Genomic DNA, 72,089 nt, shown 5'->3' on the forward strand with positions numbered 1-72,089 from the left:
TGCTTTTGAGTTGGACTTAGCATCTAGTTTGGGTTTGGTTCAACCGGTCTTTCATGATTCTATGTTTAGGTACTGTATTGGTGATCCTTCTTTGGTCGTTCCATTGGAAGGGTTGAATATCTTGGATTCTCTATCTTATAAAGAGGTCCCAGTTAAGATATTAGATAGGAAAGTTTGTCAATTGTTGACCAAGGATGTGTTTTTGGTTAAGGTTTTATGGCAGAACCATAAGGTAGAAGAAGCTATATGGGAAGTGAAAAAGTACATAAAGTCTAAGTATTTGCATTTTTCTGCTCTTGGGATTCGTGTGGAAGGTATGTGTTCTTGAACACATCTTTATTTTCTGAGTTTGTTACAATAAAGATTAATATTTGTGCCTCTTCGTTCCAAATTTTATTAAAGGGATGTGTGAAAATACAAAGGACTCTATGTGTGGTTACCCCTACCTTGTCCATCATTCGGGGATGAATGTTCCTAGTGGGGGAGAATATCACATCCTAGGTTTTATCCTTAGAAATTTTCCTTGAAATTCGTTCTCCAGACCAAATACGACTCAAAGGTACGAGCCATATGCTGGGGTAAGAGTGGTATGGTCCTAATGTAAGCTAACCAGTGTTATTTGGTGGGATTATTTTGATCTATGGAATGGTCATGACTTAGGGGTATGAGTTCTAAGGATAGATACTAGTCGTGTCATTGACTTCTATAATGGAAAGTATTTGATCCTCCAAGTAACTCATTCTGCCAGGGATACGGATCATGGGTACGGATCGTATGCTGAGGTTATGACATAGTTGGATGAGTCCTATGCTGTATAGTGTCTAATCCAAAGGTTATGTCCTGGGTATGACTGGTAGAAACCAATCATAAGGAAGGGTACGACTTGTAATAGGGTCAGTCATATTACTGTGATAGGTTTTTAAGGAACTTAAGTGGGGCTATTCTGGGCAATTACCTACTTACCCTAATTATAATCGACAACTTCTAATACACTTAGGATATTATTTACCCAATCATTCTATTCATTAACTCTTAGAAAACTATTTCAAAATACATCATAATACTCTCAAGAGCTTTCGGGGAAAGAGATCTAGGGTTTCAACTTAAAGATTACTTTGGGGGTTTCTTTAGTTATTTTCTTCCATAATCTTTCTCGGTTTAAGGCATGTGTCTCTACCCTACTTCTTACTTCTCAAAAGGTATAGATTTTATGGATGTTTTCATGGTTTCAATGTTGCATGGTTTAGGGTTTTCAGCTATTAATTGGGGTTTTTGTTTATAATGGATTGTTTATGGTTTCCTATAGTTTCATTATGCTTTTATATGCATCAATGATGGTTTTGGGAAATTGGTTTGCATGGTAATGGTTTAATGGTGTTTGGAATTGGTTTTGGTTATATTATGCCCCAAAGGTGTTTGATAAAATGCTTATAAAGATATATTTATTGCATTGACTTCTTTAAATGGAACTCTTGCTTGTTTTCAACTTATATATGAAACTATAAATGGTTTAAATGGTTTACAAAGGGTAAAGGCTAATTGGTGAGTACATGGTAGTATCCCAAAAGACTACTATTGTAAATGGGAAAGGGAACTTGAAAGTTCCCTTAATCTAAATGCTTTTGCTATGGATAAATCTTGCAAGTATTATTGGTATGATGATACCCACTAGTTGTCCTTGGTTAATAAATAGTAATTGGATTGTTTGGACATGTTTTTTATTTTGGTAATTAATGGCGAGATATCTAACAAAGCCGTGGAAGGTAGAGGTTTTGGTGGAACCATAATAGGAAACTCATATTTTCCGATATGAGGGGTCTTTGATGACCACGTACGAGTGTCATATTTTATATTGGATGAATGTACTAGTCATCTCATGGGATATTTACTGGTTGTATGGCTACACACACTGGGACTCTTTCAGTAGGTGGAGCTGAACCCATACGACCCATGGGTGTTATTAAACAACAAGTTTACACAGCGCAGGTAAATGGTTTTAAATGCATTCTAAACATGGATTCCTTTTCCTGGCACTTATATATATGTATGGTTGTATGCATCATGGATTGTTTTATTTGGTTATGTAAATGGAATTACTTTACCTTTATTCTAAGATATATTCTAGCAATCATTCGCTACCCTGTATACTGGCGGTTGTATACCCATGCTATACAGGAACCAGCCATTCGACTCATCCTATATAGTGATTGATTCGGGGACAACTTTTGGATGAAAGTTGTTAGCTTCCATCTTTCTGAAAGGCTATATTTCATGATATTGACATTCTTCAACATTTTTCTTTTGTTTTGGATATTGGTTTTGGACATGGTTAGGGGCATATCCCAACCAGATATTTGTATTCATTTAGATAGAGGCTTTCTCTTACTTCTGGGGTTGTAAGGGAGGGAACAATATTGGTGACGGCCTTAACATTAGAATAAGCTGGGGGATGGCATCATTGGACGATATTGTTGTTGTTTAATGATATTGCATTTTGGGTTTGATTATCATATTATGTTTTTATATTGTCTTTGTTTTGGTATGGTATAGATGGTTTGTGTGGTGCGGGTAGATACGGTTGGGTCGGTCACAGTTGTCACCCTATCGCAGAGTCTCCATGAGAGCATTTATGCAATTTTGTTATATGCTCAAAATTTATCACATCTAAGGTTGTGAAAGGCGGTTGGGTTAAGTTAAGGGGGCGGTGCCCTATCCTGGTTGGACTTAGGATGCCCATTACGTCTAGGACCTGGTTTGGGTCGTGACAATTATAGTGAAGTATGCAAATGATATATCACTGGTATCAGATAAAATGCAACTTATACATTTCTATCAGAAAGAAATCAACCAAATTTATATAGAAAGCCAACGATATAAAATAAGACCCCACACAGGCCACACATAGAAATCATTGTCTCAAAACACTAATAACAACAAAATAAGCCCCCATATGGACCTCGAACAGTAATAACACGATCTCGATGGTTCATTCCCATATCCCTAACATCCTTTGGTATAAGTTATTAACAACCCAACCTAGTTTGAATAAAGTTAAGCCATAACTTACCCCGAACGATGAAATCCCTGTCTTAGACCTTCAATCACATAGCCTTCCCCTCTGGAACCCCCTTGAAACCAACTAAAACATACAAATATAGAATCATGAATTAATATAAAGCAAATGATACCATATTGCCCATTCCCAAGTCAGATTCAAAATGAATCCAAAAAATGGTTTTCATAAAAAAAGAGTAATACTAAAATTTTTGTTTATAAAAATTAGCCCATGATTTAAGGAAGCCATAGAATAAAATTCAAGTGGAATAAGGTTGAATATGCGGTTTAATTTGAATAAAAACCTTTTTTAGGCCTTTCGGGTCAATATCCCCAAATTTTACTTTTAAAATCACAATGTTATGGATTTTAGATGATAAGATTCAAGGAAAAATAGTTGAAATAGTAATTTGGAGCTTACCCAAGCTTGATAGTGCAAGAACTTACCAAAAACCTCTTAACCAAAAGCTCAAAACCTCAAAAAATTGAAGAAAAATAAGAAAAGTATCTTTTATAATATACAAGTCTTGACCACTTAAGTGGTCACTGCTAAAGTAGTCAAGTGTTGCTTTAACGGGATCCACAAGCTGCACTATCTTCTTTAGCAGATAAAGGTCATCTTAAGAAGACAAATCTCCTTTTAAGAGATTGACTGGATACTTTAGTGTTCTCCTCTAAAGCGACTCAAGTGTCTCTTTAACTATTGCACCATCTAAGGAGTGCATCAGCTGGGAGTCTCTACCAATCCCTTGGATTCATCTAGAATTGCATTAATCAAAATAAACTATTCTACTTTATCAAATTCGATGTTCCAGACTTAATGAAGATAACATATTTTTTACTAAAGATTTTTTTAACAAAATTTAGCCCCGAGACCAAATTTCACAATCCTTTGAATCGAGGGTCTAAAGGAGATATAAGATTCATAAAATTACACCAACCACACCACCAATATAAATTTGTTGTTTTGGATCTATTGGCATAGTATATTTTTCTATTTGATACACAAAATAATAAATATTGACTTGTAATACCCCATATTTCCCTAGCTTAATTTAAGTATTAGTACATGAGTAATTCCGTATAATATTTTTGAAATACTTAGTATATTTAAGTTTATAGCCTTCCATTGCATAGAAAATTCAATTATCTTTCCAACGGCATAAAGTTTGCCCAAATCCGACACTCGGGCGAAGAGTTAGAGCTATTTTAGTAAGACAGTGTGCCACCTGAGCCATCAATGCATCGCGGAGCATGACCAAATGGCAATCGTCAATTCCAGTGTTGCTTTGCGATATTGGCGTGTTGTGCTATAGATCCAGTTCACAATTATCAATTTCTAGTGAGGCAATGTGATTCCACCACGTCGCACTAAGGACTAAAGATCGCATCCAGCAAGACATCGCAATGGCACCGTATAGCGCTACCAGTCCAGTTCCCAGTTGTCTATTTTCCAGTGATACAACGTGATAGCATTACATCACGTCGGGTGCAAAAATCAGGAATTTTCAGTAATTTTGAGTTTTAAATCTGAGGGCATTAAAGTCTTTTGCCTCTCACCTCAGTCAGCCTTTAACCCAAAATTCACCTCTAATTAATCTAGTCATTTCATTATTCACCCAGTTTTTGCCGAAATTAAACCATTTTCTCTCAGGAGGCAAAAACCCTAGCTCAAGAGATCAAGCACAAAAATCAAGGATTCACCAAAAACTTTATGAAACTAACAAATTAAGGTATGTTAGGTGTTAATTGATAGGTCCCTTTCACCAAAATAGTCCAAGAATCAACTTTTAAAACTTCAAGATTCATGATTCATGATTTAGATGTTTGAAATTTGATTGTATTAATGTTTTTAGATTTATTGAGTTTTAAATCCATGATTAACGGTGGATTCAGTGAAATTGAATAGCATGTATATTGAATTGAGTAATCCCCATGTTATAATCCATAAATTTGCAAGTTTGGGAATTGTAATTTCCATGTTTATATGTTATCCCTGATTTAAATTCCAAGTCTCAAGAATTTTTCCTAGTAAGAGTTGATCTACATGATATTCATGATAAACACTTCAATTTGCTAGTTGATTGTTATAACCATGTTTACGCTAAAGTGTTTATGATTTAGTAAAACAAGAATCACTCCCATGTGTTTGATATATTGTCTATCAGAATGAAATAATACCATTATAGCATGCTAACATGTATTCCCCATTAATGTACAAGTTAATGCATTACAAGTGTTTGATAAAATATCTCTATAGATGAATTATGACCAAGTGAACATTATTATGTTATTAAAGATTATGCTTTGCATTACTTTTTATTCTATTGAGTCTTGGGGGGTATTTAATACCCGATAATTTAGCTGTGTACCTAGAGCCAGTGTCAATTATAAAATAGTATCAGTTATGTACTAATCAGTAGAATTCAGTCAGTTACAGAACTCAGTAGAACTCAGCTAGTTACAGAACTTAGGAAAACTCAGTAAACTCTGTCTCAGGCCATTCCAGTTCAGTATACTAAATTCAGTTTCTTACAATTGGGAGTAGAATTCAGAACCGAGCGAGCCTTGGGATGGGGTCTCACCCGAGAGTTAGGACTGGGTCCCTAGAAGCAATACTTATGTTCCCAAACTAAGTAGCCAGTGTAGTTATTTAAATTCACCTGTTAGATAGGACTGACATACTCAGGGATCTCCCGCTAGTTTAAGACTGATCTTGGGGGTTACCCGTTAGTTAGGACAGACTCCACAACAGTTTTTACTACCCGTGGAATGGTGCTAATACCCTTACAATTAGGGTTATTGATTGGACCCCAACTCAGTTATCTTATCTTATTTGGGGGATATCGATTAGATGATTACCTCCCACAGTTTAAGTTTCAGTCTTTAGTAGAGAACTTAGTTAAGTTCTACAGAGTCAGGACTTTCAGATAAAGTCAATCAGTATTAGTAATCACAGATCATGAGTTACTCAGTATCAGAACTCAGTACTTTGCTTTAGAAAAACTCAATTACAGTATATCTATATGCATAGATTGCATACCCATTATAAATAGCAGTTTCAGTTATTTATGTACTCTCATGTCTAGTTACTCTACATCGTTCAGTTAGTTATTGTTCATGCATATGAACCCTCACAATTAGTCTTACCTCATCAAGCCTACCAGTACATTCCACGTACTGATGCATAAGTTCTCTTGTGCTATGATGTCTCATATCATAGGTTTGGACACTTTGGTTCTTGACCGTGCATAGTCAGATTTAGATTCTGCTAGTAGTGTATTTATCAATGAGTCCTCATCATTCGAGGATATTCTTTTACTTTATTATTCTAGTAGTTTCATTATTTCAGTAGATGGAGTTTATTGGGGGATTTTCCCTTCAACTCCACTTTCAGATAGTTTAGATTAGAGGCTTTTAGACTAGAATTTTTAGCTATTATTCAGTTTTTCAGATGGTTATTTCAGATGTTATATTTTATTAGTATTTTAGATTTTGAACATTATGGTATTTTAGCCTAATTCTGCATTTATTTCAGTATTAATATCCAGTGCTCACAGTGGATATCAGTGATGGGTTAGCATGTTATCCTTCGGGATTGTAAGCACCGTGTAGTGTCCAGAGTATAGACTCGGGGTATTACAAACTTGGTATCAGAGCCTTATGAATGGGTGTGTAGTGCGCTGCACTTATAGATAGGAGGCTATGAGATGTTCTTAGGGATAGTTTCCCTTCTTTCAGTATTCATGTCGTGCGAGCGAGCATGAGTTCCAGTTAAAAACTCTCATTCTAATCCACTTCTTCCTTTCCTTTATAGAATATGCCTCCCAAAAGGACTAATAAAAGAAGGACCGAAAATCAGTCAACCCATCAGCCCGTTTAGGTAGATCCCATGGATGAGCACGTCTCTCATGCAGAATTTAGAGTTATATTCACTACCCTAGCAAATTCAGTTGTAGCTCAGAATAATGGGCCAGCTACTATTACAGCCAACCCAGTGGCCAATACTACTGCAACCAAAATTTGGGACTTCAACCAAATGAATCCTCCCCTATTCTCAGGATTAAAGTCATTAGAGGACCCACAAGAGTTCCTCAATTAGGTTTATAAAAGGACAAATATCATAGGAGTGACTTCCAATTAGAGTGATGAGTTAAGTGCCTATAAGCCACAAGATGTAGCTCATACGTGGTTTAAGTAGTGGCAGGTAGACAGAGACACAGATGCAGATCCCATAGAATGGGAAGAGTTTGCTACTTGCTTCCTAGATAGATTCTTTCCCATAGAGTTGAGAGAAGCCAAGGTGTTAGAGTTCATTAACCTCAATCAGGATAATATGAGTGTGAAAGCGTATTTGCTCAAGTTTACCCAGTTAGCCAGGTATACCCCCCATGTAGTAGCAGATAATAGGTCCATAATGAGCAAGTTCGCATTTGGGGTGTTAGATGGTGTGCTAAAGAAGTGTAAAGCAGCGATGTTGATTAAAAAGATGGGCATATCTAGGCTTATGGTCCATGCTCAATAGATTGAGGAGCAGAAGCTTAAAAAGAAGGAGAGAGAGAATAAAAGAACCAGAATGGGTAGTTTTAGTTTTGCTCAGCCTAAGTCAAAAGGCGGTAACCGTTCCCAGTTTTGTCCTAAATTTTTAGTTCCATCTCAATCATCAGCTAGTGCGCTAGTACTAAAGTTTAAGAATAACAGTCGAGATAGGGAACCAGGCTCCAAAATCCAGGGTAGTGTGAGCAGTGGTCGTACTCATCCGCTTTGCGATGAATATGCTAAAATCACCTAAGTATGTTTAGAGCAAGTAGTGACGTGTGATTTGGGTGTGGTAAGACAGACAACAGGATATGAAAGTGTAGAGTATTTACTAAGTGAGGAAAATATTTTCATTAATAGGGTCAATTCAACCATCCTCCAGTCCTATCCAGTCACCCAACTCAGCAGGGCGCCATTTCCAATACCACTAGTGGTCAATGAAAAAATGCATTTTATACACTCCAGTCTCTTTATTATTAGGGAAGTCCTACTGATATAGTTACGGGTATGTTATAAGATTTTTTTATTTATGTTTATGCCTTGTTAGATCTTGAGGCTTTAATTTCTTTGTAACCCTTATTTAGGTATCAACTTTGGTGTCAGACTAAAAATAATAGCAGAGCCCTCCTCAGTGTATACCCCAGACTTTAGAGTAAAGTTGTGACAACTTAGTTTAGAATTGTTGATTAAGTGGTTCCCAACTTTAAAATAATGGCTTTAAGCTAAGAGGGAGATGGTAGAACAAGTAACTAAGTCAGGATTTTAGCTTTTAGTAATAATGTGAGTAATATAAGTACTCATGCCTTATACGTCAGCTGTATGATCCTAGCTCATATTCGGCCATGTTATCAATAATTAGGTAAGCTTACAATTTCTAGTATAAGGAGTCCCAGTTCACTCAGTATAACGAATCATGTTCCATGAATACAGAAACTCGAACTCAGGTCCTGCAGCTCATGACTCAGGTAGTCATACCTTACAGTATGCTCAGTTCCCATGACCCATGCTGCGTTCCTAATGATCAACCAAATTCAGATTTTTTGATGTATATCCTTAGTTTAGACCTCTTGATAAATCCATGATGTTGATATTCTATTCGTCAGGCTTCAGTTAAAAGTCAAGATCAATAAAGTGTTCATTCACTTTTCAGGTCCTCATGTTTTAACCTTCAGTGAACTCTTATTATGAAATAATGTAGTGATGAGCAGTTGCTTAGATGAGAGAAAGCAAATGGTTCATGTTAAGAAAGATTGTTGCATGCTTGTTTTACATGAGGTTTTAGTTATGAAGATAGGCTTGAATGTCATATTAATTTGTAAGTGGCTCAATGTGTTTCAGAGATTTGAGTAGGTTTGAACTTAGCGGGAGAATTCAGTTCAGCTCAGACCTCAGTAGGTAAGGTTTTTAGTGCCTATATTACAGATTTTGAGCCATGTTATGATTTCTTATTCAGATATCTTATTCAGACCATACCAGGGTTCCTTACTCCCTAAAGTTATTAGAATCTTATATAAAGAGTGTCCTATAAATGCTCCAATCGAATATAAGTTTTCAGTATGAGTTAGTTCATAAAGCTAGCAATTCAGTTTAGCAGTTAGGCAAACAAATTTGGATGGTTTCCCATCTTTCAATCTAGTCATCCTATCCAAAAATTGAACATCCTAGTAGTTACGAGTTTAGCCCAGTTTATGTATCATGCCACAGTTTTATATCCCATATATTCATTCATGATTCAGTTCGTAGGTGCCCCGTTCTTTGTCTCATGCTTTTCCTTAGTATCTCTGCCAAGTATGCATTCTCGAGGGACATAGTGTCTCAAGTGGCAGATACACTATAATCCCCAAGCTTTCATGTTCTAAACTTTCCATTCTCTCTTCATATCATGAATCCAGTGAGGGATAATGGGTACTCATAAGTTGACCGTTCCTAAGTCATGGCATGTATTCAAGGAACCAGTTCAATTCATGTATTAAGTTTATGGATCATGTTGCAAGCTTAGTATTACCCTCATGTACCCATTCATATATGTTCAGTAAATGATCTCAGGTTTATCAGTATTCTCATCTTAAGGTGATAGTCTTTCTTAGCTATGCCCAACTCCATGTTCAATTACCATTATAATCTTGATATTCCATTACCATTGCACATTTGGTCACGCATTCATGAATTAGTTCAGTCTTGTACTCATGCGTAAGATATGCATGTTCAGTGTAAGAACTCAGTTTGTCAGTAGTTCAGTCATGTAGTCAGGTTTCAGTTTTGTATGTTCAATTTATAAACTCAGTTTGGCATGTTTCTTAGCTTAATCAGTCTCATTCGAGGATGAATATTCCCAAGGGGGAGATATTGTAATACCCTGCATATCCCTAGCTTAATTTAAGTCTTAGTACATGAGTAATCCCATATAAAATTTTTGAAATACTCAGTATATTTCAGTTTAGAGAATTCCATTACATAGGAAATTCAATTATCTTTCTAACGGTATAACGTTCGTACAAATCCGATACCCGGGCGAAGAGTTAGCGCCATTTTAGTAAGACAGGGTGCCACCCGAGCCATCAATGCATCACGGAGCATGACCAAATTATAATCGTCAATTCTAGTGTTGCTCCGCAATATTAGCACATCATGCTATAGAACCAGTTCACAATTACCAATTTCTAGTGAGGCAATGCAATTCCACGGCATCGCGCGAAGGGCCAAAGATTGCATCTAGCAAAATACATGATATGTCTTAACAAGCAAAATACATGATACCTTCATATTTCACATCACGATTCTCTAGAATACTCAAACACTTATGGAACGATCATAGGATATATGATAAGAACACGTACCTGACATCCCAGAATATTGCCTTCAACATCAGGATCCTGCAAGAGGTCTTCTAAGAAGATGCAGTCTAAAGATAAGAAAAGCTCCAGCGACAGATATTCGAGATGTAATGACTATTTTTCTAAAGAAATGTCATCAATATCCACTTTCAAAAGATGGCAAAGATCTACTTTGAGTTGAGTGAAGATCCTAGCATAAATACAGCCTTTCAACAATAACTACAAAAGATGGTAGCATGCCACACGTTGACAATTATGAAGAAGACGTTCAAATCCATAACCTTTCCACAGATAGGCTATACCCTGCAGGCCATCTTCCAGGCTCTAGATAGCATATGCATTAAGAGATTTGTGCTGAAATGGGTTATCCAAAACAATGCATCCCTCAATTGAGATTGCAACAAGGATGACCTGGTCACCATGTTCGACTGCTCCCAGTCGTCCTGAAAGGTGACATAAAAAAGAAAACTATTGTTTAAAAGGTTCAAACTTCCAAGGCCTCCTGATGTAAGGAGTAGGGTAATACTATGAACTAGGCATTTCAAACTAAGGAGCCCAAAAAATTACAATAAGAGGAATGATGGTTGCTTCTTCCATAGAAATCCTGGTCACTTTTCTTTAAATTGTCCTCAAGCTAAAAAGTAGAAGGACTTTGTCACCTCTTTAAAGAAATAGCTGATCATACTGAAATCTATCTCAGCAAGGAGGAATACCTTGAATCGGTGTTTTCACTGGAAGAAGAACTAATGGAGGACACCCTTTTCTCTATCGATGTATATAAAGAATCAGGCAACATCAATACTGAAGATCTCTACTTGATATCTAATAATAGAGAAGATAACTAGAACTAGGTTAGTAAAATTATTATGCTCAACATGGCAGGATTAATATCTTAAGGAATAATAGACTACCCTCGAGATCTGTTCAACCAACATGTGGATCCCTTTGATCCATTCATCCTACAAGAATGAAAAACCTCCTACGAGCTTTAAGTGTTCAAAATATATAGCGGATCCATCTTGAAGATATTCCGAGTGTACTCGAAATATACTTTATACCTGTGTTCATATCACAAGACATTGACCTTTCACAAGAAATCTTAGGGATATTTTAGTAACTATTCTACCAATACTGCATTCTCATAGAATTAAAGTGTGATGCCTTCAGGCATTTCGTTTAAATCCAACCAGCTCAAAAGAGATTCATCCTATGGTTCAAACTATGAGAATAGTATGATTGATGCTTCAGAGATTCCTATGATGCAGTAGTCTTCATGTTGCATCATCCAGTAGGAATCACGGGCCATAAAATCTAAGCTCAGCCAAAAATTTCAATCCGTTGCAAATTTCCCATATCTATACTCTCTCTAGAAGATGAATAAAATAAAGTACAATGCTTTATTTTCTATTAGAAAAGAGGCATTCTGAAGGAAATCTGGCCAAAGCAATGGGGAAAGTGGAAGTACACTAATGATCATCCCAACTGGGATTATGTTTAAAGAGAAACAAAGGAATATCAGCCACAGTATAAAATCACGAGAGATGAAGTCACCAATTTCATCAAAAGAATACGGATGAAATCACCCCTATCTGAATGTGAATATCAATCATCCAACAGAAGGAGTTACTTCACCAGATCAATAAAAAGAAACTTGGAAGGCTGAGAATGCATCAGGCAAAAGCATGATGTAAATTGGTGTATGGAAGAAGGATACATAAGCTTATCACCAACAACATCCAACTATGCTACTTGAAAGATGACATCAGATGATATGTGCAAGAAGTTACCCTCTCTAGTGGGTTACCTTTTTCAGTAGGTCACCCTGTCCAGTGGGTTACCCTTTTCAGTGGGTTAACCTCATCTCCAAGGAAACCCTCTTCAGTGGATTACCCATTCAGATGGGTTTGTCTTAATGTTGCTGACTCAACTACTTTGAAGACAAGAAACTTATCCACTTGCTTGCAAGATGCCTACATACTACTGATGTACCTACTTGTAAGGTGTTGACTCACCTGCTTGCATATGTTTTCACATGCCAATAACATTAGTGTGTGTTTTTTTATTTGGACCATCATATATTAGTATGTCCTAGTATGAATAAACCTATGTATTAGTCTTTATTCTAGTCATAATAGATAAAACTTGTGCCTTACAAAAGGATAAGTCTTATCTAGTCATAACAAAAAATCTCTATCCCTTAAAAGATAGGATAGGATTGTAATATTTTATTGTAAGTTTTTCCATAGGTCTAGATTATCTAGAAAGCTTCTTTTTCCTATAAGAGGAAGCGTAGGAATTTAGTTAGAGGGCATCATCTTCTCAACCTAAAAACCACTTGTATTGTTTTCTCTCTATCAATTAAGATGTTTGTTGGCTAAACTCTCTTTCTATTTTTTTTCTCTATTCCAAATGGATGGGTACTTCAATCATTTAGGTCAAAGTAGTGAGGTATGGGAATACGCCAATGATATACTTGTTGTGACTGCAACATGGAAATCCGCAAGTACTTTTCATCAATATGAAACAAAGTTGGCTTCATCTATATGACCTAGATGTCTAAGTCCTTTCCATGTATATGAAATAAAATTGGCTTATTTAGTGCCATAGCTTTCCAAAATAATTAGACATCTTGGAAAAAACATGCAGATATGAGATTTTCCTAATTACGCCTTTTGTTCCACAAATGATTGAGGGCAATAGGACAAGGAGAGCCGCTATAACACCTATTTATGTTAGGTACGGAACAAGCTTATATTAAGGGAACAAATTATTTCATATAAGGTCAGTAGAAGCATTTATTTTGTATTACGTGCCGCCTATAAGGTCGTGAAACTGCCTTTTCTATTTAAAAGTTTGGATCTCCGTTGCTAGCTACTTAGTTACCATTGTGGATAGTCCTTCATGCCCTACTATCTCACTGTCTATCCTCCATTGGTTCTTCTTTCAGTAAGAAGATGATTCAAGGTCTTCTTCTTTGCTGAATAGATTCCCATGTGATAAGATATTTCTTCAAAGAGGTGGATAGAGTCCTTTAACTTCTTGGCTTGAGGACAGTTTTTAGCGAGAAAAAATAGCTTATCATATGGGAATATATCTCAACTAGGTAATTCACTAGGCTGCTTCATCTGAAATAACTAGTTCTCCAAATTACCCTGCTTCTGTCAGTGGGAGGACATGGTAGTTTAAACCTTCTGAACAATACATATCTTCTTGATCTCATTTTTAGGACAAATAGAAGTAGTCAGACTTGGTTATAAGGTTATCCTTGTTTCAATCTCAATTGAGGGATGGATTGTTCGGAATTATCTAATTTAGCACTTATCTCTTCGTGCATATGATGTCAAAAGTTGTTAAGATGTCCTGTCGGATGTAGCCTATCTGTGGGACGGTTATGTATTTGAAATTCTCCTCCACAATCGTTGCATAAAATTAGGTCTAGAAAATAAAGTATTCTAGCCAAGATCCATAGGGTCCTGATATGATGGTATCTAGTCTACCCTATTCTTTTATTTTTGCCCCCTCTCTTTTAAGAATTTTTACAAATACTTGGTGGCTGCATAGTTTACTACCACAAGAATCATTTTTTTCTACCATGGCCATATTTCTTGCATCATTTATACCACATTAATCTACCACACATCAATTATATACACCAATAACTATTACCTTGGGGCATGAAGTTCACCTTTTTCTCTTTCAATTTTTTCAAACTCCTTACTAATTCTATTTTTTATTAAAGCACTTAAAATCTTTTTGGATCAAAATAAGGTCCATAAAAGAAAGGATTAGGCTACTTATGAGGTTGCTAAAGAAGAAGCTGAAGGCTCAATGGGGGTTAACAAGGATAATGTACAAGGGTAGGATAAATAGAAGGTATAAAAATAAGGCTATCAAAGATATGCCTCTATCATCTCATAAATTCATATTCTTTATTTCGCTTGGCACACACACCAGGCAAGTTCTAGACATCACATGCAACAAGGAATATACCAAAATTCTCACACTCACGTCATATGCTCAACTCAATAGGATCATTATGGACTCTCAACCAAACTATAGCATGAAATAAAATTTAAGCCACCACATACAAGAGTCATAATCAAGAACCTAAGAGTTTTAAAAAAATAGCAATTCACATTATCAACATGCTTTTACAAACAAATCCACTTGCATCATATAATCAAAAATAGCACAACCTCAAATATCATATGCAAAAAAATTTTAAATTGAGCTAAAATTTGAGAATTTCCCCACCCCACACTCAAAAATATATTTCTTCCCCTTCCCCACCCCACACTCAAAAATATATTTCTTCCCCCAAGTGACCTCTTAAAGTAAGTAATAAAAATGCTCCCTGAGGCCTCTAAAGGGTTATCTTTAAGTTTCTTGGTGAACCAATTATGGAATGGGAAGGTATTTCCTTAGCTCCTAGGGGGAGGTTTATTTCTTATCATAGAGATTGAAGGTTCATCTCTAAGGGTTTTATTTATCCCTTGGTCCGGGTTAAAGACTATAACTCGGAAGGTCCTACTTTGTTTTCTGTCCCTGTGGTTAGTGAGTTTCTAGAGGTCTTTTTGGATGAATCTTTGTAGTGTTTCTCCTGAAAAGAAAATAGAGCTTGGTATTGATTTGCTTCTAGACACTAGTTCAATTTCTATTCCTGTATATAGAATGGTATTGCCCGAGTTGAGGGAACTCAAGGAGCAGCTTAAGGATCTTTTCGATAAGGGTTTTATTCATCATAGTGTTTGCCGATACGGTGCACTGGTGTTGTTTACTACAGGTAGTTAAACTAGGTGATGGTCTAGAACTAGTATTGTCTTTCTCGTCTAGATGACTTATTTGACAAGTTATAGGGTGCCAAGTTCTTCTTTAAGATAGATCTTCAGTATGGGTACCATCAACTTAAGATTATGGAGGTGTATATCCCTATGATAACTTTTTTGTACTCAGTATAGGCATTATAAGTTATTGGTAATGTCATTTGGATTGACGAAAACTCTGGCAACATTTATGAACTTGATGAACAAATAGGCAGTATTTGGATATCTTTGTCATTGTTTTATTAATGATATTCTAGTTTATTCAAAGAGTGAGATGTATCATGCTAATCACCTCTGTGCGGTGTTGCAGACCTTAAAGAAATAATAGTTGTATGACAAGTTCTCGAAATGTAAGTTCTGATTGAACATTGTGACTTTCTTGGGCCATATAATTTCTAGTGAAGGGATCATGGTGGATCAACAAAAGGTTTCTATGATGAAGACGTGTCCTAGGCCCACGACTCCATCCGATAATCAAAGCTTCATGGGTTTAGCCTTGTATTATAGTCGGTTTGTGAAAAACATTTCATCGATAGTTGCTCCTTTGACTAAGTTGACTCAAAAAAAAGATCTCTTGCTTATATTCTTGTGAAGGTAGTTTGAAGAAGTTAAAGAAGAAGTTGTCATCAACTCCAATCATTAACTTGCCAGAAGGCAATGATGGCTTTCTGGTTTGTTATGATGTATCTCCGGTAGGGCTTGGTTGTGCTTTGATACAGCATGAGAAGGTGATTTCCAATGCTTATAGGAAGGTGAAGGTACATAAGAGGAATTATCCTACTCATGATTTGAAGTTGTTAGCAGTTGTCTTTTCCTTGAAAATGTGGCGACATTATTTGTATGGTGTTCACATGGATATTATATCTGATCACAAGATTCTTCAGTATGTGTTCACTCAAAAAGTGCTTAATATCAAGAAGATAAGGCGACTTAAGCTTCTTAAGGATTATGATATGATTGTTCACTTCCACCCTGGTAAGGCTAATGTGGTTACTGATGCCCTTAGTAGGTTATCCATGGTGAATTTGACACATCCGTTCGCGTCATCTTATTGTCTGGAGGCTTGGGTAGTTAGAATGTCACTAACCACAACTTTTTTTGGGATCATTTCTAACGTCTTAAGTAGGGGCAATTGGATTTCACAACAAGGTTGTTCCTGTTGTACTGAAGATCAAGAGATAGGTTGTTTTTGATGATCTGCATCCGTATAGAGTTCTTTTTGCATAGACTATTCAAGGACTTGAAGATGGCTTGCTTGGTGTAGTTTGCATCTCAGCAAAAGGCTTCTTCTAGGATTCAAAAGTTGATGGCAAAGTCTTGAGATGTGAGATAAGTGTTTATATCCGCAATCTCTAGTGCATTCAACCAATCAGTGATAATTTTGGAGAATCTGGATGTGCAATTAGCCAATATCATGTATTGTCCTCTTTCATCCATATTCTTTATCTTCATGAGAGTATAGAAGTCCCGAGGCTAAGGTAGAATAGGAGAATTACTTTTCTTTGCCTCTGTTGTTGGTTCTGGCCTCCTTTCTGGGATTGGATAACTAGTCAGCTCATTCTGATTAAAGACCTCCAATTTTTTTGGAGGTTTTCTTGTACATAGATAGATATTCCTGCTCAGGTGATTTGATTGATGGATACAAATTATATTCATTGCCTTTGACACATTAATTAGCTAAATAGTCATCATCGGTGTTATATCATATATCCATTGCATTAGCATTAGATGACTTTTTAATAATGAATGGTCGCGGTTGGCCATCAATGTCGAGATCTGGGATGTCCTCATATGTCAAATTGTATGAACTGAAAGAAGATTTAGGAGTGCTATCTGGATTGGGATTAATATAATGAAGATCTTCATCTTCTTATGGTAACTGAGAATCCATGGTTTCTTTCTAGGTTTAAGCTACTCTTTTCAACTATCTAGATTTAGGACATACTTTTGAAAAGTGTCCTCTGTCATGGAAGATGAAATATTTGTGCTTTCCTAGATCTTTCTTCCTGGTGGATTTGGTGTCTTTTTTGATCATCAGTTCCTTATTCGACGGTTTCTTCTTCATTGCTCACCTATACTACATATACCTCTTATGCCTTCCTTGACACCTTGAGAGCTTCGGAGACCCATCTATTTAAAGAGTTGGATTGCCATGTATCACACCAGAGTGGATAGATTTTGAACATTTATTTGACATGGTATTGTCAAATGAAGTGCTTATTTTTCTCCAGAGGAAAGGAGTCTGGGCGAGGTGATGACTCTTTTGGAATAATCCCATCATCCCTTGGAACAACAATTCTTGGGTCAAATTCATTGAGGTTGATGAAGTCATCAACCTTGTCATTGTTCTAGAAAAGGCATTGTTTCAGAGAGATCTGTTTGTCATTGTGGAATTCAATACCAAGGATCTATAAGAGACCATTTGAAGTTGTAGAATTTGCTTTAATCTTGATATCATCATATGTGATGGATCAACTAACATGTCATTATGTCTCATAGTCATTCTTCTAGATCACAATTCTGGACTACTCTCAAAACATAAGGAACATCTAATGGCTCGTCATTCTGAGTTTCCGAGCTTTAGATATCTAGGACATTATCTGGAACTACAAGATCTTGATTATGCAAGATGGAAGCACATCTTGGTACCATTATGTCAGCATCATATGGAACCTGGATAGAGTGCCTTATCTTCTTGACCTGGTATTTTTCCATCTTAGCTTTTATTGCTGTGGAATTTTCTTTGTCCACACAGAATCAGAGTCTTGTTCATCTTTTGAGACTGGAGAGAATAACATGGATGAACAACGTGGTAAAGTTTGTCCTATTCATTGTTGAGGATATCCATTTGGAAATACGCTGAATATTTGGGCGTTTTATAGAATAGCATAGTCATATTTAAGATTTTGGATTTTTTTCTTAAAGAGAGGACATTTGTTTTTGTTGTTGATCATTAAAATATAGAAATTGTGTTCCTAGAGGACATTTTTCAAATGGGATGGTCCACATCTTATCTGAAAGTGGTTAGATAATTATGGAAAATTAGATGTAAGATTGAGCACTTTCTGGGAGAATAATATGTGGTACTTTTGGAGGTTGGATTAGGTCATCCTTTTTACAATGGTTGTTTGGTGGGTGATCATTTATGTGACTGGATCTAGAAGGGGATGTCATGAGTATTTGAAAGTTGAATTTAGATCGAGCAGCCTCTGCATCTCTTTTATTGTAAATTTTACAGCCACAGTTAGTCTTACATGGGTTATGTCATGAGAAAGGGAATTTATGCCAAATCAAACAACGATACTCATTATTGAAGTGCTTTATCCAATCATGTTCTTTCGTAAAGCCAGTGAGGAACCTGAGGATAGGTCCTGGGTCCTTTACATCTGGAAGATCATCACTTGGGTTGTACAGGGGGATGTAGAAGGTGGTTATAAGTGGATTTTTGGTATAGAGATGGGCAGAATAATCAGTGGTTTTGAGAGGATGGGTATATTATCTCGACTTCTCGTACTAGGCGACCCATGAGTCTATGATAATGCTGACCAGTTTATCCCTAGATATGTTTCTCGAGATCTTAGTACACCCTGTGGTTTTATCAGTTGAATTTATGGTTAAGAAAATAGATTTCTTTCCACTTAGAAGGGATAGGTTCATATTATGGGTTTTTACTTGCCAGGCTATTTAGCAATGAAAAGTGTCTTGAATGATATCTTTGACCTGAAGAGCTCTAAAAATATAAACCTGGATCTTCAATGCCTTCATATGATGTGGATTAGATAGTGGCATGTTGAAGTTATGGAATATAGTGACAAAGACTGTACCATCATCGAGGATGATCTCTGATATACCCAAATTCGCATGTTGGTACTTGTTGAATCTTGTATCAAGAAGAGAAAGATACTCCACAACTGGTTAGCCTTTTCTCCCTTGATATGTCAACATAATTCGTAAGACACTAATATCAAGATGAGTAAATCCAAGGCTTTTCCACTATTGTTGAAAGTTCTTTGTCATCTATAGTGAAATGAACTGTTTCTTTGGAGTCACAAGAATATGGTGCTGGACAAATAGTGATACAATAACATATTCCTTAACTATTTTTTGGCTTTTCTTGGACCATAGAGTGGATCTTTATCTAGATATTGCATCTCTCTTTAACAACAACTGGATAGGGATTTTGTAAAGGAATGGTAGATATTTAGTTTTATGATGGCAACACATCTACTTCATATAGATAGTCAGGATTACATGACACTGTATTACTAGGAGGGATATACATGCTTGTCTTGACAAAAGGATGATATGAACTAGATGGGGAAGGTGGTAAGGACTCATAGATGGACATATTATTTGTATTTTCAGGAATATAAGGACTCAATGTATTTATTGTAAAATTCTAAGGAAAAGAGTCAATAAAATATTTTTGAATTTTTCTTGACGATAAGACTCAATTATTTGTGCTAAATATCTAAGGACAAGACACAACAAATATTTGATCTAAGATCTAACAAAAGCAACTACTTCTCGATTATGTACAAAACGCAAAATATGATAACTGGAAAACACTGAATCTGATAATGGAAATACTATAACTCAAATATTTACAGGACTTTGATACAAATAATTGGAAAGACAAGTCTAAGGATCTAAGGTTAGCAGCTAAGACAAAGAAAATTAAAAAATAAAAATAAAAATTTAATACTGGCTCACATGTTTGCAATCAGAAGATGTGGATGTAAGCTCCTGTTTCCACCCTCCCTTACGGAGTAGGGATGGCTCTGATACCAAATAGACGGGGAGACAACGAGGCACGGAGGATTGCTGGTGACGGCATGATTCTGAACACACTAAGCGACATGTTAGTGGAGAATTTCCTAGATTGCATCTCTAACATGCGAAGCTTCAAGAATCTGGATTTGAAACTTCAATGCCTCTGTTAAATATGGATTGGAGAGGGACATGTTGATGTTGGTAAATATAGTTACAAAGGTTGTCCCGATGTTCAGTGTGATTTCGGAAGTTCACAAATTGGTATGGTATTATTTGTTTTATCTTGTATTAAGAAGGGAAAGATACATCACTAATGACTGTCCTTTTCTTCTGTGATACATCAACATGACCCTAACATCACCAAAGTGAATATGGGTGAAGTCTTCGATTCTTCATTTACGTGGAAAATCTTTACACATCTGTATAGTGATGAATTATTCCTTCTTGGTTGCAAGAATAGGTTTCTAATCTAGTTTTGATGCAACAACATATTCTTTAAGTCTTCTTGGTCATTACTATACGAAAGAACGGATCTGCAACCATGGGTTACATGCCGTCTTTACAAAGGAAGAATAATGGTTCAATAAAGGTAGATATATTATGGATATTTTCTGTTGTGTTGGTAACACATCTACTTTATATAGGTTTTCATATTTACATGATAAATTTTTAGTAATGGTAGGTAACATATTTAAATGAGCAAGATATTTACAGGGATAAGACACACTTGAAGAAGAAGACTCTGAGCAAGTCATATTTTGTATTTTTTGGACTATAAAGACTCAATGTATTTGTGCTAAGGCTCTAAGGAAAGGACTCAATAAAATGGAAAATCTTTTTGTAATTTTGAGGTCAATAAGACTCTATATTTTTGATAAATATCTAAGGACAAGACACAACAAATTTGTGTTCTAGAATCTAAGAAAAGAAACTACGACTCAATTATGTACAAGACTCTGAATATGATACTTTACAACACTGACTTTTATAATAGAAATACTATGACTCAAATATTTATAGGACTTTAGTATTAAAACTAGGAAGTGAATACTAAGGACAAATTTAAGACAAACAACTAATACAAAGAATAGGGAAAAGTAAAAATAAAAATGTAAAGCTGGCTAATGTGTTTGCAATCAGCATATGTGTATGTAAAATCCCGCTTCCTCCCTCCCTCTAGGAGTTGGTATGGCTATTATACCAAATAAATGGAGAGATAGTAGGGCATGGAGGACATCCAGCGATGGCAACTAGGTGGCTAGTAAAAAAACTCCAAACATCCAAACAGGAAAGGTTGTTTCACGACCATGTAGGCAGCACGCCATATGAAATTAAATATTTTGTTGACACGACAAACATATAGTCAAACCTTTCAAACATGATAAGTAATTCACATTAATATAGTTATCAAGCCATATGAAATCAAATCTTTTAATCGACTCACCATAGCTTTCTTACTACTGAGGTACGCATCTGGTTAAGGATGGTCTACTTCAACAACAAAGACTTTGAAACCCTCAAAGGGTTGACATGACTTTTCTACCAATCTACACATCTGGATAAGGATGGTTTGTATTGGAAAAAAATTCTTTACAACCCTCAACGAGATGACATTACTTTGCCAATATTAAAACACATGAAATCTTTTGTCTCTTTATTAAAAGACTATTCTGTAAATGACATAAAAGGGTTTTACGATGGCTACCCTTGGCTTGTTTCCCTCAAGCATCTACAAAACAAAAGGTGTACTACGAAAGATCTCAGATCTTCATGTTTAATCTAAGATATAAAATCATTTTGGAAAGTTATGGCGCAGACTAAGACAATTTGGTTTGGTATACATGGAAAGGACTTAAACATCTACATCGTGTATACAAAGTGAATTTTATTTCATATTCATTAAAAGTACCTTCAGAGTTTCATGTTGTAGTCACAAAAAGTAATTCACTAAAGTATTTCCATACCTCACTACTCTGACCGAAAGGATTGAAGCATCAATCCCTTTAGAAGAGAGAAAAAATAGAAAAAGAGTTTAGAAAACAAATATCTTAAGTGATAGAGAGAAAACTATACAAGAGGTTTTTAGGTAGAGAGGATTATGCCATCTAAATAAATGCCTATGCTTCCTTTTATAGGAGAAGGAAGGTTTCTATATAAGCTAGACCTATGGATAAACTTGAAATAAAATATTATAATCCTATCTTATCTTCTAAGGGATAGGTGTTATCCATTATGACTAGATAAATCTTATCCTTTTGTATGGAACAGGGTTTATCTGTTATGACTAGATTAGCTCTATCTTCATTCACACAAGGTCATACTAACATGTGATGGGCAAAATTAAAAAAAACCCTAATGTTGTTGGCATGTGCAAGCAGGTGAGTCATCACCTTCCAAGTAGGTGCATCTGCACCTTATAAGAATATTAAAAGTAGGTGGATAAGCTCCTCGTCTTTAAAGTATCTATGTCAACAACTTCCAAATAAACCTATCTAAAAGGGTAACCCACCGAAGAAGATTTTCTTAGAGATGAGGGTAACCTACTAGTAAAGGTAACCCATCTAACAGGGTTTCCTTGGAAAGGAAGGAAACGCACTAGAAAGAGTAACCCACTAGAGAGTGTAACATACTGGAAAGGGTAACCCACTAGAGAAGTTAACTTTTTATTCATATCATCTAACATCATTGTTTGGGAAATAGTGTTGGATAGTGTCGTCTATGATTAGCTAATGTATACTTATTACATCCACTAATTGGCACCATGCTTTTGCCTGAGGCATTCTTGGCATTCCAAGCTTCTCTTCATCAATCTAGTTAAGTAACTCCTTCTGCTAGATGATGAATCTTTTCATTCCAATTAGGGAACTTTTATCCATATACTTTTGGAGTATTTTTTGATTTTATCTCTCATGATTTCAAACTATGGCTAATATTCCATTACAACTCATCAGACTTCATCCCAGTGGGGATGATCGTCGGTGTTATTCCACTTTCCCTAATACTTTGGCCAGATTTATTTTGAAATGCATCTATTCTTCTAGATAATTAAGCAATTTTATTCATAATATTCATCTTCCAAGCAGATTATAGTCACGAGAAATTTCAAGAGGAGTGAAATTTTTAGCTGATCTTATAAATCATGGCCTGTGATTCTTACAGGACAATGCAGCATAAAAACCAGTGTATTTTAGGAATATCTAAATTATTGAATCCTATATTCTTGTGGCTTGAACCATGGATGAATCTCTTTAGACCTGATTTGATTCGAACAAAATGCCTGAAGGCATCACACTTGAACTCTAAGAAAATGTAGTACAGGTGGCACACATACCAGAATAGCCATAGGAGTTCTTGTAGAAAGTCATTGGCTAGAGCTATGAATACATGGGCAAAAGGATATTCTGGTTGCACTCCAAATATCTTCAAGATGGATCCTCCATAATTTTTGACCACTTAAATCTCATAGGAAGTCCTTCTTTCTTAGTGGATGGATGGATAAAAAGGATTCACTTATTGGTTGAATAGATCTTGAGGGTAGACTATTATTTTGGAAGATAGTAGTACTACAGTGTTAAGTATGAGGATATGACTAGCCTATTTCTAGTTGTTTTCCCCATTACTAGATATTAGGTAAAGATCATCGGCATAGATATTGCCTTATTCTTTATTCATGTCTATGGAGAAGAGAGTGTCCTCCATTGGTTCTTCATCTAGCGAGAAGACTAATTCAAGGTCATCCTCTTTGCTAAGAAAGATTCCTGTGTGATCAATTATTTCTCTAAGGAGGTGTACAGAGTCCTTCGACTTCTTAGCTTGAGGAAAGTTTGTGGCAAAGTGACCAGGCTTTCTGCAGATGGAGCATCCATCATTCTTTTTCTTGTAATTTTTGGGCTCCTTTATCTAAAATACCTGGTTTACTAGATCACCCTTCACCTATCGTCGGGAGGCCTTGACAGTTTGAACCTCCTTAATATTATTTATCTTTTTGATCTCAACTTTTGGCACGAATAGGGAAAGTCATACTTGGTGACAAGGTCATCCTTGTAGTAAGCTCACTTGAGGGCTAGATATTTTTGGATGATTTTCTTCAACACAGATCTCTTTGTGCATATTTAGAAGCTTGGAAGATGGCCTGCCAGATATAGCATATCTGTGGGATGATTAAGGATATGAACTTCTCCTCCACAATTATCATCGTGTGGACTGCTAAAATATTTTGCAGTAAAGATACAAAGGCTTGCTTAAGTATGGGATATCCGCCCAACTCAAAGTAGATCTTTTCCATTATTTTGAAGTAGATATTGATGACATTTATGTCAACTAATAGGCACTCCATCTTTAAGAGATGTAGCTTGACATTTTCTTATCTTTGGCCAGAGTCTCTATCGAAGACCTCCTGCAGCATCCTGGTGGTGTAGGCAAAGTCCTAGGATGTCATGTAAGTATTCTTAGTAGAAATCCCAATAGCATTCCACCAGTTTCTGGGTATGCCTGAGAATCTTGATGTGAACTCCAAGAGGATCGTGTATTTCTCCTGTTTATCAAGATTCTTTGTCGCCATCTTAGTATATATGTCTTGGATCTTTTAGGGCCAAGCCAAAATCTTGATATTGTCAAGACACAAGGTGTGAAATATGATTCCCACTATTTTGTTTGCTGGAGTACCTAGATCTTGCCTTCTTTCTGGGATCGAATCATCTATCATCCCATCTTGGTCATCGACAAATTCGAATACCTCTATTTCTTTGGTGTGGTTCATGTATATTGGTGGATAGTCTTTTTCTTAAGATTCAATTTAGGATTTAGGAGTTTCCTCAACGTACTTTCATGAATTGATACACTCCTCTATGTCCTCCAGCTATCCATAAGTTGGAAAGTTATTGTCGGTGTCATAGTATGTATTTGTATCAAACAGACCTTCGTCATTTGAAATAGGACTAATGGGGCCAGCATCATAGATCCTTTTGTTGCATTTCAGATATTCTTCTAATAGATTAGGATTTGTTGTGTCTTATGGATCTGGAATTACATCATCATTGATGTTCAAGTCATACATATTTCAGACGAATTGATCAAAATCATTATCTAGATCATGTTGAGATGGAAACCACTGGTGATTGAGAAGACCATCATTTTGTAGGACATTCCATTCTTTATCTTCATATGGCACTTGTCGTTTGTGGATTATTAGATTGTCATCTAGGAAAGTGATATCATGGTCCTTAATAATCATGGTCCCTATCTCTGTGTAAAATTCCACATTTAATTTGTACTACTTCTGTATGGCTTCGGCTTTTCTCTTTACAGCAATGACATCATTTCTTTCCCAAGCAAGCTTAGCAATGTCAAACTCCTTCCCATCTTTAAGATCCCAGGGATCCTTATTATGATGACATAGGAATATGGGAGCCTAAAAAAGGAGTGCAAAATGTCTGTCTAATCTTTGGTGGAGAGTATGTATGGGACGATATGGGGAACACGGTCGGCTTTGGTAGTGAGCTGAGTATGCTCTGGGGGTGAAAGCCACCATATTTTAGTTGCTAGATTTGTTCTTTCAGAGAAGCCATTTCCTTTTGTTGTTGGTCAAAGAAATGAGAAAATGAAGTCCCTGGCGAACATATATCATACTACATGGATTTAATCCTGAATTCCAACTGTCAGATACATTCGTAATGTTGATTAGATGTTTTTTTGATCTTTTGTTCACTCATTCCACTTTTCCTGCCAACTTGTTTTATGAGTGAGAAATATCTTTCATCGCTTGGTTTATGTTGGACAACATCTTATTCTTATACATAGTATTTTTAGATTGCTAGTTAAGTGTTGCTTCTGTGTTGCTGAGGGGGTATTTTCTCTCTCGAAGGAAAGATAATGGTTTAATCTGGTATATTTAGAGTGTGTATCAAGTTATACTTTAAAAAGGGTTTCACGACTATGTAGGCAGCATGCCATATTACATCAAAGTTCCTGTTAACAGTACAGACACTGAGTCTAACCTTTCCAACATGATAGGCAATTGACATCCATTTAGGTGGCAAGTCAAATAAATCATAGATTTTAATTGACACACCATAGCTTTATTACAACTAATCTATGCATCCGCCTAAGGATAGTCTTCTTCAGTAACAAAGACATCACAACCCTCAACGGGATGCCATAACTTTACCACTTAGTTACATATCCATCTAAGGACAATTTTCCCTGGGAAAAAAGACATCACAAACCTCAACGGGATAGCATGACATTGCCAGTGTTTGAATACATGAAATCTTTTATCTCCTTAGTACAAGACTTCACTACCCTCAGTGGCAAAGTTATTCCATACTATTGAGGGCTGAAAAGTCTTTGTTGTTGAAGCAGACAATCCTTAACGAGATTCTTAGCTCAGTCGTAATAAAGCTATGGTGTGTCGATTAAGAGCTTTGATTTCATATATCTTGACACCTATATAAGTGTATCACCTATCATATTAGAAAGGTTAGACTCTATGTCTGTGGTGTCAACAGACGCTTTGATTTCATATGACGTGCTTCGTACATAGTCGTGAAACTACCTTTCATGTTTGAAAGTTTGGAACTCTGTTGCTAGCCACCTAGTCACCATTGTCAATAGTCCTTCATTCCCTGTTGTCTCTCCATATATTTGGTATCAGAGCCATCCCCTCTTTTGGAGGGAGGGATTAAGCAAGAGTTTGCATACACATTTGTTGATTTCTAGTATGTGAGCCAACTTTAAATTTTTATATTTGGTTTTTACTTTTCTTTGTCTTAGCTGTTAGTCTTAGAGCTATCCTTTGTGTTCACTTCCCTATTTTACTACTGAAGTCTACCAAATATTAAAGTCATTGTATTTCAATTATCAGTGTCAATGTTTTCCAGTCTCATATTTAGAGTATAGAACATAATCGAGTTGTAGTCTATTTACCTATATCATTAGTACAAATACAAAATCTTACTGTCCACAATACACAAACAGATTTTACATTTCATTGAGTCTTTTCCTTAGGTCCTTAAAATGAATACACCGAGTCCTTATAGTTCAAAAAATACTAAAATATGTATGACTCTGAATCCTCACCATCTTACTTATCTAGTACATTTAAAACTTTTTTCAAGATAAGCATGTCAATCACTCCTAGTGATATATTGTCATGTAAACTTGACTATATATATGAAGTAGATGTGTTTCCATCACAAAAAAAGATATCTACCACACCTTTGCATAAACCTATTCATCTATTTCTAAAAAGATATGAAATCCCTTGATGAAGTCCACTCTATGGTCCAAGGAAAGCGAAAGGGAGTTAAAGAGTATTTTGTTGCAACACCACTTGTCCAGCACCCTATTCTTCTGACTCCAAAGGAACAGTTTATATTACTGCATATGCCGGAGGATTCTCCACAACAATGGAAAATCCTTGGAATTACTCATCATATTAGTGTCGTACTAATTGTGTTGACATATCAGGGGAGTAAAAGACGGCCAGTTGTGAAATATATTTCTCTTCTTGATACTAGATTCAATAAGTACCAACATGAAAATTTAGGTACATCAGAGATTATCCTGGGTTATAGTACAGTCTTTATCACTATGTTCCCAAACATCAACATGCCACTATCTGATCCACATCAAATGAAGGCATTAAAGATCCAAGTCCAGATTCTCGAATCCCCGCAAGTTAGAGATGCCACTCAGGCAAATCTTCATTGCTAGATAGCCTAGAAAGTACAAAACCATAATATGAACCCATCTCCTCCAAGTGGAAAGAACTCTCTATTCTTATGAATAGATGCAAATAATGGAACCATAGAGTGCACTAAGATCTCGAGAAAATATAGAGGTATGAATTGGTCAGTATTATCCCAGCATCATGGGTCACTAAATATGAGAAGTTGGGATCCTATCCTCAACCTATAAATTCCAATGATGATGCATACCACCTCTATGTAAAAAGACCACCCAAAACCACCTTCTAAATCCCCATGTAGAAGCCAAGCGATGATCTTTCAGATGTAAAGAACCCGAGACCTATCCTCAGGTTCCTCACTGGATTTTTGATAGAAAATGATGGGATAATTAATTTTAACCATATTTGGTTTATAGTCCGATATGGCATTAATTCCCTTTCTTGTGACATTACCCATGAAGGACTGATTATGGCTGTAAAATCACAAAAAAGGGATGAAATGGCCACTCGATAAGAAATAAACACTCAAATGCTCTTGACATCCCTTTCTAGATCTAGTCACATAAATTATTACCCCTCAAACCACCTTTGTGAAGAGAATAACCTAATCAAAGCTCCAAATGTACCACATGTTATCCTCCCCGAAGGTGCTCAAGCATACACCCAACTTGGAAGATGAATACTATTAATCAAAATGCTTCATTTTAAATCAGAATAGATGCATTCCAATAGAAATTTAGCCAAAAAATAGGTCAAGTAGAAATATATAGACAATCATCTCCACTGGGATAAAGTTCTATGAGCGACAAAGAAATATCAGCCACAGTATGAAATCACTAGAGATGAAGTCACAAACTCCATCAAAAGTATATGGCTGAAAGCTCACCAACAGGAATACGATGATTCATCATCCAATAGTATGAGTTACTTCACCAGATCAACGAGAAGCTTAGAAGGCCAAAAACGCCTCAGAAAGAAGTACGACATCGATTGGTGGATAGAAGATAGGATACTTGAGCTCATAGATGGTACTATCAAACACTTCTTATTAAAATATGATGCCGGATGACAAGTGCAAAAATTTACCCTCTCTAGTGGGTGACCTTTGCAATATGTTACCCTATCAATCAGGTTACCCTTTCTATTGGGTTACCTCCTCTCCAAGAAAACCCTGTCAGATAGGTTACCCTTACCCTTTCTATTAGGTTTCCCATATTTCTAAGGAAACCTTATTAAGTGGATTACCCATTCAGATAGGTTGTCTTGAAGCTTCTGACTTAGCTAATTTAAAGAAAAAAAGCTTATCCACCTACTTGCAAGATGCTTATAAGCTGCTGATGCACCTACTTTAAAGTTGCTGACTCACCTGCTTGTAGATGCCAACATCATTAGTGTGTTTTGTCTTTATTTGGCTGATCATATGTTATTAGGTCCCAATGTCACTAAACATAAGGCTTATCTAGTTGTAAAAAAATGCTTGTCCCTTACAAAAGGAAAAGGTTTATCTAGTCATAATAGGTAATGACTATCCCTTAGGAGATAGGATAGGATTATAATATTTTATTTTGTATTTATCTGTAGGTCTGGCTAATCTAGAAAGATTCCTACTGACAATTAGTTAGAGGGCATCATCCTATCTACCTAAAATTCTCTTATATAGTTTTCTCTTAATCTATAAACATTTTTATTGGCTAAACTCTCTCTCTTGATTACTCTCTTCAAAAGGGATGGGTACTTTGATCCTTTAAGTCAGAGTAGAGAGGTAAGGAAATACTTTGGCAAAGTAATTATTGTGACTACAATATGGAACTCCGAAGGTACTTTTCATAACTATGAAATAAATTTGGCTTCATCCACGTGACGTAGATATCTAAGTCCTTTCCATGTATATGAAATGAAATTTTCTTAGTCTACGCCATTAATTTCCAAAATGACTTGATATCTTAGAAAGAATATGCAGATCTGATATCTGCCTTGGTACACTTTTGTTTCACAGATTCTTGAGGGAAACAGGCCAGGGAGAGCCACCATAAGATCTGATTATTTCATATAAGAAATAGTCTTGTACTAAGGAGAAAAAAGATTTCATGAGTTCTAAGACTGGCAAAGTCATCCAATCCCATTGAGGGTTAAGAATCTTTATAGCCAAGGTAAACCATACCTAACCAAATGTGTAGCTCAGTGGAATAGTCAAGGCATCCTATTGAGGGTGGAAAGTCTTTATTGCTGAAGTAGACCATCCTTAGCCGGATATAGCTCAGTCTTAAGAAAGCTATGGTGTGTCAAATAAAAGATTTTATTTTTTATGTCTTGCCACCAATATGGACTTGAATTACCTATCATGTTGGACAGGTTAGACTTTGTGTCTATGGTGTTGAAAGAAGGTTGATTTCATATGGTGTTCCACCTACATGTCATGAAATCGTCTGACATGTTTGAAAGTTTGGATTTTTTTTCTAGCCACCTACTTGTTGTCACCAGTAGTACTTTGTGCCCTGCTTTCTGCCCATCTATTTGGTATCAGAGCCACTCCCACTCCCAGAGGGAGGAAGGAAACAGGAGTCTGCATACATATCTACTGATTACAAACACGTGATCCAGCTGTACATTTTTATTTTTAGTTTTTACTTTCCTTTGTCTTAGATATTAGTGTTAAATTCGCTCGTAGTATTCATATATCAATTATTCCTATCAAAGCCTTGTAAACAATAGAGTCATAGTTATCAGAGTCTGTGTTTTCCAGTCATCATATTCTACTTCTTGTACATAGTTGAGTGACAATCTCTTATTATGACCAAGCACACATACAAGTGTACGTGGTCTACCAAGTACTATAGTGGCCTTCAAGAAAGCCAAATATCGATCCCACAAATACATGTTCTAAGAACTATTCAATTCTAGTTTAATATTAAGATCAAATTGGCGCAAAAGTAACCAAAAGAGAGTTTGAAAGTTGTAAATTAAAATTAAAGTAAATACTGCGTTAAGTAAAGACTTAATACAATCAATAGAGTAAAGCCTAGGGATAAAGCACGTCGAACAATCATACTATGCTATTGATCTTCATTAATTAAATCACTTATATTGGTTGATGATTCATAGGGTTTATCACATTATCATAGTCTCCCAACATCTAATCATCCACCTAACATGGACATTACAATTATATCATTTAGCGGGGATGTAATAATAAAATTAACTGCTTAAAGCTATCATCCTACATGTGAACCAAGCAATGCTTCTAGCTACATCCCTGTCCTAGATGCTAAATCAAGTTCCTTATTTCATAAAAGAATATGAACCTTACTTTATTCATCCCATGCTCTATCTTTCCATTCCCTCTCCTAAGATCACAAGGTCGTCAATATATATATATTATAAGATTAGCTACATCGTAAAAATTTAACCAAGGATGAACAAACAATCAAAGAATATAATAAAATAAATTCAAAACAATAGTAGTCATGTGTTGTCTTTAACAACAGGAGAAAGGGGAATTTAGCCACTAACCGACATAATCATGATCCAACTAATGGAATACATAATCAAATCTATTAAAATGCTAAATTTTCAGAATAAAAACCCTAAGTAAAGTTTTTAATAGTGCCTCACAATGATCCAAGACGTCCAAAAAAAAATCACAAAGTATTTAACATGGGTATTTATAGTAGAAGGAAGCCCATGCCATCTAGGAATAAGAAGCATCGAAGGCTTTTTAAGCTCAAGACTATAGGGCGCGTTGTGGGCTGAAGTGTAGCTATCCATGGTGTACTGCACAGGATTTATTACAACGGTGTGTATGAGGTGACGCGGGCATCATTCCACCACTATGGCTAGGGAGACACGAGTATATCTCCTGCACACACTAGAATTTGCCTCCACAATTTTGTCTAAGTGTTCATAGTCCATCCTTGCCTTGTGGTGTTATTTTGCCTTCAATTACATCTAGTTAAAATCAAAATATCATCAACCTTTACTCCTTAAGCATCCTACAATATCAAACATCACACATTAGAGTTCAACACAACACCACTTCAAGAACTATAAGCTAGATACTAAAACGAAGCACTAGTCTCAACCACTTACGCTTAAACTTATTGTTGACTATTGGCTCCTTTTACTTTAACTTTGATCATTTTTAACAAGTTTTTACACACAAAATAACACATTCAAATCATAAGGAACTCATTATACACGTTAAAATCCATTTAGATCAACTAGAACGACAACTAGCTCAAGCTAGTAAAACTAATTTTATCGTCTAGACTCTAAATGATCAATTTAAGTACAAACTTGTTTGAAAGAAAAATTTAACATTATAATAACATACTTAGATACTTAGATGATTTTTGGTATCATCTTCATCACACAAAGAACACGAATTTTTCTCAAAACAAGGCTAAACAAGATAGGATAACGATACTAAAGTGCACAATTACACCCAACATAACCACCCTTCACTTAAAGCCTTGTTTATCCTCGAACAACTCTTTACTCTAAGCATCATAAGAAGAGGAGACTCTACACATCTACTATATGCAAGACACTCAATCTAGTACTACAATGACAACACGCAATGCAAGTTACTACACTAAGCATGTTATGAACACAATTGGCAGTTCAAGAACACAACTTAAAAACATCATAGCCTCAAGAATTGACTCACCAATTTGGCAAACTCGTGCATATTGCTCAATAAAAGACATCCTAAAACTCACCCACATTCTTTAATTATGTGCCTTCAGAAGAAGAGAGTTACCCATAATCACTCATAAAAATTCAATGCATAACAAAATGGGTTCAAGAATCAAGTTACTCTCACTCTCACAAGGAATTCACAAGTTACACATAACGAACCATCTGCTTGCCCTTAGTGTGGCACTCCACTAATATCAGAATGATGAAGTTTAGGATCAAATAGGTCTTTAATGTTTGTAATGTAGTCTAAGGGATGGGTAGGAACTCTTTTGGCTTAATAGTGACTATCTTCGCTAAGCTCTTTGATGCATCACATTTTACAATTGAGACCAATATCTAACAACCCATGTACAACTCTTTCATAAACAATATTTGCCACATCTTATTAATCTCATTAACATACATTATGGTGGGAGCATAATATGTACATATCATACAATTTTGCCTTTTTCACACCTATTTTATGCGATGTACCCCTAGATACCCATCCTCAACTTAAGCGATTTGCCTTAATTATGGTGCATAATGTCAAAGGAGGACCAGGGCCAAATAGGTTTATTCTAAGACAACTGGGCTAAAAATGGTAACTTTTCAAGAACAAATTTCTCTAATTCTTATCCGTAACACATCAATTTTTACACGACCTAATGAACTTTTTCCTCCACTTTGAGGATATAAATTTTGTCCCTAACTTTGAATGCATCTTTTTGTTTTTCTCTTAAGGTGGTGGTACAAATATTAAGGAATTGAATAACGGATGATGCATGGTAAACCACTCAGCATTGAGGTGAGGTATTTTTTCTAGGGCTTGTCTTGCAAGAAAAATAAGAACATTGGATTCTTGTTTCTCAGCTTCAGTCTCCCACTATTTCAGATGATTCCACAATCAAGATATCATCTAAAAATAATGTAGAACAATGCTTTGAATGAGGCCTGACAAATCCCACTTCAAAATTTACACTATCTACAACACCCTCATTTTTATTCACCTTCTCAATTTCAATTCAAAAGAGAGATGGAAATTAAATGGTTGGGATTCTTGTTTTTGTTCCACACATTGGGTAATATCCTTCTTTGCTTTACTCAGCCTCTGTGAAGATGTCGTGTTGGTATCTCCTTAACCTGTTCAATAATTTTTGTTTTCGAGAACTCAGACTTCCTTGAATTATTAAAAATTTTGTCTAAAGCCAATTAGGGAGTCAAGTCTACATCTACCTCCAGATCATTATACAACTTCAACTATTTGTAAAATGCTAAAAGTTGTTCTAGCATCTATTCCACACCGCTAGTTTGAGTTGTGGCCTGCATGTTTGGTTGTTGTTGTTTAAACTATTGCTACTGGTTGTTCCATGATTGAATTTATTGCTGAATCTATAACGTTGATTGTAGGTGTTCACATAATATTGCCTTTGAATATAGCTAACTAAATATTCTAAATTGGGATTGACTGCACACATAGATGCAGAATAACCACTATTACCACAAACCATACACCAACTTATGGTTTGATCCACAAACAGAATAATATCTACCTCATATTGTGAAGGTCCTATAATTTCACTTCTATTAAAATCAAGACAATAAGCCTCAGGATAGGGTCCCCCACAAAAACAACAAGAATCGTCATCACTCAAAAACCATCTATCCCAGGATGATATATCATGAAGTGCGATAAAAAAGGAAATAAAAGATACTAAAAAGAAACCTAAAAAACTAAACTATTTACAACTCAATATAGTTATATTAAAAATAATATAGTTGCCGATTCACAAGTCACTGACAATGATCCCCAAAACTTGACAACGCCAAAGCACACACGCAAGTCTACGTGGTCTACCAAGTTATATAGTGGACTTCAATAAAGCTGAATATCAATCACACAGAGACTTTTCCAAATACTATCAACATAGTGATTAACATTGGTATTTATAATAGAAGAAAGCCCATGTCTTCTAGGAATAGAAAGCATCACAGGCTTTTCGAGCACAGGAATATAGGGTACATTGCAGGCTGTAGTGCACCATTCCAAGGAAAGTTGTACGGGATTTATTGAACTTGTCTGGAGGAGGAAATGTGGGCATATAGCCTGCACACACTGGAATTTGCCTCCATAATTTTGTCTAAGTGTTCATCGTCCATCCTTGCCTTATGGTGTTATTTTGCCTTCAGTTCCAAGTTGTTCAAAATCAAAAATATCATCAACCTTAACTCCTCAAGCATATGAAAATATCAAACACCAAACATTAGAGTTCAACACAACACCAAGTCACTAACTACAAGCTAGAAACCCAAACTAAGCATTAGTCTCGACCACTTACGCTTAAACTTATGGTTGATTCTTGGCTTATTTTAATTAAACTTTGCACACTCTAAAAAAGTTGTTACACGCATAATCACATATTAAATCATAAGTAACTCATTATTCATGTAATAATCCATCGATATCAACTAGAACGACAAGTAGCTCAATCTAGTAAAACTAGTTTTCTCGTCTAGACTCTAAATGATCAATTTAATTACAAACTTGTTTGAAAGACACATTAAAAATTATAACCACATAATTAGACACTTACATGCTTATTTGTATCATATTCAACAAAAAAAGAACATGAATTGTCCTCAAAACAAGGCTAAATAATCTAGAATAACTATATTAAAGTGCAATAATACACCCAACATCAGCCTCTTTTCTTAAGTTTTAGATAAAATATTTGTTGTGTCCTTAGATCTTTAGCACAAATATATAGAGTCTTATTGTTCATAAAAAATACAAAAATATTTATCATTTTATTGAGCCTTAGAACCAATAGATCAAGTCCTTATAGTTCAAAATTATGTTTAGTCCGTCCAAGTCTTTTGCCAACAAATACAAGACAACCAATCTCAAATATATGTTGTCATGTAAAAATGACCCCTTATATATAGTAAATATGTTGTCACTAGAACATCAACTATCTATATACCTCCACTAAACCCTTACTCAATTGTTCTTAAGAATATATGTAATCTTTGGTTGCAAATCACTTGTATCATCTAAGAAAAGCCAAAATAAGTTAGAAAATATATTGCTGCAATGCCACTTTTCCAGCACCCTATTCTTATGACTCCAGAGGAATAGTTCATATCGCTGTAGATGCCAAAGGACTTTCAACAATAGTGGAAAATCCTTGAATTTACTCATCTCTATATTGGTGTTTTAAAATTGCATTAACATATCAAGGGAGAAAAGGTCATCCATTTTTGGCACATTTTTCTTTCTTAATACCAGATTCAAAAAGTACTAACATAAAAATTTAAGTATATTAGAGAACTCCAGGATGATGGTACAGTCTTTGTCATTGTATTCCCCAACATCAATATGTTTCTATTTGATCCATATCAAATTAAGGCATTGAAGATACAAGGTCAAATTCTCGGAGATTCGCAGGTTAGGAATGTCATTCAGGTAACTCTACATTGCCAAATAACTTGGAAAAATATAAATCTATAATATGAACCTATCTCCTCCAATTGACAAGAACTCTCTATTATTGAGAACAAATGTAACTGATTATACCATAAAGTGCCCTATGATCTTGAGAAACATATCAAGGGATGAACAAGTCAGTATTATCAAAGAATCATGGGTCACCAAATATAAGAAGTTTTAAGCCTATCCTTTACCTCGCAAGTGCACTAATGATTCTGACCACCTCTATCTAAAATGGCCACCCAAAACCACCTTTTGCATCCTTATAAACAACCCAAGTGATGATCTTCCTAAGGTAAAGGACCCGAGGACCATTCTCAAGTTCCTCTCTAGTTTCATAAAAGAACATGATTGGATAAAGAACTTCAATCATGAGGGTCATAGTTTGATGTGGCGTAAATGTCTTTTCTCAGGACATTACCCATAGAGAACTAATTGTGACTGCAAATTTTACAATAGAATAGATAAAATGGATAATTAATTTGATGTCAACCCTCATATGCTAAAGATATTCCTTTTGAGATCCAGTCACATTGATGTTTTCCCACCAGAACACCACTTTTAGAAGGTTAACCTAATTTAAGCTCCAAAATTACCATATGTTATATACCCAGAAGGTGCTCAACAATACAAGCAACATGCAATACTTATCAGAGCACATAAAGATAAGTTACAAATCATTCAGTATAAAAAGTGTCAGGTAGGAAACCCATTTCTATATTTTCTTGATCGATAACAAAAAGAAATGGTATCTCTTAAAGAACAAATCTAGAATTCGAAATATGACTGCGCCATACTACAAAGCACCCAAGCATCCACCATATTTCCACATGGATATACTTTACTAATATTAGGATAATAATCTAATACTGTGTGGATGAGGAAAGGTGCCATAACATAAATAGTTGAGATGGCACAAAACTAGGTCCAAAAAATAAAGTATTCTAGATAGGTTTCATATAATGTTGATAATATGATCTCGATATTTGCTTCTATATTGAATAAACTAGGTCCTATAGTTTCGGATGATGTCTTAGAAATTCAAAGCTCAGAAATCCAAAATGACGAGCCACTAGATGTTCTTTTTATTCAAAAAGTAGTCCAAACTTGTGATCCAGAAGATGAACTGCAGATCATAAGTGACCTGTAAGTTGATCCAACACATATTATGATGTCAAGTGATGAATCAAATTCCACCACTTCATATGATCTCCTTCAAATCCTTGATAAAGAATTCGACAGCAATGAACTGGTCTCTCTGAAATAATTCCTTCTAAAGAACAATGACAAGGCCACTGACTTAATTAACCTCAATCAAGTTGACTCAAGTCTTGTTGTTACAAAGGATGATAAGATTACGTCAAAAGATTTATCTCCTTCCACAAACTCCCATCCTTCCAAGAAGCATAAGGAAACTTTATTTGGCAATATCAAGTCCCATGAAAGCTTAAAATATATCCACTCTAGTGTAATACATGAAGACCTAATTCTCAAAGAAGATGGGTATCTATATCTCCTAAGGCATCAAGAAATATACAAAAAGTAAATGCAGTATAGAAGAGCCAGAAAGAAGAAACCACAGGATAAGGAATTCGTGATTAACAAAGATGCTAGCTCCTCCAAATGTAATGATCTAGGAAATCTCAAATACTTCATTACCCTTACCAGCAGGTTACCCTTTCCAAAAGGTTACCCTTATCTCCAGGGAAGCCCTCTACAGTGGGTTACCTTTTTAGATGGGTTTGCTGTGAAGCTGTTGACTTAGCTACTTTGAAGATAAAGAGCTTATCCACTTGCTCACAATATGCATACAAGATGCTGATGGAACTGCTTGCAAGTTGTTGACTCACCTACTTGTATATGTTGTCACATGCCAACAACATTACTATGTTTTTTTTATTTCTTCCATAACATATTAGTAGGGCCTGGTGTGAATAAAGAAAAGGCTTATCTAGTCATAATAGATAAAGTGTATCCCTTGGAAAAGGATAAGATATAACTAGTCAGAATGGATAATACCTATATAATTTATTTTAAGTTTATCTGTAGGTCTAGCTTATCTAGGAAACTTCGTTCTCCTATTAATGGAAGCATACGCATTTAGTTAGAGGGCATCATCCTCACTACCTAAAAACCTCTTGTATAGGTTCTCTTTATCTATAAAGATGTTTGTTGGATAAACTCTTTTTGTTTTGTTTTCTCTCTGCTAAAGGGATGGGTACTTCGATCCTTTAGGTCAGAGTAGTAGGGTAAGGAAATACTTTTATGAGGCACGTTTTGTGACAGTAACATGGAACTGTAAAGGTACTTTCCATGTATATAAAATAAAGTTGTCTTCATCTACACGACGTAGATCTCTAAGTCCTTTTCATGTATATGAATCAGAATTGGCTTCATCTGCATCAAAGCTTTTTGCAATAATTTGATATCTTATAAATAACACACAAATCTAATATCGTCCTTAGTACACCTATTTTATAAGGATGCTTGAGGTAAATAAGCTAGGGAGAGCCACCGTAAGACCCATTTATGTCATATACAGAGTAATTTGTATTAAGGAAGCAAAATATTTTATGTGTTCTAAGATTGGCAACATCATGCCATCCCATTTAGGGTTCTGAAGTTATTATTGCCAAGGTAAACCATCTTTAGATTGATGTGTCGCATAGTGGTAAAGTTATTCCATCTCATTCAAGTTTGTGAAGTCTTTGTTGCTAAAGCAGATGATCTTTATCTAAATATATAGCTCATTCGTAAGAAAGCTATGGTGTATTGATTATAAGCTTTGATTTCACATGGCTTGATGACTATATGGACCTCAATCACCTATCAGGTTGGAAAAGTTAGACTCTATATCCGTGGTTTTGACAGATGCTTTGATTTCATATGGTGTGCTGACTACATAGTCATGAAACCTCCTTTCATGTTAGAAAGTTTGGAGCTCTATTGGTTTCTACCTGGTTGTCGTCGTCGACAGTCCTTCATGCCTCACTGTCTCCCTATCTATTTGGTATCATAGCCATCCCCACTCTTGGAGGGAGGGAGTAAGTAGGAGATTGCATACACATCTACTGATTGCAAATACATGATCCATCTTTACATTTTTATTTTTAGTTTTTTACTTTTCTTGGTCTTATTGGTTAGCCTTAAGCTCCGTCTGTATTTTTCATTTCTCAGATATCATTACCAAAGTCATATAAATATTAGAGTCATAGTATTTCAATTATCAGAGTCAGTATTTTCCATTTATCATATTTTGTGTCTTGTACATAATAGAGTCGTAGTTCCTTTTCTTAGATTTTAGAACAAGTATTTGTTATGTCTTGTCCTTAGATATTTCGCACAAATATGTCTTATTTTCCACAAAAACACAAAAACATTTTATATTTTATTATGTCTTTTCTTTATAGCTTTATAACTAATACATGGAGTCTTTATAGTCCAGAAAATACAAAATATGTCTATCTTAGAGTCATCACCATCTAAATATTCTATGACTAGTTTATGTTGATTCTTAGACACAATACATATGTCTACAACCATCAACAGAACTCTTTCATGAAAGAAGGACTATCTCCTTAAGGTATATGTGTTGTTAGATTAACAAGATCTGTCTTATACATGTCTACCTATACTAAACCCATATTCTTCCTTTGCTAGAAAAAAGTGTAATCCATAGTTTCAGATTGATTTATTTTATCACTGAAAACCAGAAGGAGTTAAGGAATACTTTGATGGAACAAAACTTTATCTTTATGTCTTTTTGACTCCAATTAAAGTTCATCACTCTGGCAATGCCAAAATATTTTCCATAATAATGGAAGAGGTATAACTTTATCCATTTCCATTTTTGTGCTATTCGAATTGCCTTGACACTTAAAGGAAGAAAGGGATAGCCAATAAAGGCACACCTTTCCCTTCTTGGTACTAGATTCAGAGAGTAACAACGTACGAACTTGGATACTTTGAAAATCATACTGGATTTTGGAACAGTCATTGTTACCATGTTCCCCAATTTAAACATGTCCCTCTCTAAGCCGTATCTAACAGAGACATTGAGGCTTCGACTCCAAATCCTTGAAGCCCCACTATACTATAGCTATAAGAAAACAACCTAAAATTACCAAATATTTTGGAAAGACCAAAACCATAGATAAAACTAATCCCTTCTAGATGGCCACCACTCGCTGCCTCTAACCATAGATGCCTCTACGGGAATGACTCAGTGCATCCAAATTCTAAAAGATATCTCTAAGGAATAATTCCTCACCATTCATCCAAAGTTATGGCTCATAAGTTATGAGATAATGAGAGTTCATCCTCAACATCTCCAAACACCAAAACTGATATTTGCTTAAAACCTTACAATGTATCTCTCTCCATCTATATGTATACCCTTGTTTACACCTTTCTGGATAAAGAAAATAAAAATCCAACGAATATTTCAAGCAATCTCAATAGTTCCATTAATGGAAAGAATTGGATACAACAATTCGGTCACGATAGGCATACTTCCACTGGTTCAAAGGCCCATTTACAGGACATTACCAATGGAATATTGACTGTTACTTTTGGAATTTCTAATAGGACTAATTGAATGATTTTGATAAGGAGGAAGATGAACTAGAATGGGACGTATATTGGGGCCTCCTAAAACCCCATTACCATAGGCCTTCAAATAAAAAAGAAATCGAACATATATTCATAGTCTCATACAGACCCCAAGAATATCCACCACTGCCTACTCAATCAATTATCAAACACTCTAAATCCAAATGAAATCATGAACCTCTAATGTTCATTACGTCAAAAAGTAGCTCTAGTCCTAAACATACCTTCCCATAAAATTGCCCATCCAAAATGAATAACAAAAACCACGCTCAAAACTTGCCACATATTATTCCATCTACCAAACAAGAGAAGCCAATAAGATATCAAGAAGAAAGTAAATATGCCTTACTTATCAGATCATTGGATAGCGGGCTATATACAATCAATTCTGAAAAAATGTCTACTATGATCCTCAATATTGAATTTCCTTGACCAACAACAAGAGGAAATGACCTCACTGGAAGAACAGATTTATCTATTAAAATACGACGGTGATAAAGTCCAATTCACTCAAAAGGTCACCGTATTTCTAATATCATATCTTCCACAAAGATTAGGCCAACCCTTTTCCATCTACACAACCCATTCATCCATACCAATAACATTCACTCAAGATCTATGACATGAACAAGAGGAGTTCAATACTACAAAATTCATATGGGAAATAAAAAATGACATAGTAGCGTAAAAGGAAGGCAAGATAGCCCAAGATCAGGTCAAGGGGATGAAGTATTCCAGATAGGCTCCATATTATGCTGATAAGATGGACCTAAGGCATCATGCTCCTACCCAGTATCCCATAGCCCCAAATAATGACTTAGAGATACAAAGTGTAGAACCATAAAATGAAGAGCAACTAGATGACATCTGGGAGTCCACCAAAAATGGTCTCCTCAGCCATAAAAGGTTATTTCTAGGTGACTTTTTAGAAGATTAGTCATTCGTCTCAAATCTGGTGATCTCTCAATATGATACTGCAGATTCTGGAGATGTCATCAATGAATTATATGTCTTTGAATATGAGGAGAATCCAGAACACTCATCAATGACTAACCCTGTGAATGTATGTTCTTGAACTAGTGATGGCACTTCTTAAAACAATATACAAAAAATGAAAGATTTATCTTTTGGTGCTCCAGAAAAAACCAAGGACTCTAATATTGTTGAAGATGTTCAATGCATACCAAAGATACTAATGCTGCAGATGCTGAATCTTTAGTAGAGTCCCCCGAAGAAGGCTATCAACAAATATACATAAACCACTCCAAGGAACCAGATGTCTCCAAATTTTTTGATGATAAAGATGTGATAACAAATGATCTAATCCATGAAATAAGGCCAGATCCAAATACACTGGCAAATAAAAACATGGGAACCAGATTTCACACCTTCACCCCTAATGACATAAAGATTTCAGCTTGGCCCCAAAGGATCCAGGACTTCTACACTTGGATAGATATGAGGAATCTGGTTGAGAGGGAGAAATACATGATATTCTAGGAGTTCACATACATATTCTCTGAAATATTGAGATACTAGTGGAATGCTCTTGGTATATCTAATAATAACGCTTATCTGATATCCCAGGAATTTGACTTCAATATTAGGATCTTACAAGAGGTCTTCTACAGATACGTAGGCCATGGATAAGAAAATCTCCATTGAAAACTCATTGAGATAAAGTTCCTATCATATGAAAGAAATATCATTGATACTCCCTTCCATAAGATGGAGAAGATATACTTTGATTTAGACGGAGATCCCTGCTTGAAGAAAGCCTTGGTATCTTCACTTCCAAATATGCTAGTAGTCCATACAATGATGATTATGGAGGAGAAGTTCAAATCCATAACTATCTATCTTGAAGCATATCGTCAAAAATAATCCATCCCTCAATCAAGATTACAAGTAGGAGGATCTTGCCACCAAGTTTGACTACTCCTATTTGCGCTGAAAGATGAGATAAAAAATATAGTTGTTTTTTAAGATGTTCAAACTTCCAAGGACTCCTGAAGATAAGATTTGGGTAATTCATTGAACCAGGTATTTTAGATGAAGGAACCCATCAAATTAAAAGAAGAAGAATGATTGTTACTTCATCTGCAAAAAGCCTAGTCACTTTTCTAGAAACTGTCCTCAAGCTAAGAACTCAAAGGACTCTGTCCATCTATTTGAAGAAATAGTTGATCATATGAGAATCTATCTCAGCAAAGACAGCATCGCAGTAAGTATAGCGATGATCCATCCATCACATCGCAATAAGTGCTAATTTGGCAATTATCCAATTCCAGTAGCTCACCGTGATTAGGCTACGTCACAGTGAGGATCAACTAAGCAAATGTCATAATCTAGTAGCTCACCGCGATTAGGCTGCATCATGGAAAATACAGAGATGGCCACTCCACCACATTGTCGTGAGGCTTTAGTTCACATTCCAGTTATGGGATTTTAAATCCTCTATCTTAAAATTTTCCCATGACCTATATAAGCCCCAAACTTGAAATTAACATCTAGATGACTTAAATATCTCATTATTCACTCAAGTTTCCCCAAAGTTCATCATTCTCTTTCTAAAGCAAGGAACCCTAGTTTCAAAATTCAAGAACAAAGCTCAAGAATTTCTCTAAAAAATGTAAGGATCCATGTTCTAAGTTATGTTTGGTATTGATTCATGAATCCCTTCCACCCATGAAGCTCAAGAATCCCCTTTCAATTCAAAGATTATGTATTTATGAATGTTTATGATTTAATTAAATTAAAATTTATGTTCATGTTGTTTTTGGATTTTTTATTCATGTTTCAAACTATAAATTATAAGAATTGATCCTAGTATGTGAGGATTCGAATATTGTTAATGATAAACCCTTCAATTGACAAGTTTATTGGTGTATCCTTGAAAATTAGATGTATTGGTTGTTGTGTGACCGAAGAATTCTTACCATATGTTGGATAATATATCTATGTAAAAGAAATAGTGTCATTATAGCATGTTCACAAGTGATCTCTATTCATGTAAAATTTGAATGCATGCTAAGATTTGATGAAAAGACTTAGTTAATGAATCATGACACACTATTATGCATTCTTATCTATGTTCAAGTTTATGAATTTCAAGTGCTTGATAAAATGCCACATTGATTTTATTGTGAATGGTTGACCATTGTTATGTATTAATATTATTCATGCTATAGAGTCTTGGGGGTATTTAATACACGATAATTTAGCTGTGTACCTAGAGCTAGTGTCAGTTTTCAAGGTACTCTCAGTCAAGCCTTGATTAGTAGAATTCAGTTAGTTACAAAACTCAGGAAAACTTAGAAAACTTATTATCAATCAAGTCCTATTTAGTAATCAGTTAAATCCTAAGTAAACTCAGTATGTTAGCAAAATTTAATAGTATTCTGTCAGTCAACGAAACTTAGCAAACCTGGTCTAGTTTAGCTCAGTATAATCAGTTCAAACTTTAATCAGATGGGAGTAGGATTTAGCATTGAGTAAACCCAAGAATCGGAACTTAGCTACCAGTAGAGGGTGTGATTTGTAGGAAAAATCCTTCCATAATAGAACTACGTAGCCAACGTAGGTTATGACATCAAACTTGACAGTTGAGGGTTGATGAGGTGGCTTAACCTATTAGTTGAGGGTCCCAACATTCTCATTAGAGTACCTACCAGGTGAGGGTCACTCATTGCTTGTCTTTAGAATCGGCGCGACATTAACACCCTTTCAATTTTTGTTATAGATTGGACCCCATCTCAATTATGTTATCTTACATGAGGCATGTCAGTTAGTGGAAAACCTCCCACAATCTCAGTCTTAGTCTTCAGAATAGAACTCAGATAGTTTTATAATTTTAGGAATGTCAGATACAGTTACTCAGCTCAGTACAAAACTCAACTAGTTCCATCAGAATCAGGACTATTAGGAATAGTCACTCAGTAAATAGTATATCAGTTGTCATCAATCTATGTTATCAGTAAACTCAAAATTTAGAATCCTTATGATTTCAGTTACAGTTTATGTATTAATGCATGTATTCCTATATAGTCATGTTCATGTTATTTAGTTAATTATAGTTCATGCATATGAACCCTTGCATTAAGCCTTACCTCACTTAGCGTACCAGTACATTCCACATACTAACCCATACTTTTATCTTATGCTATGGTGTCTGATACCATAGGTTAAGATGCACGAGCTTTAAAACACCCTTACTAGTTTAGATTCAGTCAGCAGCAGTAGACGTTGTAGTGAGTCCTCATCATTCGAGGATATTGTTTCATTTCATTATCTTATTATACTTAGTATTTCAATCGATGGAGTTAGTTGGGGGATTGTCCCATCAATTCAACTTTCAGACAGTTTAATTTAGAGGCTTTTTAGGCTAGAGTATTTCAGACAGTTTTTTTCAATTTTTGTATTATTTTACCTTGTTCAGACATTGTTTTATTGAGTATTATTCAGTTTTGAACCTTATGGCATTTCATTATACTATTTTGCATTTCTTTTACAGTATATTACTCAGTTCTTAGTTACAAATATCAGTCATAGGTTAGCTTAGGGTCCTTCGGGGTTGCAAGCACCGTGTAGCATCCAGGGTAAAGACTTGGGGTGTTACAAATTTGGTATCATAGCCAAAGGTTCAACCATGTCCTAGTAATTTTGAATGCCACATCTAGTAGAGTCCTGTGCATGGGTGTGTTGCATGCCACACTTATGGATATGAGGCTATGAGATGTTTTAGGAATAGTTTCCCTTTCTTCAGTATTTATGTTGTGCGAGTAAGCATAAGCTCAAATTTAACACTCAGCATAATCCATCTCTTTCTTTTATTTACAGACCAAGCCTCCCATAAGGACTAACAAAAGGAGAAATGGAAATCTGTCAACACCTCAGCCCATCCAGCCAGATCCGCTAGACGAACACGTCTCTCATGCAGAATTTAGAGGAGCATTCACTACTCTAGCCAATTTAGTTACTACATAGAATGAACGTCCAGCTGTCATTCCGGCCAAGCTATTGGGCATTTCTACTACAGGTAGGATTCAGGACTTCACCAAAATAAAACCTCTCTCTTTCACTGAGTCTAAGACAGATGAGGACCCTTAAGATTTCCTTAATTAGGTGTATAAGGCTAGAGATTTTATAAGGGTAACTGCTAGTGAGAGTGCTGAGCTAGCTGTATATTATTTGTAGGATATGGCTCACGTATGGTTCAAGTAGTAGAAAGTAGAGAGGACCGCAGATGTAGGGTCTGTTGAGAGGGAAGAGTTAGCCACTACCTTCTTAGATAGATTATTTCTCTTTGAGTTGAGATAGGCTATGGTTTTGGAGTTTATCAACCTCAGACAAGGAAACATGATAGTAAAAGAGTATTCTCTTAAGTTTTCTTAATTACCTAGACATATTTCTCATGTAGTAGCAGATATCAGATCTAAGATGAGTAAGTTTGTAACTGGGATGAATGATAGCATGGTCAAGGAGTGCAGGACCATAATACTGATTAGTGAGATGGACATAACTAAGATTATGGTCCACGCTTAATAGATAGAGAAGAAGAAGATTAAGGAGAGAGAAAAACAGAATAAGAGAGCTAGAATCGGTAGTTTCAAATTTAATCAGCCTAAGTTAGAGGGTGATAATCGTTCTCAATTCTTCCCGTAGTGTTCCATTCCATATCCTTCCTAAGCTAGTGCTCTAGTTCCTAAGTTCAGGAATGGTAACAATGATAGGGTGCCAGGCTCTACGTCTCAGGGTAGTGTTAACAATGCCTGAACAAATCCTCTTTATCAGACTTTTGGCAAGAACCATCGAGGTATTTACAGAGTTGGCAGTGATGTTTGCTTCATATGTAGAATGCCAGGCCACAGAGTCATAGATTGTCCTTAGTTAGGTTTTATGGGTCAGCATAATCGTTCCTCAACTCAGTTTGATTGCCTGAATTAGTAGGGTGCCACTTGTAACGCTACCAGTGGGCAACGCCCAAATAGACTCTATGCTCTTCATTCCCAACCAGATCAGGAAAATTCTCCTGATATGGTCACTAGTATGTGACAGATCTTTCATTTATATATTAACATTTTTCTAGATCCAGGAGCTTCTTTGTCCTTTATTACGCCTTATATAGCAGTTGATTTCGGAGTTTGTCTTGAAATCCTAGTAGAACCTTTCTCAGTATCTACCCCAATTGGTAAAACTATCATAGCCTGGTGGGTATACTGGAAATGTTCGATTATGGTATCTCAGAAAGTCACTTCAACAGACTTAGTTAAATTAGATATGACTAATTTTGACGTCATTCTTGGCATAGATTAGCTTCATTCGTGCTATGCCTCAGTCGACTGCAAAAACATAATTGTCCAATTTCAATTTCCAAATGAACCCCTCCTAGAGTAGAAGGGTAGTACTTTGGTATTCAGGGGTCAGCTTATTTTCTATCTACGATCTAGGAAAATGATATCTAAGGGGTGTGCCTATCATCTTGTTCGAGTTAAGGACTCTAATTTCGAAACTCCCATCCTTGAGTAAGTTCTAGTAGTGAATTAATATTCAGATATTTTTCCAAAAGATCTTCCCAGAGTTCCTCCTAAAAGAGAAATTGACTAATAGACCTTCTTCCACATACTTAGCCCATATTTATTCTGTCATACATAATGGCACTAGCAAAACTTAGAGATTAAAAGAACAGTTAAGGTATCTATTAGACAAGGGATTCATCAGACCTAGCGTGTGCCCGTTGGGTGCACCAGTTCAATTCGTGCGTAAGAAAGATAGTTCTCTCAAAATGTGTATTGACTACCGTCAGCTCAATAAGGTCATGGTAAAAAACAAGTATCCACTTCCTAGAATTAATAACTTATTTGACCAACTTTAGAGTGCCAGTTATTTATCTAAGATAGACCTCAGATCAGGCTATCATCAGCTCAGAGTTAGAGAATGTAACATCCCAAAGACAGCCTTCAGAACTTGGTATGGTTATTTTGAATTCTTAGACATGTCCTTTGGTCTTACCAATGCCCCGGCATCCTTCATGGACTTGATGAACCATGTCTTCAAGCAGTACTTGGACATGTTCGTTATAGTCTTCATAGATAACATTCTTGTCTATTCACGTAGTAAGCATGATCATACAGATCATCTCAGAATAGTATTGCAGACTCTCAGAAATCATCAGCTATTCACCAAATTGAGTAAGTGTAAATTTCTACTAAAGTCAGTGGCATTTCTTGGTCATATCATTTCTGGTGATGGCATTAGGGTTGATCCTCAAATGATTGAAGTAGTGAGAAATTTTCCCAAACCCATATCTCCATTAGATATTAGGAGTTTCTTGGGTTTGGCTGGCTTTTATAGAGGACTTTTGTCTATTGCATCCCCTATGTCCAGATTAATTCAGCAGAAAGTCAAGTTTTAGTGGTTAGATTTATGCGAGAATAGTTTACAGGAGTTGATGATTTGACTTACGTCAGCCCCAGTTTTGACTCTTCCAAATAGTTTAAATGGGTTTGTCGTGTATTTTGATACATCGAGAGTAGGTTTGGGTTGTGTCCTCATGCAACATGGTAAGGTCATAGCCTACGCCTCCAGACAATTTAAGTACCATGAGAAGAACTATCTGACTCATGATCTTGAGTTACTAGTTATATTTTTTGCCTTGAATATTTGGAGGCACTACTTGTATGAAGTGCATGTTGAAGTGTCCATAGATGACAAAAGCCTTCAGTACGTATTCTCTTAGAAAGACCTTAACCTCCGTCATAGATGCTGGTTAGAGCTCTTGAAAGATTATGACATGAATGTCCTTAATCATTTAGGTAAGGCCAACATAGTGGCTGATGCTCTCAATAAACTGTCTATGGATAGTGTTGCTCATATTAATGACAATGCGAAGAAGTTAGCTCAGTAAGTTCATAAGCTTGACAAAATAGGTTTCCGCTTAGTCGATTCTGCAGAAAGTAGTGTATGGGTTCAGAACAACTCAGAATTATCTCTAGTTTTCAAGGTGAAGCAAATTCAAGATAGAGATCCCAAGGGGTAGATGGTGTGTTGCATTATTAAGGACATCTATATGTTCCAGGTGTAGAGGACTTGAGGATATGAATTCTTGTAGAAGCGAATGGAACGTGTTACTCTATTCATCCAGGGGCCACTAAGATATGATGTGGCTTATAGGAGATCTATTAGTGGAGTGGTATGAAGAGAGACATTGTAGTGCATGTGGCTAAGTGCATAATATGTCAACAGGTTTAGGTCGAGCATAAGAAGCCTAGCGGGTCGATGCAGTAGTTCAGTATTTCTATTAGGAAGTAGGAAGAAGTGAACATAGACTTTGTGATGGGTTTGCCTCGTACTCATCATCAGCATGATTTGGTTTGGGTCATTATAGATAGGATGACCAAATCAGCTCATTCCTTCCAGTCCATACCTCTTATTAAGCCAAGGATTATGCCAAACTCTACATTAGGGAGTTAGTCAGATGACATGATGTACCATTGTCCATTATCTCAGATAGAGGTACCCAATTCACCTCTCATTTTTGGAAAGCATTCCAAAAGGGTCTTGGTTCTGGAGTCCACCTCAGTATAGCCTTTCATCCTCAGACAAATGGTCAAGAAGAAAGGACCATTCAAACCTCAGAAGATATGCTAAGGGCAAGTACAATTGAATTTAAAGGTATTTCGGATCACCACTTGCCTTTGGTTGAGTTTGCATACAACAACAGCGATCATTCTAGTATTCAGATAGCTCTATTTGAAGCTCTCTACAGTAGGAGATGCAAGTCTCCACTTGGTTGGTTTGAAGTTAGTGAGTCCATAGTAGTAGGGCTTGACTTGGTATTTGATACTTTAGAGAAAGTTCAGTTGATCAGGGAGAGGCTCAGGATAGCTCAGAGCTGAAAGAAGTCATATGTAGATGTGTGTAGTGAGGATCTCTAGTTTAAGATTGGTAACTCTATGTACTTGTAAATCTCCCCCATGAAGAGATTGAATAGGTTCTACAAGAAGGGAAATCTTAGTCCCCGATGTGTCAGTCCCTTTAAAATTCTCAATCGTTATGGAAAAGTAGCTTATGAGTTCGAATTACCTTTAGATATAGCCTCAGTACACCCAGTATTCCATGTCTCCTTACTAAAGAAGTGCATAGGTGACCGACTAGTTATAGTCCCTATAGAGGGCATAGATATTTAGAACAATCTCTTTTATGAATAGATTCTGGTCAAAATTCTTGACTATCAGACTAATAGACTGAGGAACAAAGAAGTCCCTCTAGTCAAAGTTCTTTGGCAGAATCAGTCTATTGAGGGAGATACTTAGGAAGCTGAAGAAGATATGCGGACCAAGTACCCTCACATCTTCTCTGCAAACTTAGACTCATCCCAAGGTAATAGCTTTCCTTAATCTTATTAGTTTCATGTTTAGATTACAGTTACAAACTTAGTATCAAATACCATAGCATGTCTAGTCATATGAATTCATGTGTCAGTTCAGTCACACATTCATGCATCAGATATACATTCTCATTATAAGAAACTCAGCTTATCAGTAATTCCAGTAATGCATTCATGAGTCATCTCAGACATGAAATCATGGATCAAATATGCATGTTCAGCACGAAATTTTAGCATATCATTAATGGTGTAATGTTAGTTATGTATTCATGTTTCAGATGTTCATGTCCAGTATGTAAGTTCTGTCTAGCAGTATTCTACCATCTTAATCATCTCATTCGAGGATGAATATTCCCAAGGGGAAAATATTGTAAGACCCCACCAAATCTTAAGGTTAAATCAGTCGTTCAAGCTTGTTAAAGGGTCCCAAAGTTAGAAAATTTCAGCTAGATATTAGGACTTATCCTTTTATTAGTCCTTCGTACTTCAGTGAATTCATTTATGACCTTCCCGACATCGAAAAAGTAATTTCTAAGTTGAGACATATTCGGGGATGAAAATGGCATATCTTGAGTAAGTTTCAGAATTTTTGAACAAGGATTGGATCTAATTCAAATTTTAGAAATAGTAGTTCACCGCAATAAGACCGCATAACGGTGAGTATAGCGACGGTCCATCAATCGCATCGCTATGAGAGGCAACTTGACAATTGTCCAATTCCAGTAGCTCACCGTGATTAGGCTGCATCGCGATGAGGCTCAAATCAGCAAATGTAATAATCCAGTAGCTCACCGCAATTAGGCTGCGTCATGGTGAACATAGCGATGGCCACTCCACTGCGTCGTGGTGAGGCTTCAGTATGTATTTCAGTTATGGGATTTTAAATCTCAGGGGCATCTTGGACTTTTTCCATGACCTATATCATCCCCAAACATGAAATTAATCCCTAGATGATCTTAATATCTTATTATTCACTCAAGTTTCCCCAAATTCATCATTCTCTCTCAAAAGCGAGGAACCCTAGTTTCAAAAATTCAAGAACAAAGATAAAAAATTTCTCTAAGAACTTTAAGGATCTACGTTCTAAGATATGTTTAGTGTTGATTCATTGGTCCCTTCCATACATGATGCTCAAGAATCCCTTTTTAATGCAAAGATTATGTATTTATGAATGTTTATGATTTAATTGAATTGAAATTCATGTTCAATAACATTGTTAGGTTTTTGGTTCATTTTTTAAACTATAAATTACAAGAATTAATCCTAGTATGTGAGGATTCACATAATGTTCATGATAAACCCTTCAATTGAAAAGTTGGTTGATGTATTCATGATAATTAGATGTATTGGTTGTTGTGTGACCAAAGTATGTTTTCCATATATTTGATAAAATGTCTATGTGAAGGAAAGAGTGTCATTATAGCATGTTGACAAGAGATCTCTATTTATGTACAAGTTGAATTCATGCTAAGTGTTGATGAAAAGCCTTAGTGAATGAATCATGGCATACTATTATGCATTCTTACCTATGTTAAAGTTTATGACTTTGAAGTGCGTGATGAAATGTCGCATTAAGTGTATTGTGAATGGTTGACCATTGTTATATCTTAATATTATCCATGATATCGAGTCCTTGGTGTATTTAATACCCGATATTTTAGTTGTGTACCTAGAGCCAGTGTCAGTTTTGAAGGTACTCTCAGTCAAGCCATGATCAGTAGAATTCAGTCAGTTACAAAATTCAAGGAAACATAGAAAATTTAGTATCAGCTCAGTCCTATTGAGTAATCAGTTAAATCCTCAGTAAACTCAGTCAGTAGTATTTCGTTAGTCAACGAAACTCAGCAAACTTAGTCCAGTTCATCTCTGTATAATCAGTTCAGTCTTTATTCATATTGGAGTAGAATTCAACACCGAGTGAACCCAAGGATGGGAACTCACCTGCCAGTAGAGGGTGTGATTCTTAGAAGCAATCCTTGCATTCCAAAACTACAAAGCAAGCGTAGGTTGATACATAAAACTTGACAGTTGAGGGTTGATGACGTAGCTTAACCTGTTAGTTGAGGGTCTCATCATTCTTATTAGAGTAACTGCCAGTTGAGGGTCACTCATAGCTTTTCCTTACCAGTGGCACAGTATTGACATCCTTTTAATTGGGGTTACAGATTGGACCCTATCTCAATTATGTTATCTTACATGAGCCATGTCGGTTAGATGAATACCTCCCACAGTCTTAGTCTCAATCTTCAGAATAGAACTCTGATAGTTCTATAAATTTTAGGACAGTTAGATAAAGTCACTCAGCTCAGTACGGTACTCAGCTAGTTCTATTACAATCAAGACTGTCTCAAATAGTCACTCATTAAATAGTATATTAGTTATCAGTAATCCATGTTACCAGTAAACTCAGAATTCAGAATCCTTATGATTTCAGTCACAATATATGTATTAATGCATGTATTCCCACAAAGTCATGATCATGTTATTCAATAAGTCATAGTTCATGCATATGAACCCTTGGATTCAGCCTTACCTCACTTAGCATACCAGTACATTCCTATGTATTGACCCATACTTTTCTCTTGCTCTATGGTGTTTTATACCTTAGGTTCATCAGCACGATCTCCGAAGCTCCCTTACTAGATTAGATTCAGTTAATAGCAATAGATGTAGCAGTGAGTCCTCAACATTGAAAGATATTCTTTTATTTCATTATTTCATTGGACTCATAATTTTAGTAGATGGAGTTAGTTGGGGGACTATCCCATAAACTCCACATTCAGATAGTTCAGTTTAGAGGCTTTTTAGACTAGAGTATTTCAAACAATTGTTTTAATTTTGGGATTGTTATACCTTTTTTGGACATTGTTTTATTCAGTATTATTCATTTTTGAACCTTATGGAATTTCAGCCTACTATTCCGCATTTCTTTTACATTATATTATTCAGTGCTCAGTTGCAGATATTAGTCATATATTAGCTTGTGGTCCTTTGGGGTTGCAAGCACCATGTAGCATTTGGGGTAAAGACTTGGGGCATTACACTTATCATCACTGACACCATCGAACACTGCTGCCTGAAAGATGATATTAGATGACATGTACAAAGAGTTACCCTCTCTAGTGGTTTAACCTTTCCAGTGGGTTACCCTCTTCACTGGGTTACACATTCTAGTGTGTTACCCTTCTCTCCAAGGAAACCCTATCATATGGGTTACCCTCACCAGTGGTTTACCCTTTCTAATAAGTTGTCCTACTCTCCAAGGAAATCCTGTTCACTGGGTTACCCTTTTAAATGGGTTTGTCTTGAAGCTGCTGACTCAAATACTTTCAAGACAAGGATTTTATCCATATGCATCCAAAATGCCTACAAGCTGCTGCCTCACCTACTTGTAAATGCTGTCATATGCTATCAACATTAATGTGTTTTGTTTTTATTTAACCTATCACATGTAGTATGGCCCCGTGTGAAAAAAGATAAGGCTTATCTATTCATAATAGATAAATATTTTCTCTTAAAAAAGAATAAGATTTATCTAGTCATTACGGATAATGCCTATCCCTATGAAGGTAGGATAGGATATTAATATGTTATTTCAAATTTATCCATAAGTCTTTCTTATCTATAAATCTTCCTTCTCTTATAAAAAGAAGCATAGGCCTTTAGTTAGAGGGTATCATCCTGTCTAACTAAAAGCCTCTTGGATAGTTCTCTCTCTATCAATAAAGATGTTTGTTGGCTAAACTATCAATATCTTGTTTTCTCTCTTCCAAAGGGATGGGTACTCCGATCCTTTAGGTAAGAGTAGTGGGGTAAGGAAATACTTCAGCGAAGTACTCGTTGTGACTGTAACATGGAAATCCAAAGGTACTTTCTATGAATATGAATCAAAGTTAACTTTGTCCAAGATAAGTAGATGTCTAAGTCCTTTCAAAGTATATGAAATGAAATTGGCTTGGTTTACACCATAGATTTCCACAATGATTCGATATCTTAATAAGAACACGTAAATCCTAGATTAACCTTAGTAAACTTTTTATTCTGTAGAGAATTCAGGGAAATAGACCAAGGAGAGATGCCATAAGACCCATTTATGTCATATATGGAATAATCTTGTACTAAGAAGACAAAAAATTCCATGTGTTCTAAGACTGGCAAAGTCACCCCTTCCTGTTGAAGGTTGCGAAGTATTTGTTATCAAGGAAAACCATCTATAGACAGATATGTAGCTTGGTGGTAATGTCATGCAATCCTATTAAGGGTTGCAAAGTTTTTATTGCTGAAGATGACCACCCTTAGACTGATAAGTGGCTAAGTCAAAAGAAAGATATGGTGTGTCAATTAAATATTTTGATTTCATATGGACTACCTCTATATAGATGTGAATCACCTATCTTGTTGTAAATGTTAGATTATATTTATGTGGGGTCAATAGAAGCATTAATTTCGTAGAGTGTGTCACTAACCTAGTTGTGAAATTGCCTTTCATGTTGGAAAGTTTGGATATCTATTACTAGCCACCTAGTCTTCGTCGTTGGCATTCCTTTGTGCCCTTCTTTCTCCCTATCTATTGGTATCAGATCTATCCTCACTCTCGAAGGGAAAGTGGAAATAGGAGTTTGCATTTACATCTTCTTATTCCAAACACGTGAGCCAGCTTTACATTTTTATTTTTAGCATTTAATTTTCTTTGTCTTAGAAGTTAGTCTTATATTCATCCTTAGTTTTCACTTCCCAGCTTTACAATTAAAGTCCTATAAATATTAAAGTTATCATATTCCTATTATCAGAATCTTTGTTTTCCAGTATCATATTAAGAGTCTTGTACATGATCGAGTGGTAGTCCCTTTTCCTTGATCTTTAGTACAAATATATAGTCTTATTGTCCATAAAATACAAAAATATTTTACATTTTACTAAGTCTTTTCCTTAGAGCCTTAGAACAAATGCATTGATTCCTTATAGTCAAAAAAATACAAAAATATGTATGCCTCTAAATCCTCACTATCTTTCTAATCTAGTTAATATAATCCTTTTGTCAAGATAAATATGTCTATCACTCCTAGTGATACGTTGTCATTTAACTTTTCTATCCATATAAAGTAGATGTGTTTCCATCACAAAGCCAGATATCTACCACACCTTTACAAAATCCCTATTCAGCTATTTCTAAAAAATTATGCAATCCCTGGATGAAGATCCATTCTATGGTCTAATAAAAGACAAAAGGAGTTAGAGAATATATTGCTGCAACACCAATTGTCCAGAACCTATTCTTATGACTCCATAGGAGTAGGTCATATTACTGTAAATGCCAAAGAATTTTTCACAACAATGGAAAATCCTTGGATCTACTCATCTCGATATTGGTATTGTATGAATTGTGTTGACATATCAAGGGAGAAAAGGTTGGTTAGTTATGGCGCATCTTTCTCTTCTTGATACCAGATTGAACAAGTACCAACATGTGAATTTGAGTGCGTTAGAGATCATCCTGGATGATGGTATAGACTTTGTAACTATGTTCCTCAACTTCAACATGCCACTATCTGATCCATATCACATGAAGGGGTTGAAGATCCAGGTTTAGATTCTTGGAGCTCCATTGGATAGAGATTCCATTCAGGCAACTCTTTACTGCCAAATAGCCTTGCGATTCTAAAACCATAATATGACCCTATATCCTCAAAGGGTAATAACTCGTTATTCCTAAGAATAGATACAACTGATGTAACTAAAGAATGCACTAATATCCCAAGAAACATATTGATAGATGAACTTATCACCATTATCCCAACCTTATGGGTCACCAAATATGAGAAGTTGAGAGCCTATTTTCAACCTCTCAAGTCCCCTGATGATTCTGACTACCTTTATATAAAAAGGCTACCCAAAACTACCTTCTACATCCCTATATACAACACAAGTGATGATTTTCCCAATGTAAAGGACCCGAGGACTATTCTTAGGTTCCTCATTGGCTTTATAAAAGAACATGATTGAATAAAGCACTTCAATCATGATGGTATTAATCTGATGTGGCATAGTTCCCTTTCTCAGGACATTACCTATGAAGGACTTATTGTGGGTGTAAAATCTGTAACAAGAAGGATTAAATAGCTACTCCATCTAAGGTGTACCCCTTAGATACTTATGACGTACCTTCCTAGATTAAGTTACATCGATGCTTTCCTACCAGACCACCACTTTAAAATGGCTAACCTAATCTAAGCTCCAAAATTACCACATTTTATCACCTAAAAGGTGCTCAAGCTTACACCCAACCTACCATACTTATCAAATCACTCAAAGATAAGTTGTGGACCATTCAGTTTGAAAAATATCCACTAGAACCCCATTTCTATATTTTATTGACCCACAACAAAAAGAAATGGCCTCTCTTGAAGAACAAATCCAGAATTTGAAATACGACTCTGCCATACTAAAAAATTTATAATTATCCACCATATTTCCATAGATATTAGGCCAACCTATTCCACCTCAGTTCACCTCTGCTTTAAAAGATGAATAAGAGTCTAATACTGTATGGATGAGAAAAGATGCCATGAAATGAAAAGTATAGATGGCACAAAACCAAGTCCAAAAAATAAAGTATTCTAGACAGGTTCCATATAATGCTAATAAGATGGTATCGAGATGTGCTTCCATTTTTAATAAACCAGATCCTATAATTACAACTAATGTCTTCGAGATCTAAATCTCATAAAACTACAATGATGAGCCACCAGATGTTTCTTCTATTCCGAGAGTAGTCCAAACTTATGATCCAAAAGAGCAACTGCAGGACATAAGTGACCTATCAATTGATTCAGCACATATGATAATATCAAGTCGTTAACAAAATTCCACCACTTTAGATGATCTCCTGCAGATCCTTAATGAGGAATTCCACAACGACGAATAGGTCTCTCTGAAATAATGCCTTCTTAAAAATAATGACAAGGTTGTTGACTTGATCAACCTCAATCAAGTTGACCTAAGTCTTATTGTTCAAAAGGATGATTAGATTAAGACAATTAAGTATTACACTCCCATAGACTCTCATCCGCCTGAGAAGCATAAGGAAACTTTATTTGGCAATATCATGTCAGAGAAAAACTCAAAATCTGTCTAGTATAGTGTGATACATGACGATCCACTTCTCAAGCTAATTTGGTCTCCCTTTCTCTCATGGTGTCAAGAAAGGAACAATAGGTACATGCAGTATAGGCGAGCCATAAAAAAGAAATCGCCGAATAAGGAACTAATGATCAGCAATGGTACTAACTTCTCTTAGAGGAAAGATCCATGCAGGCACAAATGCTTCAACTACCATGATTGAGGACACTTTGCAGATGTTTGTCCTAAATCTAGAAAGGCCAAAAAGGCATCTCAAACCTCAAAAAAAACCATGGCTTCTCAATTCCTAGCTGAAGAGGAATATCTTTGTGGTCTTTATCTAGTTGGAGAATAATTCTCTAATTATCTTTCAACACAGAGAAAGGAATATCTGAGGACGTTTTCATTGGTTACCAACTACAACCTTCCATTATTAACCAGTTATCTGATGCTAATGATAATTTTGGTACTGATGAGTATGTCAAAGGTAATAAAGATTATTTTTAACAAGTAATCTAATAACTTGAGGAAGAATGTCCATGATTGTTCAGGAAACACTTAAAAGAACTAAAGGTCTCTAAATCAGTCTCTGATAAACATAAGATGACTAGTGATACATTCCCAAGAAGGAGTCAAGAACCAACAACAGAGGCAAAGGATATTTTTCTCCTATTCTACCTTGGCTGTAGAGCTTTCTCACTCTCATGACTATGAAGAATCTAGCTAAAAAAGGACAATGCATGATATTACTAGATTGCACATCCAGATTCTCCAAAACTATAAATGATTGGTCAAATGTACTTAGGATTGTTGATAAAAACACTTATCTCACAACTTAACACTTTGTCATCAATATTAATATCTTGCGAGAAGTCTTTTGCAAAGATGTGAGATACACCAGGCAGACCATCTTCGAAACCTTGAAAAGTCTATGTAAGAAGAGATTTGTACTGAAGTAGATAATCAAGAACAATCAATTCTTGATCTTCATTATAGCAGGAACAAGCTTATTACGAAGTCTAATTTCCCTTTCTCAAGCCACCAGGCTAGATCCAAGAGAAAGTTGTGATTCAGGAGATTCAAACTTACAAGATATCCCAAAGAAAAAAGAAAGGTTGTCCGACTAACCAGGTACTTAAGATAAATAAGCCCGACACACTACAAAATGAAAGAGAATAGTTGTTTCATCTACAAAAAGCCTGGTCACTATTAAAGAAATTATCCTTAAACCAAAAAGCCAAAGGACTCAATCAATCTCTTTGAAGAAATAGCTGATAATGCAGGAATATATCTGAACAAAGAGGACGACCTTGAATTGGTCTTCTCACTGGAAGAAGATCCAATGGAGGACACCCTTTTCACCGTAGATGCTTACATAAAATTAGGAGATATCTATGTAGATGATCTCTACCGGATATCCTTTACTGGATAAAACAACCAAATATCAGTCAATCAGATTTTAATGTCCAACACGATAGAAATATTATCTTTTGAAATAGTAGACTACACTCTAGATCTGTTCAACAAAAATATGAATCCTTTCAATCCATGTATCCTTAAAGAAAGATAGACTTTTTATAAGCTTTAAGTATTCAAAAGGTATAGAAAATCCATCCTGAATCTATTTGGAAAACACTCAGGATATCTTTTCTATTATGTGTTCATATCACTAGCCTTACTTCTAGCAAGAACTAATATGTCAATTCTGGTATCTGTGCTAAATGTATTACATTACCATGGAGTTCAAGTGTTATTCCTTCAGGCATTATGATTGAATCCAACCAGCTCCAAAGATATTTATGTTGTGGTTCAAGCCAAAACAACACTAGATTTGATACTTTAGAGATTCCTATGATACAATAGTCTTTATGCTGCATCATCTTACAGGATTCATGGGCCACGATATTTGAGCTCAGCAGGAAATTTTTCTCCTCTTAAAATTTCTTGTGTCTATAATCTCCTCAGTAGATGAATACTATGAAGCAAAATACTTTATTTTCTATCAGAACAGATGAATTCTGAAAGAAATTTGACCAAAGGAATAGGGAAAGTTGAACTACACCGAGGATCATCCCCAAAGGGTTGAGGTCCAACGATAACTAAAATCTCACCAACAGGAATACAAAGATTCATCATCCAAAAGAAGAAATTATTTTACCAGATTGATGAAGAAAATCTTGAAAGGCTAAGAATGCCTCAGGCAGAAGCATAACGTTAATAGGTGGATGGATGAAGGATACGTAAGCTCATCGCCGACATTATCCAACACTGCTTGAATAATGTCGTCACATAAAATGTGTAAGAAAGTTACCCTCTTCAGTGGGTTACCCTTTCTAGAAGGTTACCTTCTCAAGTTTGTTACCCTTTTAAGTAAGTTACTGTTGTCTACAAGAAAACCCTATCAGATGGTTTACCCTCGCTGGTAGGTTACCCTTTCTAATGATTTACCCTCATCTATAAGGAAACCCTCCTCAGTTAGTTACCATTTTAAAATGGGTTTGTCTTAAACCTTCTCACTCAGCTACTTTGTCGAGAAAGAGATTGTGTACCTTCTTACAAGCTACTAATGCACCTTCTTGTAGGTTGCTTACTCACCTGCCTGCATATGTTGTCACATGCCAATAAAATTAGTGTGATTTGTTTTTATTTAGAATATCACGTGTTAGTAGGTCCCATTGTTACTTGATATAAGGCTTTTCTAGTCATAACAGATAAATATTGTCCCTTATAAAATGATAAGACTTTTGTATTCATAGCAGATAATGCATATCCTTTAGAAGATAGGATAGGATTGTAATATTTTATTTTAAGTTTATCTGTAGGTCTAGATTATCAACAAATCCTCCTTTTCCTATTAAAGAAAAAATAAGCCTTTAGTTAGAAGGCATCTTCCTCTCAACCTAAAAATATTTTTTATATATTTCTCTCTAGTAATAAAGATATTTGTTGGTTAAACTCTCTTTATCTATTTTTATCTCTTCTAAAGGGATGGGTACTTCAATCCTTTAGGTCAGAGTAGTGCGGTAAGGATATACTTTGGTAAAGTACTTGTTGTGACTACGAAATGGAACTTTTAATGTACTTTTCATGAATATGAAATATAGTTGGCACAGTCTATACAACATAGATGTCTACATCCTATTCTTTTTTATGAAATAAAATTATCTTAGTCTGTACCATAGCTTTCCAAAATGATTTGACATCTTAGAAAGAACATGTAGATCTGAGATTTGCCTTCGTACCACTTTTGTTTCACAGATGCTTTAGTACAATAGGATAGGGAGAGTTGATGTAATATCTAGTTATGCCATATATACAATAGTCTTGTACTAAGGATACAAAATATTTCATATTATCTAGGACTTGAAATTCATGGCATCCCATTGAGGATTGTAAAGTATTTGTTGACAAGGCAAACCATTCTTAGCCGAATGTGTAGCTCAGTGGAAAAGTCATGCCATCCTACTGAGGGTTGTGCAGTTTTTGTTGTTGAAGCAGACATCCTTTGCCGGATGTATAGCTCAATCATAAAAAAGCTATGGTGTTGATTTCATATGACTTGCCGACTATATGGATGTGATTACCTATCTTGTCAGAAAGGTTAGACTCTATGTCTATGGTGTTGATAGGTGCTTTAATTTTGTATGATGTGTTGCCTACATGGTCAAGAAACCACCTTTCATGTTTAAAAGTTTAAAGCTCTATTGCTAGCCACCTAGTTGTCATCGGAACTCTTAGTATTCAAAGTATCCAAGTCAGTAGCTTCTAGACTAACCCATCTAAAAGGGTAACCGATTAATGAGTATTTCTTTGGAGATAAGGGTAACCTACTAGAGAGGATAACCCATTAGTGAGAGTAACCCATATAATAGGATTTCCATATAGATAAGGGTAACCACTAAAAAGGGTTACCCACTGGAAAGAGTAACCTACTTGAAAGGGTAACCCACTAGAGAGGGTAACTTCTTGCATATGTCATCCGATGTTATTTTTCAGGAAATATTATTGGATGGCACTAACGATGAGCTCGCGTATCCTTCTTCTAATTAATGGTGTGCTTCTAACTAAGGTATTCTTAGCCTTCCAAGCTTCTCTGAATCGATTTGGTGAATTTAATCCTTCTTTTGGATGATGAATCTTCACATTCCTATTGGGGAGATTTCAGCCATATTCTTTTGATGGAGTTTGTGACTTCATCTCTTATGATTTCATATTATGGCTGATCTTTATTTATCACTCATTGTACTTCATCCCTGAGGGGATGATCGTCAGTTTATTTCCACTTTCCTTGTTACTTTGTCCAGATTTATTTCAGAATGAATCTATTCTGCTAGAAAATAAAGTGTTGTTCCTAATAGTATTTATCTTTTAGGGATAGCATGGACATTGAAAATTTACATATGAGTAAAATTTTTAGATGAGCTTGGACTAGTGGACTGTTTTTCCTACAAAATGATGCAGCACAGAGATATTGCATTGTAGGAATCTCTAAAGTGTCGAATCTAGTATCATTGTGTCTTGAACCACATCATGAATCTATTTGGAGCTAGTTACATGTGATCAATATTCTGAAAGGCATAACACTTGAATTTATCGAGATTATAGTGTTGTTAGCATAGATACTAGGTCAACCATAGGAGTTCTTGTTGGAGGTCATCAACTAGTGATATGAACACATAACAAAAAATATATCTAGGGTGTTCTACTAATGGCTTATGATGGATTTTTATATTTTTTTGAATACTTGAAGCTCATAGAAAATCTGTCTTTTTCAAAGGATAAATGGATTGGAGGAATCTATATTTTAGTTGAACAAATCTGGAGGGCATTCTCCCATCCTTGAAGATAATAATTTTTTTGTGTTGAACATGAGAATATGACTGGCTAATCTTTAGTTGTCTTATCTGGTGTTGGATATCAGTTAGATATCATCTCATGGATATCTTCTAATTCTTTATAAAGGTCTATGGAGAAAAGGGTGTTCTCTGTTGTCTCTTCTTCCAGTGAGAAGAATAAGTCAAGGTCATTATCTTTGCAGTGATAGATTCCCACATAATCGACTATTTCTTCAAAGAGGTGGATAGAGTCCTTCGACTTCTTAGTGTGAGGAGAGTTTCTTGAATAGTGACCAGGCTTTCGGCAGATAAAGCAGCTATCTGCTTTCTTGTAGTTTGTTTGGCTCTTTCATCTGAAGTACCTCATTTGCGAGACTTACTTTCTTTTGTTGTTAAGAGGCCTTGGTGTTTGAATCTCTTAAACTGTTGCTTTATCTGGGATCCTACCTGACGACTTGAGCGGGAGTAATTGGACTTCATAACAAGTGAGGTCCTGCTGTAATAAATATTAAGAGGTGAGTTGTTCTAGATGATCTGATTTAGTACAGATCTCTTCTTGCATAGTTTATTCAAGGCCTAGAAGTTTGCTTGCCTAGTGTAGTTCGCATCTCTAGAGAAGACTTCTCATAAAATTCAGATGTTGAGGGAAAGTCTTGATATATGAGATAAGTGTTTTTATTTGCAATCCAAGTACATTCAATTAATCATTGAGAATCTTAAATAATCTTGACCTGTAACCTGGTAGTATCATGCACTATCCTATTTCAGTAAGATTCTTCATCGTCATGAGAGTATAAAAGTCTTGAGGCCAAGGTCGTATAAGAGCAATGGTTTCCTTTGCCTCTGTTGTTGTCTCTTGCCTCCTTTTTAAGACTAGATTACTAATCTGCTCATTTTAACCAAACACTAATTTAGAAACCATTGGTTCCTTGGAGTGTTTCCTGAACATGGATAGACATTCATGCTTAGGTGATTGGATTGATGGTTGAAGAGTATCTTAATTAACTTTGACACATTCACTAACACAAAAGTCATTGTTAGCATTTGGTGGATGTCTATAAATAAATAGTTGTGGTTGGCCATTAGTGAAGATATCCTCTAATGTTCTTTTTTCTATGTTGAAACTAGACTTAGGAATGTCATTTTGCTTGAGATGCAGACAATGAAAGGCTGCATCTTTAGTAAGGAACTGAGAAACCATGGTTTCTTCCAAGATTTGAGATGCCCTCTTGGCCTTTCTAGATTTAGGACATACTTTTGCAAAGTATCCTCTATCATGGCAGGTGAAGCCTTTGTTCTTACTTGGATCTTTTCTCCTAGATGTTGATCATTTGTTCCTTATCCAGTAGTTTCTTCTTTTTGGCATGCCTATACTATGTGTAATTCTTTTGACTTGTTTGATGCCTTGAGAGCTGGGGAGAACCATGTATCTTGAGAATTGAATTGTCAGGTATCGTTATAGAGTGGACAGAATTTAAGCTTTCATCCGATATGATGTTGTCCAATGAAGTTTCCTTATTCTTCTTGGAAGGATGGGAGTCTGTGGGAGGAGATGACTCTTTTGTCCCAATCTCATCATCCATTGGAACAACAAGACTCGGGTAAACTTGATTGGGGTTGATCGATTCAAAGGCCTTATCGTTGTTCTTATGAAGATAGTGTTTCATAGAGACTTATTTGTCATTGTGGAATTCCTCATCAAGGATCTGTAGAAGATCATCTAAAGTTATGGAATTTTGTTCAGAACTTAATATCATCATATGTGTTGGATAAACTGATAGGTCACTTATTTCCTGCAGTTGTTCTTCTACATCACAACTCTATACTACTATATGAACAGAAAAATATCTAATGGCTCGTTATTTAGGTTTTCTGTGCTTCGGATCTCTAAGACATCAGCTAGAACTACAGGATTGTGTTTATTATAGAGGGAATCATATTTTGATACCATATTATCATCATCACATCGAACATGGCAAGAATACTTTATTTTTTGGACCTAGTGTTGTGTCATCTCGGCTTTTGGTTCCATCGAAACATTCCTTTACCACACAGTATTAGTGTCTGTCTCATAATCATCTTCTAAAGCTGAGGTAAATAACATGGATGAATGAGGTGAAAAAGGTTTTCCTAATCTCTGTGAATGATATCCATGTGGAAATATGATGGATACTTCAGCATTTTGCAGTATGGTGCAGCAGTATTCTAGATTTTGAATTTGTCAGTAAAGAGAGGCTATTTCTTTTTGTTTTTTGTCAAGAAAATATAGAACTGGGGTTCCTAGCAGAAATTCTTTTGACTGGATGGTCCACAATTTATCTTCGAGTGCTTGATACGCCCAAATTACACCTCTCTTATGAGAGAGTAAGTGGAAATACTGTGTTCACTAAGTATTATGGTTATTACTAGACCGTTGATCAAAGGTTCTGAATTAAAGAGGGGGTTTGGTTTGTAAATTTTATCTCATTTTTTTAACAGAAAGTGTACTAGACAGTGATTCTTATTGCAAATAGTAATTCAATAAGAATAGACAAAGTAAAGTTATGGTTACCATGATGTTCAAGCAGCTAGGGTTGTGAATTAATTTAAATTTCCAATTAATCACTTCAATTGCAAGAGTTATTGAATCCTACATTTACCCATTTATTTCTCAACCTAAATGAGTAGATAATCATTCAATTCTCTCAAACTTAAAGAATACGTTAATTTATTCAATTATTCTCTCATATGGGTTGATCCCGTTAAGGCATCAACCCTTAACCTAAAGGATAAAGCCTTTAGATCCCATATAAACCTCTTCTGTTCCCAATAAACACTTTTCTATTCAAACAATTAACGTTCTTGGGCTCACCCTTCAAGTATGCAACCAAGAAAGGTCATTATTGTGAAAAAGGGTTTATAAAACTTTAGTTAACCATGGAAATCAAATTTTTTCACAACCCCAATCAGTTTTTCACATCAAGTCTCCCATAACCCTAATTAGGGGAGCTTATCCACTCATTTCCAAAGAAGAAAAATAAGAAGTCATTGTATTTCTCATAAATAAATTCAAAAAATACTTCCAAGAATCACAAAATTTATTCTTGAATCTTTAGAAGAAAATATGCAAAAAATGTTTTGATCCACAATTCTAGCTTTATACTCAGAGAAAACTACATTACAGTCAGTTACAAAGTTGGAAATAGAATAAAATATTCCAAAATTAAACCTAAAGTGGGTATTTATATGTTCCTAGGTGCAGACGATTTAAAATTCGAACTCAAAAAAAAGTGCATCCAAGTTAACGGTCTCATTGATGGCCCATCAGTAGATTGACGATCCATTAAGTGGACCATCGTTGAGAGTCCCAAAATGTCATGTTCTAGATAAGGGTTAACAGTTAATTTGGCGGTCCGTCGCTAGTCTAGTGGCCTGTCGCGTTTGCCGTCACTTGATTCTCACAGAAGCCCTGTTCTATTTTGTCCCGATGACCAAGTTAGCATTCTGTCGGATGGTTGACAGTCCTCCGCTTGAACCATCGCAGAGGTCATGGTTTTTTTTTCTTCTGTTTATCTCTGACAACAACTCTGGGAGTCCGTTGCATGGATGACGGTTCACCAGTTTGACTGTAAGTGCCCCTTTTTTGCTATTTTTCCAAGTTTCTCCTCCAGCTAACTCCTTAACCTGAAATCACTAAACTCCAGTATTAAATACAATAGTAGTTTCTTGAAAAAATACAATTATCTCTTGAAAAAGATGTAAAATGTTCCATCAAAAATGGAACATCAACACCCTCAACTTAAGATAATTGTTTGTCCTCAAGCAACTCAGCACCAAATTGCATACATGAATAACACAATGATACGCAATCGACCATTGAATCAGATTCCACACAACCATTTACTTGTCATCTCACTCATATAGGATCAACACATCAGGATCTACAACTTGCATTGATTATAATTTAGCCCACACACAAACATGGATATCATATCCCACAGAGATCAGCAAACCAAGTGTAACTCAAGTTTCCCTCACAATTAATAATATCCTCCACTCATTATAGTTTGTGGATGAAAATCAAAACTCTCACACTCATCAAAGAAGATACAAACATAGTTTACATACATATAGGCTTTCCCTTATCATCTAAGACTCCCTTATAGTTGTTTCGCCAAGATAAAGTAGGTCTTTTCAAGGCTTTTAATGAGGCTTCGGTCTAGGTAAGGAAGGATTTTGGGAAAAGTGACTCAACATTAGGGCTTAACTCTTTTTTCTTGAATTCTACTCACCCAGGCCACTTCTTTACTGGCTCACTTATCATTCTATCATTCATTCACACTACACCATAATACCTTTTTTTAAAAGAATCAACCATCCTTAACTTATGCTGATGCAGTTAGTCAAGGTGCATAATATCTTTGATAAATTAGGGTCAAATGCTTTAAACTAAGCTCTAGACTGACTTTTCTTTAGAGGGCTAACATCATGACAATAGCCACACCCAACTTAGGTGTTTTACCTAAGTTAAGATGCACAATATCCAATATCGGACCAGGGCAAGAGTTAGGTGTTAACAACCAAAAAATAGTTAATTTAGAGTTATCGGTGATGAAGAAAAACTAGTAAAAGCTGAAAAAGGGTTCAGAAATGGAAAAATCTTTTTAGTGGGGTTTGGCTAAGTGGAGTGGGAGTACAAGGAGGCCTACTATCACCTCTTATTTCATCAACCACATCATAACATCAATGAACCAGACAAGTTGTAGGTACTACACTATGCAAGAACTAACACAAATACTCATACACAGGAAATTGAGTCAAACTCATTCTACTACTATTAGGATTTCCATCACATGTCGTGCATATCTTCCATGTTAATGCCAATTATAGATTTACTAAAGGTTTCTCGCATATGCTAAAATAGAGGAGTAAATAGTCACATAAAACATATTCGTAGCCTTAGTCCAACATAATTCACCATTCATATACACACAAGATGCTAAAATAAAATACAATTTTATAAATAAACATTAACAAATAGATATTTACATCACAACCTAAGAAAAAATATTGCAATTCGAGACATGTCGGTTCTACTAGATAGCACACAGAAGTAAAAGAATATCATTAACAAAAATCCCTGTGTTACAAGTGCATGCACCCTCATAGAAAATAAATGCATTGTCCTTAATGCATTGGATTAAAGTAAAGAGGAGGGGAATACTTGTAATGCCTCTTATTCATCTGAGGAGTCTGTGAAATATGGTGAGGCCCACATGTCCTCACCTGCTGCAACATTGATCCCTATGGTGGAAGGGGTACTAATAATCTCCTCTCCCAAAATTAGAGGTATCACATCCTGAACTAGGTCTGAACTATGCCCCCTTGCTGGGGAAAAACTCATAGAAACTCTTGTAGCTTCATCTACTGCCTTCTTCTATCTTCTCTCATTATCTCTCCATGATCTTTTTGAAGCTTTGCTTATGTCATACTTTTATCTCTCTTCAGGTGTCATTCCTTCTCTTTTTTTTCTCACAGTTTTTGTTTTGACACTTTTATCTACTTTCTTCTTGCCTTTGTCTTTTAGTGGTTTCCCATCAAATAAAATATTCCTTCATCTTCATCACTCATCGCCAGGGATGGGTCAAAAATGGATGCTAAAACTGTCTGCTCTTTAATTCTACTATGTCAGCCTGTGCTTGTTTAAACTCCACCATGAACTTGGCAAGATTTGGAATGGACATTTCATCCAACCTCTTGTCAATATATTTTTCCATGTGATCCATCCTCATCTAAATGTTTTGGAATGGACGGATTGCTTCTGTGACAATTTAATCAACAAAAGGCTTGAATTGTGAAGCCTATGTGTCTAGCATTTTTGGAAACTTCTTCTGCAGTTTCACTGACTTGGTGAAATTCTACTGTGTCAACCTATATTCTGCAAAATCATCCCCACCCAATGGTGGCCCAGACCCTGATCCTGTAGATGTACTTGGTGGAACATAATTAGGTGGCACATAAGTGGTGATGGACAATAACATACCTGTGGGAATATCTAAAGTATCCAGGGCTAGCGCAAACTGCGTCTGATATGTTGGAGGTTTGGTGACCCAAATCTTGAACTTTGAATCATCATTGGATTTATCAATATCTTATGTATGTCTCACCTAAACTTTATTATCAAAAACTTGAATGAAGGGCATATTTATCTACCTACATAACTCAGTGATTAGACACGGGAATGGTAGTGCACTTGCCACTTTATGCACCCTCACAAATAGTTTATCAATAATTATTTGGCTGAAATGAATTTTCATCCCTGCAATTAAACTAGCCACTAACACCGCCAAGTGACTATCCAAATTGGCATCATCTCCGGTTGGCATCAACCTCAATCTAACAACAGCCCACCAGAACATAGCTCTAAAGCTAAGAAAGGACTTAGCAATATGTTCTCGCTTGTTGGTTTTCCAAGCAGGGTAGTTATCATCAGTTAGAAGTCCATTCAGTAAAGGTATTTTGGTGGATGCAGAAGTTAGATGGTACTCAAGATCAAGAACAACAGCTGGTGCTTCATAATCAGGCCTGAACAACATCTTATTGATCATTTGAGTTGATATATCAATGATGACTCCTCTGACCATAACTGAATTCCCGTTTCACATGTTTGAAATCATTGTACCCTTGGGATAATCTTTCTATACATAATCCAAATAATTGGCAAAGAATTCTCTTACCAGATTTGGCTAATATGAACCAAATGGCTTGCTCATCCAGGTCAATTTGTACTCATTGAAATAAATCTCCAACTCTGGATATTCATGTAGCTCAATCGTCACTATCTGGTATTCTTCAATGATTGGCCTACTTGCTATTAGTTCTAATCCATCAAGGAACTTGTCCTTTGACCCCTTAATTTGCCACCTGAGTTCCTCCCTTGTTTGAGGGTCTTTTCTTTTAATCATATTAACCTACTCTTCTGTTTCCATCTTAACATGGACAGTTTCAGCCTCAACGGGGTTAGGGTTAGATGTGTTAACCCCTTCCTCATCAAGGCTTGAACTGGTACTACTAGTTCTACTCTAACTCTCTTCTTTAGACTGGGAGAGTGGGGATTGCCCTATATCATTGTCTGGTATTAAAGGCAGGTGCCTCCTTACTCCTGGCTGGCTCTCCTCTATCTTATGCTCTACCACCACCTCTGGTCAAATGGAGTTTGCGTTCCATAATGCCTTGATTTCCCAATGTTTGCTAATCAACTTGCAGAACTAGCACACCAAACAATAACTAAGAATTTTTTATTTCAGTGAAAACTAAACTTAATATTCTGATGAGAAGGAGAGAAGGCTGGGTTTATTTAAATATGGGAGAAAAATAAGTGGTAGAGTCCTAAAAGGGAAAAACTAACTTCAGATTCTTTGAATTCTAAAGGAGTTAAACAGTTGCAAAATTTGAAAAGGTTCCAACGTATATAACCATTTCCCTTATCGGTTAAACAACATTTGGGGCAGTTTCATATGATTTAATTAATATATTAGATCAGCCCGACCCGACCCGAACTTAGGGTTTCATCGATGGCCTACTTGATGGTCCGTCGGGTGTCCGACGGTCCATCTAGTTGGCCTTTGCAACTTAGCAGAGAGCAGGAAATCATGTTTTATTATGACGGCTTATCTGACAGTTAATTGGTAATGTGATGGTCCATCGACTTGCCCTTCAACTTGTTTTAGTGAACTTGAATTTCAGCATCTGGTTGATAGAGAGAGTGATGGTCCATCGGACCAGTGACGGTCTACCAACTCGACCTTCAAGACTTATCCAGAATATACATTATTTTCCATGGCTTGGATGGTTCCAGTGGCTGTCTATCAATATCCTAATGGTCAAACGATTATTCCTTCATCCCTTTTTTAGTTGAAAAAATAACTTATTTCTACATCGCCAGTCCTATATAATTTACAAACACATCAGATTGCACACTATGGTTACAACAATACTTTATGGGTTTCCTCCAACTAGCACCTGATTTAATGTTGTGGCATGACTTAGTTATCTTGATTACTCTGACTTCATAAAGATAGATATTAGTTGTACACTTTATCGAGTCCATTAGACTGATATACAGCCTCGCTCATTTCCCATTAACCAGGAAGACACATCCTCATATTCAAGTTCAACTACTCCAGATGAGTAGACTTGGTTAACTTTGAATGGGCTAGACTATTTTGATTTAAGTTTACCTGGAAACAACTTAAATCTATAGTTGAAGAGAAGTACCCAATCACCTTTAAGAATGTCTCTCCTTACAATTCTTAGGTAATGATACTTTTTTATCTTCTCCTTGTATAGGTCTGCTCTTTTATAAGCGCCGAGACGAAACTCATCCATTTCATTTAGTTGTCCTAGTCTCAACTCCGCTACCTTATTCCAATTCAAGTTTAGCCTCCTATGTGCCCACTTTTCACTATGCTTTAATTCAATCGGTAAGTGACATGCCTTGCCATAAACCAATTGATACGGTGACAAGCTGATAGGTGTCTTGAAAGTTGTTCTATATACCCACAAGGCATCATCAAGATTCCTGGACCAATCTTGTCTACTTGTATTCACCATTTTAGCAAGAATGGCTTTGATCTCTCAATTCAAAATCTCCACCTGCCCACTAGTTTATGGATGGTATGGAGTTGCCACCTTATGTTGCTTACCACTATACTTTACCAAGGTAGCCCTAAATATTTGGTTTCAAAAATATGATTCTTCGTCGCTATGATGGTGTGTGGTACCCCAAAAAAGGGAATATGTTCCTTCTAAGGATTGCAACAAATCCCTTCCTTTTATTATCGGCCAAGGAAACAGCCTTGACCCATTTAGATATATAATCAATGGCGACCATAATCTATTTAATCCCATATAAGCTCATGAAGCCGACCCCTCAGACGTCAAACAACTCCATTTCCATCAATTTTGTCAAAGGTATCTCATGGTGTTTTAAGTTTGACCCTTGCTGTTGGAAATAGTCACATCTCCGCACAAACTCAAAAGCATCTTTGATTAAGGTTTTCCAATAGTAGACACCCTACAACACTTTTCTAGCAGCCCGGTCACCTGCATGATTACCTTCAATCAGAGAGGCATGGAAAGCTTCCAAAATGTTCAGCATGTCTACTTCTGGGACACACATCCTTATAAGGTCACCATGCAGGGACTTCTGGGACACACCTCCTTATAAGGTCACAAGTACGGCTCATCCCAAAAGCAATGTGTCACATCATGAAGAAACTTCTTTCTTTGGTGAAAAGAAAGGTTCTCTAAAATATCCTCACTCACCACATAGTTTGCCAATTCTGCATACCACGACACTATTTCTAACACAGCATCAAAGATTTCCTCATCTAGAAATGCATCATCAATTTCTAGCTCATCCTCAAATGTTTGACCTCCCTCCAGTCTAGAAAAGTGGTCTGTGACTTGATTATTACATCTCTTCCTATCTTTGACTTTGAAGCCAAATTCTTAGAGGAGCAAAAATGATCTGATTAATCTTAGCTTCACGTCTTTCTTGGCCATCAAATATCTCAAGGTGGCATGGTCTGTGTGAACCACCACCTTAGTTCCCAATAGGTAAGCCCAAAACTTCTTAAAGGCATAGACAACTGCAAAAAGTTCATGTTGAGTAATAGTATAGTTCTTTTAAGCTCTATTTAAGGCCTTACTAGCATAATAAATTGGATAAAATAGCTTATACCTCTTTTAACCAAGTACAACCCCAAGTGCCTGTCCACTTGAATTGTATATAATCGAAAATGGTTTTGACCAATCTGGATAAAACATAATAGGTACATCAACCAATTTCCCTTTAAGGCATTTAAATGCCTTCAAGAACTCATCATCAAATATAAATTTGGCCTCCTTCTCCAAAAGTTTGCAAAGTGGGTTTGAAATTTTTCAAAACTGTTTTATGAATTATTGATAGAAGCCTACATGGCTAATAAAACTACACACTCCCTTTACTAAAATGGGAGGTGGTAGCTTCTCAATAACCTTGACCTTAGCTCGGTCGACCTCAATCTCCTTGGCTGAGATTTGGTGACCAAGGACAATGCCATCCTTCACCATGAGGTTGCATTTCTCTCAATTAAGCACAAGATTAAACTCCTTAAACACAACTCAAAAGAATCACCTACTACTAAGAAGTCATCTATAAACACTTCTAAGGTGCCTTCAACCATATCAGAAAAGATAGACATCATGCTCTATTAAAAGGTAGCGGGTGAATTACA

This window comes from Capsicum annuum, chromosome 9 (genome assembly GCF_002878395.1).
Source record: "Capsicum annuum cultivar UCD-10X-F1 chromosome 9, UCD10Xv1.1, whole genome shotgun sequence".
In the NCBI taxonomy this organism is placed as follows: domain Eukaryota; kingdom Viridiplantae; phylum Streptophyta; class Magnoliopsida; order Solanales; family Solanaceae; genus Capsicum; species Capsicum annuum.